The sequence below is a fragment of the Mesoplodon mirus genome, assembly GCF_964341445.2.
Source record: "Mesoplodon mirus genome assembly, chromosome: 5".
Classification (NCBI taxonomy): Eukaryota; Metazoa; Chordata; class Mammalia; order Artiodactyla; family Ziphiidae; genus Mesoplodon; species Mesoplodon mirus.
Genome location: NC_138980.1, coordinates 72,430,075 through 72,492,303, shown reverse-complemented (window position 1 = coordinate 72,492,303; position 62,229 = coordinate 72,430,075). Strand labels below are relative to the sequence as shown.

Sequence of the window (62,229 nt, the reverse complement as noted above, 5' to 3'; positions counted from 1 at the left end):
TGTTCAAACAGTTGTAGAATAAACAAATCACAGCTATAATGCCACTTCAGGGATCTGTAACCTAAAGGGATGCCTCTGTGAATCTTTGGAAAAATATAAAAACTGTAAAGCAATACCTACTTTGTATATTAAAAGTAGATTTATGAAGGTGAGCTAATAAAATATAACAGCACTTCAAAAGAGGTTAAGAATTATTAGAAACTGTTTGAGAGCGCACATTCTTAATCCTTGACAATGTTAGGGAGAAAGTAATAAGCTAACATTCAGAAGGTGGCTGGTTTACTTTCGATCACAAGTGACCCAGAGAATCAATGAAAAGCTGAGAAGCCAAAGGACTGTCACAGAGGAGCCTTCACCACCAAGAGCACCACACTGCAGGTAGCTACTATGTCCAACTTACCCAAGACGAGGTAGGCACTAAGAGGCAGAGGCAGGACTCCAGCCTCAGTTTGACTTCATGCTACAGCATTAGCTCAGAATAACTGGGAAATGAGAGGGCAGACAGGAGAGAGTGTGTCTTTGAAGACACGTTTGCTATTACGGATAATGGGAAAGGGCCACTCACTTTCCTTGGACAAGGTGAGAGCCCGGAAAACTCTTGGTAGACATATTAAAGAAATAGAATGTAACAGGGAAGAGGGAAAAGGGTAGGAAAGTGTTGCAGCCAGTTGAAGGGCCTCTTAATATGCCTATGATTTATTTGGGTACATAATGTCCACAAATTGCCTACTTTCTCTTGGATGAGCTGTCAGATTTCTATTAAACATGAGAGTTTAAGATTATCAGGAATCTTTGTTTGTTTAAAGACAAGGGCCAAGGTCTACAGAAAGTCAAGAAGAGAACAAAATTTTAAACTACTATATTGTCTGTCCGCTCAATCTTACATATTCAGAAAGATCCCAGTATCCTTTAAATATGGGTAGTGATGATATTTAGTCCTGTAATTGTAACAATTCTTGGGGGTTACAGATCAACAGCTAATAATAATAGGCTCCCACTTCCTATAAGCTGATACTTCCTTTCCAAACTAAACAGAGCATATGCTAACAATCCTGAACTTTCAAGAAAGATTTGTTCGTTATGATATTGCTAGGGATATACTTTAGGTAGTTAAACTTTTGGCAAGAGTTGACCACTGGGAAACAGCAGAAATGAGACACTCCAGCTAGGAGTGAATGCTGCTACCTTCCCCACTAAAACCAGAACAAAGGGAAAAACAAGCTTACTTCCTGAGTAAAGGGAATCAGGGATCCAGAAGTAGTCGAAGGGTTTGCAATCTTTTTCTGTGAAGAGCCAGAGTAAATATTTTAGGCTTTTTGGTCAAATACAGTCTTTGTGTGTCTATTTTTTACCAATCCTTTAAAAATGTAAAAACTATTTTTAACTCACAGACTGCAAAAACAGGTTGTAGGCTAGATTTCACCCACACACAGGCTGTGGTTTGCTATCTCTGGTACAGACAACAAATGGGGATTTATGTGAGACAGCACATGGAACTTTATTATAAAGGTAGATTTGGGACAAATAAGAGTTGAAGTAAAAGCAAACTACTGTCAAGTAATAATCTGAGCCAGAAGAGCTCACAGTAAACATGAAGAGAACACATTAAGACTACATGTGAATATAGTTAATTCTAACTGGGAAAGTAAGTAAAAAGGGAACACAAGGAGGAAAGAAAAAAAATTAGAAGACAATTAGAACAGAGTCTACCAGAACCTTACTGTTATGTTGCAGCCTCCAGTGAGCCAGGACATGAACTGCCTGCAAGTCTTTTCCAACTAAACAACCATACGTAAACTTAACTTTTAATATTAAGTGAAGAGAAACATTTAAATACACAAAAAGCAAACCATTTACTACCTACTACGTAACTTACTTTTTATTGAAAGTATCTTGCATTCGTGACTGATGCTTTCTGGGTAATGCCATACATTTTAACATTAAAAGTTAAGTTATTTTTTACATGCAAGTAGTGTTTATGGTTTTCCCCACATAGGATTACTGATTATAAAAAGATGACACACCACATGGGTTAAGTGTCTCTTTTAATAGAAAAGCCAGCGAACTGTCTAATTCTGTTTCCTCCCAAACCACAAACTGAGTAGTAAATGAGCCTCTAGCCAACATATTCAAAGCTGAGAGGATTAAAAATGCAAAAACAAGTCCTCAGATCCAATTAAGGGAGCCCTGCTACATACAGGCTAATCAATACCAGTGGACTCCAGGAAGCTGGAAGACATTCTGATAACCCCACTCTGATAACATTTACCTCAATCAGCCTTTTTCCAGTTTCCAACTCATGAATAAAGATAATACGTTGTTAATTCTATTTCAGAAAATTTTTTGCAAGTTGTTTTATTTACAATGCCAACTTTTAAAAGTCACTAAACTAAAGTTAACTGGACAATAAACTAGGCATAAATTGCTTTACAAAAAGAGGGAAAGCCCAAAATGCCACTTTCTATAGAGAACCCACAGTTCAATTTTATTCAGAGCAAAGAAAAAAGAACTTTTTATCATACTAGAAGAAACTGAGCCGTAAGTTTGGAATCTGTACTGAAACTACACATGCAATGAGGACAACATTCTGCTAATACAACTGATTTGCTGCTGCATTTGTGGACTGTTTTTCTAATATTAACAATTATAAACAAAGCAGTGCAACTAGTATTTGGAACAATCCTTACAGTGTTACAGCATCAGACACAAAATTTCACTTCTCCTCACACCACTGGTTCTCTTTGCGTACCTAGAAGAAGAGACAGATATAAGGAAGTACCTTAAGTAGTCTTTTCTAAGACTACTATCTAATGATTCATCAATAGCCTGTGAGGTGGGTCAGAAGGAAATCGATGGAAAACCGGGAAAACCCGGTTAGCATTACGCTTCCAGGTTACCATTCTTTCCCTCCCCAGTTTTTTATTGTGCCCTGCTGAAATTATCAAGAAAAGCAAAGACAATGGGCAACTACAGCTTTAGTCACCAGAGATGACCTGCATCAACAAAATCATTCTGATCTATTCATTTCTTCCCCATTCACTAAATTGCTCTGAAGTATCCTGGCACATAATCCATAGGGCCTGCTCTTCTGAAGTCAAATATTGATGGCTTACATGTCAGGTCCCAGGTGCCAAAACTAGTAACTGCTAAGGAACAAATATCAAACAGCACCTTTGGATGAAAACTAATTGTTCTTATGCTTATAAAAGAACAGTATCATCTAAGTGCTTAGACTAAGAGACAGACCAGAATATTTTTAGCATACAAAAGGTACCTATTTTCCCTCAGGTAAAGTCAAGACTCCTTGATATAAATACCTCTTTTCCTAGCACGCTATGGGTTTTAGTCTCTCTTGAAAAGCATTTGATCAAGAACAAGCTGTTAGCCACCTACCTGGGCTTCCTCTTCTTCAGTAAAATCATTTTTGATATTGAATGTCTTTCGAATCTCCTCAGGAGTTTTCCCCTTGATCATATTGGCAACAGTCTTGCAGGTAACATCAAGCAGACCTTTGATGTCTAAGTAGTTTGCTGCCTGTAAAGTAATTGTTGTTTTCATTAAAGTATACTTGATGCTTTAAATTAAATCCAAAGTCAGTGACTAACAATCCATATCTAACTTAGCTTAAAATACTAGTTAATTTTAAGAAATTAAATGAATAAATAAATCAGACAAATTCTTCTGTGAAAGATTATTGTATGTCCCATTCTTTGTTATACCTCTGTAATATTGAGTCCTTGCGCTACATTCAGCAAACTACACTACCCCAAATGTCAAAGAATGGTCACTACTGGCAGTTGTGTACACGTGCACACACACAAACACAAGTTTGTGTTTGACAAAAATATTTAAAGAATTCAGTGATTTTCCTGGTGGTCCAGTGGTTAGGGCTCTATGATCTCACTGCCAAGGGCCCAGGTTCAATCCCTGGTCGGGGAACTAAGATCCCATAAGTAGTTATAGCATTACATTTTACTGACCTTCTGATTCGACTTTTGGTTTCTTTGATTTTCTCTATTGTCTTCCTGTTTTCTATTTTACTGATTTCTGCTCTTACCTTTACTACTCCCTTTCTCTGGGATGAAATTCATCTTTCATTAGTTTCTTAAGGTAAAAGCTTAGACTGCTGATTTGAAACTTTTCTTTTTTCTTTAAAAATATATTTATATGGGGCTTCCCTGGTGGCGCAGTGGTTGAGAATCTGCCTGCCAATGCAGGGGACACAGGTTCGAGCCCTGGTCTGGGAAGATCCCACATGCTGCGGAGCAACTTGGCCCGTGAGCCACAACTACTGAGCCTGCACATCTGGAGCCTGTGCTCCACAGCGAGAGGCCGCGATAGTGAGAGGCCCGCGCACCGCAATGAAGAATGGCCCCTGCTTGCCACAACTAGAGAAAGCCCTTGCACAGAAACGAAGACCCAACACAGCTAAAAATAAATAAATAAATAAATATATATATATATATATATATATATATATATATATTTATTTATTTATTTATTTTTGGCTGCGTTGGGTCTTTGCTGCTACACGTGGGTTTCTCTAGCTGCGGCGAGTGGGAGCTACTCTTTGTTGCAGTGCGTGGGCTTCTCATTGTGGTGGCTTCTCTTGTTGTGGAGCACAGGCTCTAGGCACGTGGGCTTCAGTAGCTGTGGCACAAGAGCTCGGTAGTTGTGGCTCACGGGCTCCAGAGCACAGGCTCACTAGTTGTGGTGCATGGGCTTAGTTGCTCCGCGGCATGTGGGATCTTCCCAGACCAGGGATCGAACCCATGTTCCCTGCATTCGCAGGCGGATTCTTAACCACTGTGCCACCAGGGAAGCCCTCTTCTTTTCTAATATAGGTGTTTAGGGCTATCAATTTCCTTCTATTACTTTAGCTTCATCTCACAGATTTTCGTATGTTGTGTTTCATTTCCATTCAGTTTAAAATACTAACTCTTCTTTTGATTTCTTCGTTGACTCATTCTTCAGTAATCATTCTTGATTACTAAGAAATGTGTTACTTAGTTTTCAAATATTTGCAGATTTTCCAGATAGCTTTCTGTTACTGATTTCTCATTTCATTCCACTGTGATTAGAAAACATATTTTGTGTGACTTGAAACCTTTCAAATGAGATTTTGTTTTGTTTTGCTTTGGCCGTGCCACACAGCATGTGGGATCTTAGTTCCCCAACCAGATATTGAACCCGCACCCCCTGCAATGGAAGCGCGGGAGTCTTAACCACTGGACCACCAGGGAAGTTCCCCTGTGACTTGTTTTAAGGCCCACAACATGTCTATCTTGGAAGTATACACTTGAAAAGAATATGAATTCTGCTGTCATTAGTCTTCTACATCCTTATGATTCTCTGTCTACTTGTTTTATCAATTATTTAGAGACAGGTTTTGAAATCTCTAACTATGATTGTGGATTTGCCTACTTATCCTTTAGAGTTCTATTGGTTTTTGTTTCACTTTCTGGAAGTTCTGCTTTTAGGTAGAAAAACATTTAGGATTCTTATGTCCTCTTAATAATGAACAGACCACTTTATCATTGTGCAATGACCCTCTTTAATCCTGGTAATATTCTTTGCTCTGAAATGTACTTTAATATAGTCACTCCAGTTTTCTTTTGGTTATTATTGTTAGCATAATATTATCTTATTCCACCCTTTAAACCTAATTGTGTCTTTATATTTAAAGTGAGTTTTTTGTAGACAGAATAGCTAACTCTTTTCTATCCAATGTGATGACCTCTAACCTTTATTTGTGGTGTTTAGACCGTTTACATTTAATGTGGTTACTGATACATGGATTTAAATATAGCATTGCAGAGTTTAGAGTTAAAATTCAGTATCAATGAATTTAACAAATTTAACTCTATGAAAAGTGCTAAAGGTATGGACTAGAAATATCTTATACTATGCATTAAAAACATACCAGTATAAGCTCAAAAAGTGTTCCTTGGTCAACTTTCAGGAATTCTTGATCCCAAACAGGGATATCATCTGTTCGCTTTTCTTTGTTCTCATCATCCTCAGGAGGAGGAGGATCATCCTTGTGGTGGGTGCACCACTGAATGACCTACAACAACAAAAGTTCATTCCTATATGGCATTTTATAACAAGGTACTTCGTTCCACTGCTGGGGCAAGGTTATTCCTACACGGGGCTAAGAACTAACTGTAAGTCAACTTGAATAATAAAGTTAGTAGCCCAGCTTGAAAAGCACAACCCTAGAGTTCATGGAAGATCTTAGATAACAGCGAACCATGAAGACAGATTACTATACTTGACCATACTAAAAAGCTCCTGTACAAAAAAACACATTAAGTCAGACAGGACAATGACTGGGAAATACCTGCAACATGTACATGCCAGCAGTGGATTACCTTATAAAATATAAAATCTTAAAAATCTCTGCACAGAAATGGGCTAAAGATATGAACAGGCAATTTACAAAATAAATCTGAATATGAATAGTCAAAATGGAGGAAATGCTCAGCCTCATTAAATGCAAAATTAACACTACAGATACTACTTTAGACTGTACCCCCAAAAGATAAATAAAAATCAAGATGTCAATACTAATCATTGGCAACAGTGTGAGGATAACATGAACTTTTCTACTGTAGAGTGTGAATTGGTATAATCCCTTTGAAAAGTAACCTAGGAGTACCTAGGGAAGCTGAATATGTGCATACCCTATCACCAAGCAATTCTAAACACCCTAGACACATGCACAACACTATCCAGTATAAGAACAACGCAGGAAAAGCCCAAAGTTCCCTTAGTAGTGGAATGAACACATTAAAGTTTCCAGAAGCTGATTAGCTAGACTGTGCACCATCATATAGACCACAATCTACACTGAAAGTGTTAAGTTACAGAATCTAAGTGGTAAGAAAATGGGTGTTTGCTGTATAATTTAACTTTTCTGTATGATTAACTTTTTTTTTTATATTATAACGTTGGGGGAATAAACAATGTTGAGAGAAAATGGGAGAACTGAGAAATTATACTACCAGGATACAAAAAAGGGAAAGAACTACTTCTAGAAGAAAAAGCCAAGCATAAAGGGCTTTAATTAAATAGCTTTTTAAGAAGTATTCCAGTAGTATAAGAAAGAAACCAGGGCTTCCCTGGTGGCGCAGGGGTTGAGTCCGCCTGCTGATGCGGGGGACACGGGTTCGTGCCCCGGTCCAGGAGTATCCCACATGCCGCGGAGCGGCTGGGCCCGTGAGCCATGGCCGCTGAGGCTGCGCATCCGGAGCCTGTGCTCCGCAACGGGAGAGGCCACAACAGTGAGAGGCCCGCGTACCGCAAAAAAAAAAAAAAAAAAAAAAAAAGCTTTAAAAAAAAAAAAGGCTACGTAAGAAATTAATGCTGATGGGAGTTTCTGGTCAGAGGAGAGACAAGGAAGGGAAATTTTACTTTACACTTTTACAGTTTGGGGGTCATATAATCAGTAAGTATACTTAACTTTAAATATTGATAAGTAATAATGCAAATAGATTGGAAAAAAAATTATTCTAGGTGGCCCTGTTTCACCCAATCCGTTAACTCTAACCTCTACTTCCTTGCCTGTTCACTATGATCTAGCCACCACACTAGCCTCCCTGCCTTATCTCAAAAGACAGGACATGCTCTTATCTTAGGGTCACTGCACTTACTCCCATTGCCCAGAGCTTTCTTCCCCCACATATTCATATCTCTGTTCAAAGATCCACTTCTCACAGTAAGGCATTTCCTGACCATCTTTATTTTACAAATAGCCAACTCCCCCCTACCATCCCACTTATAGTCCACAGCTTCTCCATCTGACATATTTGTGTTGTATGCTTCCCACACACCTTCAGAACGTAAACTACCTCAGAACAGATCTTGTCTCTTTAGTTCACTGTTGTACCTCCAGCACCTAAAAAATGCCTGGAATTTGAATGAATGCAAGTCAAAGTCCTTTTAGAAGCATATTACATTAGCATAAGATAGAATGTTAATTTGCAACACAAAACCCAGAAGTCAGAAAGGAGATCTGGGCTTCCCTGGTGGCTCAGTGGTTGAGAATCCACCTGCCAATGCAGGGGACACGGGTTCGAGCCCTGGTCCGGGAGGATCCCACATGCCGCGGGGCAACTAAGCCCATGTGCCACAACTACTCAGCCTGCGCTCTAGAGCCTGAGAGCCACAACTACTGAAGCCCGCAAGCCACTACTGAAGCCTGCCTGCCTGGAGCCCATGCTCTGCAACAAGAGAAGCCATCGCAATGAGAAGCCCGCGCACCGCAATGAAGAGTAGCCCCCGCTCGTCGCAACTAGAGAAAGCCCGCACACAGCAACGAAGACCAACGCAGCCAAAAATAAATAAAAAATAATAAAAAAAAGGAGATCTAACTAGATAAAAATATAAACCTGTGAATTGACCTAAGACAAGCAAAGTGGTAAAAACTACATAAAGAACTCCTATAAAAAGCCTATTAAGACTACAAAATGGATGAACCTTGAAAACATTACCCTAAGCGAAATAAGCCAGACACAAAAGAATATCCTATGATCCCATTTTTATAAGATAGCCCAGTATAGTCAAATTCACAGAGACAGAATACAGAATAGTGGTTACAAGGGGCTTTTTACCCAGACTAGGGATATTAAAAAGATTGGTAATAGCCAATCATGGTAAGAATATGGAAAAATATGCAGGGTCAAGAGAAAGCATAAAATGCAACTGCATATGGTCAATGACTCTGAAAATTCCTTAGGAAGGGGCCAACTGGAAATGATCGTTCCCATCTCTAAGCCTAGCCAGTTTTCCCCCGCAATGTGGAAACTGGCTGCTGTTTCTTCAGAAGAGCATTCAGTTAAACAGCTGGCTCTATTAAGGAGCCATATGCTCTGAAACACTAAAATCCTATTCAATGTGGAGGGCTGGGGAATTCCCAGGTGGTCCAATGGTTAGGACTCAGTGTTTTCACTACCATGGGCCCAGGTTCAATCCCTGGTCGGGGAACTAAGATCCCTGCAAGCTGCGCACAATGCAGCCAAAAAAATATGTAGAGGGCTGTTTATGCTTAGACACAGGGTAAGGTGATCAACTAAAAAAAGAGAAACAAACCAAAAAAAGCACGTATCTTGTTCTCAAACTCCTTTTTTAAAAATTTTTTTTATTTTTGGCTGCATTGGGTCTTCATTGCTGTGTGTGGGCTTTCTCTACTTGCGGCGAGCAGGGGCTACTCTTCGTTGTGGTGCGCGGGCTTCTCATTGTGGTGGCTTCTCTTGTTGCGGAGCACGGGCTCTAGGCGCGTGAGCTCAGTAGTTGTGGCTCGCAAGCTCTAGAACACAGGCTCAGTAGTTGTGGTGCACGGGCTTAGTTGCTCCATGGCATGTGGGATCTTCCTGGACCAGGGCTCGAACCCATGTGCCCTGCATTGGCAGGCAGATTCTTAACCACTGACCACCAGGGAAGTCCCTCAAACTCTTTTTGAGGCATACCCATTCAGTAGACAAGCAATACAAAAAAATTTCCCTTTTTGCTAAGCACATACCATTATATTTCAATAATTTAAATGTGTTAATGAAAAAGACTAGACAACTTAAATATTCACAGGGCCTGGTTAAACTAAAATAAATATCTTAGTCATAATCTTACTATATAGTAATTTTGTTTTGTTTTTAAGGAAGGTATCTACATATCAATATAGAAATATCACCAGGATATTGTTAATGAGAAAAGGGATATATATATATATATATATATATGGGTATAGTTGCTACCTTACCTTTTTTAATATTGCTGCATTAACATTTGGCAAGGGGACTGGATCATCATCTCCTTCATCATCCATTCCCAAATCTAAGTAAACCAGAAGAGTTGCCATTATTTTCTAGCCCCACTATAACAACCAGGCTGTTTCAAACAAGTAACTTGTAAGACATGTTATCTGAAAGACTATAAAAGTACTTTACTAAGAATAGTTCTCTTGAAAGTATTTAAAACTGGCGGTTCCTAGCAACAGGTCCATGAACCACCCAAAACTATATAAAAATGTGTGAGAAGACAAATATAGGATTACATAAAAAGAGTTTTCTTCATTAGGAGGAAAAGTGATTTAATAAATGGGATTGAGATAACTGGGTAATCACCTGGGAAAAAATTAAAGCTAGACGCTTACCCTTACTCTTTATACCAAACTCTACATGGACTGCACTTAGGAAAATAAAACAATGTGAGGTATTGCAGAAGTAACAGAATCTTAATCTATTAAAATCTGAAGCCCAAAAATGTACACACACACACACACACACACACACACACACACACACACACAATCGTGCAGCCACTGACAAAAAACAAGGCAGGCAGCTCCATACATACTGGTCTGATTTCAAGATTAAAGTTTTTAAAAGCCAGGTATAAAAGATAAATGTTACCTGAATAAAAATAGGAATATACTTATATTTATATTTAAAATATCTTCAAAAGGATATACAAGGAATTGTTAATATTATGTCTAAGGTAGTTAATGAGAACATGGGTTGAGAGACGTAGTTTCAACATATACCCTTTAGTGTTATTCATCACATACATACTACTTATAATTTTGAATATATAGGTTTCTCTAATAAAAAGTCCTAACTTTTAGACTATCAAAGTGGTTGCTGAGCTCCAAAGAGAAAACTTAAAATCCGTATGTTACTTAAAGATTCTAAATAAGAGTAGAACCCAAATGGGTCCATCCTTCAGTTTCTACAGGACTAAAAAAGAGCTGCCAAAGAAACTTATGTAACAGAAGTACCAAGATCAGAGGTCAAAAGTACTGCATTGCTATACTGGTTGTAGCACAGCACCAGTTATGCTGACACAGTTAAGTGCTGAGGCATACATTTGAGTCCCTAATATATAGCTGTGCTAGGCAGGGAAGAATCAGCAATGAATACAGGGGGATGGGAGGAACTGTTGCAATTTTAGATAGAGTTGCTCAGGATGCCTCACAGAGAAGATGACATTTTAATTAAAATCCTAAAGGAGAGAACACCTAGGAGAGGAAATGGCAAATGCAAAGGCCTTCTGATAGTGTCCTAAAAACACTAAGGAATCTAGTGTTACAAGAGCAGAGTTAGCCACGATGAAAGGAGATGACAGGGCCCTAATAGGGCCTTCTGCAATTTGGCTACTATATTGGTAAGAGATAGCAGAGAGCAGGAGGGGAAAGAGGGAAACCAATTATGGGGCTAGCAATGATCCAGGCAAGTACAAGTGGCTTGTACAAGGTATATAGCTATGGCAGAAGAAATAGTCCAATTCTGTATGCATTTTGAAGTGAGAGGCAACAGGATTTGCCAACAGATGGAAAGCAGAATGTGAAAGGAGTTAGCGATGGCTAAGGCTTATAACATGAAGAACCAGATGGATGGAGCTGCCACTGGAGTTGCCACTAATTGATATGGGGAAGGTTGTCAGAGAACTTGTTTTAGAGGGCAGGGAATCAAGAATTCTAGTTTGGGGACTTCCCTAGTGGCACAGTGGTTAAGAATCCGCCTGCCAGTGCAGGGAACACGGGTTCAAGCCCTGTCCGGGAAGATCCCACATGCCGCAGAGCAACTAAGCCCATGCGCCACAACCACTGAGCCCGTGCGCCACAACTACCGAAGCCCACGTACCTAGAGCCCGTGCTCTGCAATGAGAAGCCACCACAATGAGAAGCCTGTGCACCACAACGAAGAGTAGCCCCCACTCGCTGCAACTAGAGAAAGCTCGCACGCAGCAACGAAGACCCAATGCAGCCAAAAATAAATTTAAAAAAAGAAAACAATTCTAGTTTAATAAGTTTGAGATATCTATTGGATATTCAATGGTAGACCAAGAAGTTAAATATGCAAGTCTAAAAATCAAAAGAAGAGATTAGAACTGTAGGTAAGTTTGGGAAATGATGTATAAATGATTTATAACACTATGAGTCTAGCTGAGGTAACCAAGGGAATGACTGAGTATTGATACAGTGAAGAGGTAACAATGATTAAGCAAACTCCAGGGAAATGAAGGCTTTAAAGATGGGGAGACAGGTTGTCAGTGAGCTAAGTATTAAGTATCCTGAAAGCCAAATGTAGAAGGGACTGATCTACTGTCAAAGGCTATCAATAAGTCTAGATGAGAAATGAAACAACGCACTTGACAACATGGAGATCAATGAGTTTAACAAGCTTCTCCAGTGGAGTGGTAAGGATGAGAGTATATTCAAAAAGTATCCTATTTTCCTGTATGAGTACATTCACTCATCTCCCCTCTATTCCTCCCCACCAGTGCCTTTACCTGATCCCTTCTCTGCTGAGAGTAAAACTATAAAATGACAATATTTCAATTTGGATCAAGCCACTTACGGTTTTCTTGAACTAGTATGAAGTATTTTTAACTCAGAGGGGAGAAAAAGAATTTATACTATGGAAAATACATGTGTTTGGGGAATGAACAGATTAGAGGAAATGAAATACAGAAGACCAGCTTGTTTAGATACAAATGTTATTTGGAAGAAGGCTTAAGTCACATTAAAAATAAGGGCCTTGGCAGCCGGGCTGCCGGGGCCCGCGAGGCTGGCCTGCGCGCTGTGCGGCCGCCCACTGGCCTTCCTGCTGCAGCTGTACGCACCGCTTCCGGGCCGCGCCGACGCCTTCCACCGCGGTCTCTTCCTTTTCTGCTGCCGAACGCCACCGTGCTGCGCCGGCCTACGCGTTTTTAGAAATCAGTTGCCCAGGAGAAATGACTTCTACGCCTATGAGCCACCTTCTGAGGATCCTCCGCCAGAGACAGGAGAATCCGTGTGCCTCCAGCTCGAGTCTGGTGCTCATCTCTGCAGAGTTTGTGGCTGTTTAGGCCCCAAAACATGCTCCAGATGTCACAAGGCACATTACTGCAGCAAGGAGCATCAGACTCTGGACTGGAGATTGGGACATAAGCAGGCTTGTCCACAAGCAGGTGATTTGGACAGTACAGTTCCAGACCACAGCTTCCTTTTTCCAGAGTTTGAAATTGTAATAGAAACAGAAGATGAGATTATGCCTGAATTTGTGGAAAAAGATGATGAATCAGAGATTATAGGTAGCATGGGTGAAGCACCTGAGGAAGAATTGGATTCCATGGCAAAACATGAATCTAGGGAAGATAGAATTTTCCAGAAGTTTAAAACCAAAATATCCCTTGAACCAGAACAGATTCTCAGATATGGCAGAGGGCTTGCCCCCATCTGGATCTCTGGTGAAAATATCCCTCAAGAAAAGGATATTCCAGATTGCCCCTGTGGTGCCAAGAGAATATTTGAATTCCAGACATTACCTGCTGACTGACTTCTGCAGTAGTGAGGATTTAAATGTAGTCACTAACACCATCTAGACCATCGCCCACTTCCCAGTGTGGTTAGGGTCAGTATTATTTTAGTGCCTCTATCGTTACCTTTATAATTGAAAATAATATACCTTTTTTACAATCTTCGACTCTCTCCTTTGTGAGAGTGTTTCAGAATGCTTACTCTGTCTAGTCTTGGTTTGTAGATTTGTTAGGAGAACAAATTAACGTAATCATTAAAGTAAAATTTTTACCTCCCCCCCCGCCCCCGCAAAGAAGTTGTTAGCATCAAAATCCATTTGGGTTGGGCGGAAATGCTCTTGAATTGTGGATTCACTAACCTTATAAAGTGATATTTGTTTCTTAGGATAAAAAAAGGACTTTTGTGGACTGATCCAAAACTGATCGGTTCTTACTGCCAGAGCTCTGACTGACGCCCAAGATGAGCTGACGGTGGTTGTATGAAGCAATTTGATAGCAGTAGTGGCAGTGCTGCCTCTTACTCTTCCCAGGAGACCACTGACTCCTAAGACCCATTTCTAGTCTATACAAATACATCAATAGATTTCCTTTTTGTATTCTACCAGGTTAGTGTTTCTTCAGAGTCATAGAAACAGCATCTGCTATTCAGGTTGTAAATAACCCAAAATAAAAGTTGCCCAAATAGAAGCCTCAAAAAAAAAAAAAAAAAAAAAAATAAGGGCCTTAGAGTTGTAAAGGATCACTTCTCTAGCATTTAAACTGAGGATTTGAAATGGTTTTTGCTTTTAGACTGAATGCACAAGTACCAACAGTCATTCCTTTAAGCTATTTAGTTTCAAGGACTTCTGAAAGACACCTGTATCCTGATACCACAACCTGGACCTGAAGAAATGAGTCAATCCATGTCTACACATGCCAAGATTTTCACTTCTGATTGTCCACTGATTAGAAGATTTTATTTCAATACACTCCAGTCTTCAAGAGGCTAGAATTCTATATAAACCACTGGTACTTAAGATAAAGCCATTCACCTCTGATGCCCAAAGCTATGAAAGGAAAGAAACATTTTAACTGTTGCTATCTATCATCCACTTGCTTCATTGATCAAAGTTGGCAGAAAACCTTCAAGCAGCCCTATGTTCCTACACTGGCAAATGCTTCTTTGAAGCAGCACAGGAGAGATTAGTGTGCCAGGCACCAACTAAGATGAAATAAAGCAAGTATTCAGGCAGCAATTTTGTTATCAGTTTCTACATCTTCTAGATAAAGCCTTACTCACTTGCCTTTAGGGACACCTGGATAACTTTCACACTCTTTTATCAGTGACCATATTATAGTTCTTCATTCAACACAGTACTTGATGAACAGTGACTGTGGGTTGTACCAAGGGGGTTACAATTTAATAGAAGTAATCTATGTAAGTCACCAGGGTGCAGGACTGTAAGTGCCACATAACTGGTGTCAATTACCAAAAACAACTTTATGTTCAGCTTTTATTTTCTATTAGAAAACAGAAGACAAACCTTCTGCAGCGCAGCTTCTGCCTCTACCACACCTAATACTTGCTGTTAGAAGTCTTCTAACTTATTATCCCTGAAATCCTAAGTGACCAGTCTGCAGTATATGAATCTGATAATCACTCTGGTCACTTCAAAATGCCTCCCTTTTCCCTTGGCTTCCTACTCCACATATTCTCCACTTCTGACTTCACTCTTAACAGCCCATCCTGGCCCCAATATGGCCACCTGCCAAGCTCATTTACTTCCACAGATATATATATATATATATACACATACTCCTATAACCCACCATACAAAGTCAGTCTATCTCCAGCAGCCTACAACTCAGGGACCAAGATCCACATACTCAACTGACTAGTAGCTTATCACAAAGATCTTCTGAGGGAATCTCTAACATACACAACATGTTCAAGCTCAAAGTCATTTTCTTTCCATTCCCCTCGAACCTGTTCCTCAGCTCTATCAACTACAAGTATCACGATCACAACCCCAATTAAAAACCTCAATTTTTTAAAAACACATCCTGTCTACCTTACCTCACAATGATCTCCCAAAACATCTTAATTTTACTAGATTTGAAACATCACCTCACTAGTACTACACACGGCACTCTCTCCACAAGCCTAAAGAACAACATCAGCCAAGAAGTTCCCATAGCACCACTTGGCACAGTTTTATTAACGCACTAATTATACCATGTGACCGTTAGCCTTGTTTGGTGTCTATCTCCCTGCCTAGTTTATAAATCCTTCAAGAGCAAAGACCACTTCTCACTTACCTTCTTTTCACCAGCACCAGGACTTATTCTTTGCCTGCCTTTCTGCTCTCATTGAACACTGACTACTATATCTCCCGCTAATGCTTGGCATATAACTCTTTAATTAAATATCTATAAGTTACAGATAAACAAAAACTTTTGATATTTGAGTGCACTCAGCCCTCCGTATCTGCAGGTCCCACATCCTCGGATTCAACAGTGGATAGAAAGTATTAAAAAGTAAAAATTTTAGAATGCCAGAAAGTTCCAAAAAGCTAAATTTGAATTTACATAGCATTTATGGTGTTATTAGGTATAAATATCTAGAGATAATTTAAAGTATAAGGGAGAATGTATGTAGGTTATATGCAAATACTACACCATTTTATATAAGTGATGTGAGTATCCATGGATTTTGGTATCCATAGGGGGTCCTGGAACCAGTCCCCTGCAGATATGGAGACAAATGTACTGAAGAACATTCTTATTACTACTGTTTTTTTCCCACGAATTCTAGAAACTGATTTGTATGTCTCCATATACTATTAATGTCTACCAACCCACTAATAATACTAATTAGAGATCCAGGGCTTCCCTGGTGGCGCAGTGGTTAAGAATCCACCTGCCAATGCAGGGGACGTGGGTTTGAGCCCTGGTCCAGAAAGATCCCACATGCCGCAGAGCAACTAAGCCCGTGCGCCACAACTACTGAGCCCGCGCCCTAGAGCCCACGAGCCACAACTTCTGAAGCCTGTGCACCGAGAGCCTATGCTCTGTAACAAGAGAAGCCACTGCAATGAGAAGTCCGCGCACCACAAGGAAAAGTAGCCCCCACTCGCCGCAACTAGAGAAAGCCCGCGCGCAGCAACGAAGACCCAACTGAGCCAAAAATTAATTAATTAATTATTTTAAAAAAGAGAGATCCATGTTAACTAGTAAAAGTTTCAAAACGTTGCAGGACCTGTTTTCTTGCCTTCCTTCTTTGATGCACTGCATATATGCTTTGCAGCAGTTTCAGAGGAATGATAAAACAGAAAAAAGGGAAGACTTGGCTAAAAAAAAAAAAAGAAAGAAAGAAACAGACATCTACTCAGTTTACAATCTACTCAGCTTACTCCCGCTGTTGAAACAAGGTGTTCTATTTAGCTACCATATATAAGGTATCTCTTTTCCAAAGGCATTAGTTTTTGTCATTAGAAATTATGAACACAAATTTACTTGAAAGAGAAATGGGCCATTGTCTGAGGCTTGGAAATCATTTCAGTATTAACTTATGGTATTATCTACCTAATAAGGGAAAAAACTCAGTAATTCAAAAAATGCAGAAAAAATTGACCTGTACCAAAAAAAAAAATGCAGTTAATACTTTAAAGAAAAAAAAGTGAACTTTACCCCTTCATACCCGAGAGTTTTCTGACAGATTGTTACTTCTGTAGATTCGATGTTCACAGGTTATATCAAGCTACTCATTTCTTTCCCTTTCCCCGACCCACGTTTTCTAATAAACTTACCTTCCAACATGGTCTTAATAGTCACAGATTGTTTCGCAATTTCAACATCAACTTCAAATATCTCTCCATCAGAACTCTGCAACTTAATTGAAGGCATCTAAAAAAAGGTATTATATTGAATTTGAAATTTAAGAGATATTACTTCTATACAAACTACATTTCAAACTACAGTCTGTTAGACACCTTCTAACTTATTAACCGTAAAACCCTAAGGACCTATAGTATATACCCCTATAAAACACTAAGTCATTATTCACAGGCTAGCACACAAGTGTTTCTATAAAAATTTTGTCAAAGTATAACTCCTAGGAACAGAAGCTTTTTAAAGCCTGCCCTAGTGAATTCATTTCTAGTGTAAATTTTAGAATTAACACTTTATATTTTTGATGCAAAATGTATCTAAAATGGACTTATTCTTTGCCTGCCTTTCTGCTTTCACTGAACACTGACTACTCCACCTGCAAACCTGAGGGAGGTGAGTCCAAAATAAACAAAGCTACTAGATAAGATAGTAATTTTCCCACAGTGAGACTTACCAGTGAAAAATGAGTTCAGATCCAAAGAGTAGATCAGGATATACTTATTTATGTTTGGATCAATGCAAGACCATACACAAAAGAATAATATATTTTAAGGTTAAGCAGATGTTGTAAACCTAGTAAATTTCAGAGTCCTTTTTACCTTTCATTACTGACTGTCCAGGTGTCCAAGTTTGAGATCTCCTGCCAAAGTCCTCATAGTAATAACCTATTACTTGTGCCAAAAATGTATTTATTAACTCAGATTAATTATGAGTCATTAGGAAAAAGACACCTCTTACATAAAAGTTAATTAAGCAATTAACTTCAAAAGACTTGAGTTTTGGCAAAAAAAACAAAACATACAAACAAAAAAACACCTCTTTAAAATTAAAAGTTCTAAGCTTCTAAGCCAGCAATTTCTTACCATATTCAGATTCTTGGGGGAGTGGCGCAGGGGAGGGGGGAACGGCAATACCTGACTGTAAAAATTCAAAACCTCTTTAAATTTCAAGTATAGATTTTTTTAAAGGTCCATCATAATCCTGCGATGTCGTTATAACTTAAAAACATAGAATTTGGCATTTAAAACACTGACCGAACCTTTTTAGGTCCCAAGACTTAAGACCCATTAAATCAGCTAAAATATTCATTCCGCTTTCCCCAGACAATTGTCTCCATTTCCCAAACAACAAGCTGTTAAGGCAAGGAAGGAAAAAGGTAAAGCTGTTTTAAAACCAGCCATTGAAATATCCAGCTCTCACCCATCCATGGGTGGAGTGAATCAGATTTCATTTTACAGTTCACATATATGTCTGCTTTTCCGTGTTGCTCAGTACTTGCCAATAATGCAGTTGTCCTGCTCCATGGAAAAAGACCCAGAGCAGAGGACCTTCTCTGTGACAAGGCAATAACAAAAGGTATCCCCAAAAGAAATATTTTAACGTGAGCTCAATTTTTAATTACGAAACATTCTATGATCTTTTTATGTTCCACAGTACTGGAGTGAACATTATAGAATCAAGAGTCTGGCAACACAGTTGATAAAATTACTTTTAAGCAAGACGAATATTTCATATTTCAAATAACTTTTGATAAACAGCAAGATCTGCTTAGTCATAGTCAAATTCGTCTATTAGGTTACTCCTAAGGGAGCTGAGATCTTAATAAATAGCAGAGAAACAATCGGTTAATCTGTAATTCGATGCACTTTGTAACGCTAAACTTGGTACTCAAAGACAACTTTTTTAGTGTTTTACAGCTGGAATTCAGAGCAAAATTTTCGTATAACGATGGGTGAAATTTTGTTTGACGTGCTTTCAAGACCATTCCTTCAATTCCTTATGCTCCAGTACTTGTAAATCACTCTCTCTGAGTGGGTTCTATCAACACCATAAAGGAAAAAACCTGTTTTAAGAGACTCGAAATTCTGACACCTCTTTTTAGAGGGTAGAGTGAAATCTGCATTGCTCTATGACACAGAAACATTCTACTGTAACGCTCTGATGAAAAAAATCATGACCCAAAACCTAAACCTGAAGTCTCCATTAAGAAAGTAAACCGAAGCAGGTGAATGTCCTACCCCTTCAAAAACCAGGCACCTCGAGTTAGGAGTTAGAGCACCTAAAAGCCACACCACTATGACGATGGCATCTGCCATTACAACAATGGTTTCAGCAAGCCCAGGCTGTGGCAAAGTAATGGGAGAGAAATATTCCGAAGGACCAGGCGGCTCTCTGCCAAGATTCGGACCCAGCACAGTTAGCCAGGACCGGTGACTAGCGACGTTAGATACAGGGGCGAGAAAAGGATGGGTGCCAAGAATCCAGCGCTCCCGGACTACCACCGCCACGCTTCCTCCGGACACCAAAACAACAAACACGGACACACGCCTACGCTCACGACAGCCCCGGTAACTCCATTAAAAGCTCCGCCGCCACCCTCGCCCTGGGTGCCAGTGGCTGGCAGGCTCAACGCCAAGCGAGGCCCCCGGCCCCAGCCTGGGCCCTCAGCCGAGCTCCGCCACAGCTGACGGTCGCCCCGTGCAGAGAAGGCCTAATCTCGGGTTCGGCTTGCACCTTCTCCCTCCCGCCCGCCCGCCTGGGCACCCACGGGGCGCCTTGAAGACGCGAGGCTAGAGGAGGCCTCGCCGAGTCGAGGGGCGGGGTGGGAGCACAAGGCCGACAACGGGTTCCAAACAGCCTGAGGGAAGGCCAGGCCCAGGTGCCTCCCGCCTCCAGCAGGGCCAAAGCACCAGCGGTGCGGCCACCAGCTCGCAATCCGCGGCGCCACCGCCCCTCCCAGCTCCATCGGCGGCTACTCACAGTGTTAGGATTCAAGGAGATGGCGGGCCAGAGGCTGATGAGAGCAGGGCGAGGTCTGCAAATAAAAAAAAAAGAAACACAGAAAAGCGGAGAACAAGGCCAACACTGCGGAGCGGCGCGTCGTCGGCCTTTATACGAGCGGGCGCAGGCGCCGAGGACCCTGGCGCCCGTTACGTCACAGAGCCGGCGGGGCTGGCCGCCGAGATCGCCTGACGGCAGGCGGAGGCAGGCCGGGCGGGCCAGGCGGAGACGCGGCGGGGCGGGGCGAGGCGAGGCGCGGCGGGCCTTGATTCTCACCCCCTCCCTCGAAAGCTCGGCTCGGTCTCCTCAAAGCGGGAACGGAGGACTGGCTGTGGTACTCCACGGCCTGCGAGGGTCCTTCAGGCGGGGGCTGTCCTAAGCTGAATTAAAGACCCCAGACCTGAAAAGCCTAGAAGCCGCGAGCGAAGGAGGAGGAGGAGGAGGAGGAGGAGGAGGGAGGGGGAGGGGAGGGGGGTGGGGGGAGGGGGAGGGGAGGGGGGTGGGGGGAGAGGGACGGGGGAGGGGGGAGGAAGAGAGAGGTGTTCTCCGGCGTGTGTGTTGAGGGTGGTGTTTGGGAGGGGCTACGGCTCCCTTTCAGGACGGGGAAACTGGGACTCCGAGAAAGAATGGGAGCTGGCCTTTCCAGTCAGCGCTGTGAGATTCTGCTCAGGGTCTCCCCTGAACCTAATAGGAGTTAGCTCACTCTCCACAATAATCCATGCGGTGAAGTATCGCTACCCTTTTTTATTTGTAAGGGAACGGGTTCAGAAAGGTTCAGTGGCAGAGCAAGGATTTTTTGATGCTCTTAACCCCTATTGCCTATCGTTGACTTCTGAAGAGGCCTCCAGTCCAAAGTAACCACTCTTGCAGAGAAACCCCAAGTGTACAGAGGACGCCTCTCTCTGCCAGTGAATATCCATTCATTCAGCAGAAGTGTATTGGGGACGGGGGTGGGGGCGTGGAGGGGAGCGGGGCGGTGAAGAGCCACCGGGCGAGATTCTGCAGCGAACCAGGCAGCCAGGATCCAGCCTGCACAGAACTCTTGTATGGGATGCTTCCTGAGGGCTGTGTGATAGTCTCCCTAGGATGAAGCCAACCATTAAGGGAAAGGGGTTAGTCTGAAAATTCCCACCCCGCCCGCCCCCCATCCTCTCCAGTCAGAGACTTTGACCAGCTCTACCCTGCTCTGCTTAGGGAACATCACCACCCCTCCCTAGGAGACGAAGGCGCCAGGCTCAGCTAACCAGCAGGCACGTGATGGTATTCCTGACGCCAGAGAAACAAAAGACACTTCCACAGAGGGCCCCCTAAAGAAATCAGAGGCCTACAGCTCTTCTGGGAAGAGACTGGGCAGGGAGGCCAAGCAGCTCCTTGGGTTACCAGGTCTTTGTCTACTAGCTGTGGTATCCAGTGTCTGCCAGGTGCCACAGCTGATGACAGGAAGATGAAAGGACCTACAGCTCTCAGACTTTGTCTCACAACACTGCCCTGCCCTCAGCAGCTCAAGCTTCAGGTCTCCTCCTCAAGACCCACTGGAGCCCCTTTGCTCCCCAGCCTATGGCATACAAAGTGGCACCTTGTAAAGTCTTGTTGAGCATCGTAAGCAGTGCCACATCACACATCTAGCCTGAGGATCTAGCACGGGGCCTGGCATAAACTAGGTGTATGTTTTTTTCCACACGTCTGTGGTCCCCCAAAATTAGAGTCACCAAGAGATTCTTGTTTTTAAAAAGCACATTTTATTTACTCATCAGCTATTGTACACATAGATTATCTCAGGAAAGATACACAAGTAATTGTTGGCTTCAGGGGAGGTGAACTAGGTGACTGGAGAAGAGGGTTGGGGTGATTTTTCACTTTATACCCCTTCTACCTTTTGGATTTTGATCCATATGAATGTATTACATATCCAAAATTTCTTTACTTCAAAAAAATTGGCATCAGGTCAAGAAAAATACAGATTCCCAGGTCCACTCTTTTTTTTTTTTTTTTTTTTTTTTTTTTTTTTGGTGCGGTACGCGGGCCTCTCACTGTTGTGGCCTCTCCCGTTGCGGAGCACAGGCTACGGATGCGCAGGCTTCACAGCCATGGCTCACAGGCCCAGCCGCTCCGCGGCATGTGGGATCTTCCCAGACCAGGGCACGAACCCGTGTCCTCTGCATTGGCAGGTGGACTCTCAACCACTGCACCACCAGGGAAGCCCCCAGGTCCACTCTTGATGTAATGAATCAGACTCCCTGGGGGCAGGTTTTTCTGCCTTTGAACAAGTTCCCCCAAGTGATTCTTAAACCCAGGGTAAGTTGAGAAACCACTATAGTAGGGACTTAGTGATGAAGCACTGCTAAGAAGGGGCCAGCAGTGTCTGTCAAAGGTGACTCATTTAGATTCACACTTTCTGAATCCACCATACCCTCCACTCAGGAGACACAAGACAGTTGCAAGACTGCGGGGTGCAGGCTGGGGAACATGCATCCCCACTCATTTATCCGTAATCACCAGCCCAGGTCAAAAAGGACTGGCCCCGACAGAGTCCCCTTGGTATGTGGGTGTGGGTGTGTTTTTTTGAGGGGGTGGGGAGGCGGTGGTTCTACTGATCCTGGAGCTAGGTAGCCCTAGGAAGGCTGAGGTCTCATCCTTACTTCAGTCACTCCACACACCATGTGATCAAACTCCTTGTGCTATAGAGGAAGAAAATAAAACCAAAGAGAAGGGACTTTTCCAGTGTCACAAAGCCGTTGCAGAGCAGGGCTGAGGTTCCAGCCCCAGCTATGCTTCTGCAACCACAGCCCAGATATTGAATTTTAGCCCCATCCCTCAAATGTCAGGAATATTTTCTGATTAACTATTCCCAGCATACTACTTCCAGGGAAGCTAAAGTTCTGGGATTCAAGCAGTCCAGGTGGGAAAATCTGTTTTTTATGGTGAATTCATTTCCAGAGATGATCTCCTTTTGTAAATAGAGTTTCACTGATGTAAAGGGCTCACAGGAGCGTTCCTATGAGGACCGGCCCTCTCGGTGGGTCTAAAATCAAACTTTGCTGCCCAGAATTCAGTCACACTCCGTTTGTCAGGCATTTACCCATGGAAAAGACCTCAGGCTCTGGATGTGTGTTCCAGCCCATAGGACAGCATGTAAGCTAAGAAGTAATCCAGTCTACATGGTCAGAGATCTCCTGGCTGTACTCTAGTGCTGTGTCAACTTTCTCAGTCTTTCTCCCCTGATACAGTGGTAAGCACAGTGACTGTTATATGATCTTGGGCAAGTTATTTCACCTCTCTGAGCCTCACGTTCCTCTGCTTAGCCACTCCTTCTTCCCCTTTGTCAAACTCTAAGCCTTCCATCTAAAATCATCTAAAATCAGACTACCTATTACTCCAGAGGAGAGAGTGCTGAATGCAAAGAATAAAGAGTGAAATTCTTGGATCTTGATTAGCAAAATGGACTCTTGAAACCCAAAGCTTTTTTTTTTTAAATAAATTTATTTATTTTATTTTACTTATCTTTGGCTGCATTGGGTCTTCATTGCCACACGCGGGCTTTCTCTAGTTGCAGCGAGAGGGGGCTACTCTTCGTTGTGGTGTGCGGGCTTCTCATTGCGGTGGCTTCTCTTGTTGGGGAGCACAGGCTCTAGGTGCGCGGGCTTCAGTAGTTGTGGCACACGGGCTCAGTAGTTGTGGCTCGCGGGCTCTAGAGCGCAGGCTCAGTAGTTGTGGCACATGGGCTTAGTTGCTCCGTGGCATGTGGGCTCTTCCCAGACCAGGGATCGAACCCGTGTCCACTGCATTGGCAGGTGGATTCTTAACCACTGCGCCACCAGGGAAGTCCCCCAAAGATTTTTAATGCAAGAAGTTTTTTTGAGCAATGAAAGTCCAAGAGGCTGAAGGACTCATATCTTAAATTTTACATCAGCAACAGCATAGTCAGGAAGAAGGTATGATGACACCAGAGCTAGTTTTCTAAAACACTGGGGGTGGGGAAAAAATCAAGGCAAAGGGAGCATTGCAGTTAGCTACTGCGGTGGGCCTCTTAGAAGGGACTCTCTCTCACTCCCTCCCCCGATCCCCTCTACCCAGGAATAGGGAGAGATTAGGACATCCAGAAAGGTTTGGGAGCTCTGAGAGTGAAGAGAATCTGTGCCTTGGTCTGTGAGTAACGTCTAAAGTCTTCCATGATGAGAAAGTATGGCAGCAGTGAAGTAGAAATGGCACCTGGGTGTGCCTAGGCAAGTGGGACCCTAAAACAGCATGGAAGTCGCTCAAAGAGGGGCTAGATAAGCAGCAAGGGGCTTGTGGGATGTAATAAATGGAACCAAATGAACCTAGAAGAATCTGGACAGTCCAAGCCAGAGACTATGGCACAAACACGGACATCCGTGGGTACAGCAGAAATCAAGGATGACAGTTCACAACTGGCAGGGGTCAAGTCTACCTGCCTTCCTGAGCAGTAGAGGAAGATGGATGATGACCAAGGACCAGACAATCTCCAGCCCCCTCAACTCCCCACTCCATGCCAGATCATATAACCTCAGACTGTAGTTTTGACCCTGGATAGCAGAAGAGGGACAAAACCCTCAACTTGACTGAGTGTACCCCTGAAATGACAGAGATCATATAACCACTTGATTTAAGTGACCAGATTATATTTTTGCTGTCATCTGGAAATAGGTACTATAGAAAGTAAAAGAGCTATCATTTTGGCACACCTGAATTTTCTGACTTTAAAATTTCATACAGCCATGGTGCAAGGGAATCATATAGACCTGCTGCTGCCCACTTGCTGCTCACATCTGTGACCTGGGTGGGAGGTGTGGCTTCCCTTCTCTAACCCCAGTCTCCTTGTCTGTAGAATGGGCTTATAGCAATACCTACCTCACAGGACTTTTGTGAAAATTATTTCAATCGCTAGAATGGCTAAACTTAAGAGTGACAATACCAAGTGCTGACAAGGATGTGGAAAACTGAAACTCTCACATGTTGCTGGTGGGAGTACAAATTGGTATATTTCAGAAAATTGACAGTATCTACTAAAACTAAACATGCATATACCCAGTGGCTCAGTAATCCCAATTCTGGACTAATCCCCAACAGGGATAAGTCCTTATGTCCATAAAATATGTTTAAGAATGTTCCCAGTAACTTTATTCATTAGAGAAAAAAACTAGAAGTAACAAATCCATCAAATGTAATATGAAAAAATAAATTGTCATATATTCATACAATGGCATACTAAACAGCAATGAAAAGGAAACTACGGATATAACCATGGATGTATCTCACAATGTTGAGTGAAAGAAGGTAGACACAAGAGTACTTATGAGTCCATTGAAATTAAGACCAAAAACTAATGTAGGTTAGAGAAGATAGAATAATAGTTCCCTTTGCCAGGGAGGCAGGTATCAAAGAGGGAAGCTCTGGGATGCTGGCGATTCCCTATCTTGATCCAGGAGGTAGTTTCACGGGTGTATGCACATATAAAAATTCACTGAGCTATAATCTTATTTGTTTACTGCCTACAAGTTTAAAAAGCAGGGAGTGTAAAAATGGATGCTGCATAATTAGCATGGTTCCAGGGTCAATTCCAGAAGGAACTTTGAGCCCCTGTAGCCTCTCCTTCACATGGCTGCCCAACCCTCCACAGCCAAGGCTGCAGGAGTAAAGAAAGACATTGGGAGGGAAGGTGGGGGATTGTTGCAAGGCCCCTGTGCCTTATCTGCTCAGGGAAGAAGAGTCTAACTGAGGCCTTAGACAACGCTGCAGAAAGGGCCCCTCATCAGCTTCCTTGCTTCTATCACAGCCAGCCAGTGCACTGCATCCCCCACCCCCGGTGGGCTATGGACCCACCCTCTGAAAGCTGCCATGGAAGCTCTAGGCAGAAGGGGCATCCAATCTAAGTGGTGCAGGAGAAAACTTCCTGACCCATATCTGTACCCAGCACCGTCAGAGAGCTGTGGGCCCAGGCTAGATTGGAGGGTTGTCAAGCCAGAGTGGACCTGCCCACGAGATGGAGATGGGTTATGCAACCTGCCCCAGCCACATATCAGGGTAGTGGGGAGGTGGGATTTGAACCTAGATCTGACCGACTCAAAGTCACCGACAGAAGAATCAAAGCTTCCCAGAAGAACGGGGGCTATTCTCTGTTCCACCCCCTCTCCCAGAGAGAAAGTCTATGGAGATACATGGGTGCCCCCTGTGGGCTCAGAGTGGCCAGGACGGACCCAGCAAAGGCAGGCACAGGTATGAGGTTGCCCTACAGGCTGGTCCTGGCCAATCCCCAAGAACTACCAACACTGATTGGTTTCAGCCAGCAGATGGTGCCAGAGGGCCAGATGGCTGTCCAAGGAGGCCTTCCCCTCCCAGGTTTGCCCTCTGCCCTGCCCTCTCACTGAGATGCCTCCAGAAGCTGCCCTCTCTCCTCTCCAGGACCCAGAATCCTGTCCAGATCCCTGGTCTGGCCATCAGAGAATGAATGCCAGTGCAGATTTTTCACACACACCGTGGTTGCAGACTCCAACCCTGTGGGCCACAGCATCCTTCTGTGAAATCGAATTCACACACAGCAAGTCCTGGCAGCAGGAGTCAAGTAGGCTCAGTGAGGAGCAGGGCAGTGCAGTGCATCGAGGGCTCTTTTGCAGACGACAAAACCATGAGAGGTATGACCTATAATCTTCAGCTGTGTCTTCCCACTGTCTGCCTCCGCAGGAGATCAGAAGACCCCGGTACCAATGTGGCACATCTGTAGCCAGCACACCGGGGCAGAGATCACCAGGCAGGGTAATCTGTCTGAAAGGTGTGCAGCCTAGCCTGCCAGCTGTCTGCCCATGGAGCTCCAGGCCAGGCCCTGAGATGCTGAACATTCCAGGAGCCAGACTCAGGGAGACATCAGTGAGGTGAAGCCAAGTGCAGCTTGATTATGTCCTGCAAGGCAAGTGTCAGTTTGTGACTACTGAATGCCCAGGCAGGAAGGCCAGTCAGCCAAGGGGCCACTGAGTAGCAAGGATTTTCCCAGGAGAATCTCTGACTCAGTCAATGACCCACTCACTAACTGGCCCAGAAAGCTGCCAGTGTGTGGACTGTGTCAGTCAATTAATCAATGAGTATTTATCTAGTACCCTCTTGCTTCAACCACCCCCCCACCCCCATGTCATCAGCAGGCAGTGGTAAACAAGAAAGATAAAGGATTTCTGCCCTCAGGGAGTTTCTCTTCTAATGGGTTAGATGTGACCAGCACAATTAAGGGAATGTTAAATAGGTAAGTACTGTGAAGAAAATAAGAGTTGAAGTTGGGGAGAGGGGCGGGCAGCGATACATTTAAGCAGAAACCCGCTGAAGAAAGTACCAGCCATGGAAAGAAGTGGGAGAAGTGTTCAAGTAGAGCATGCGCAAAGGCTCTAAGGTAAGACTGAGTTGGCATGTTTATGCTGGCATCCTTAGAGCTTACTGAATGGGGGGAGAGTGCAAAGAGATGAAGGCAGAGAAGGGCCAAAACCTGAAGAGCTTTGCAGGGAAGACATTATAAGAAAGTTGGATTTTCTTCTATTTGCATTTAGCAACCTCAGGGGAGGGAGGGTAAGCAGCAAGTGGCATGATGGGATCTACAGTTTACAAAGATCACTTTTTTTTGGCTGTGTTGGGTCTTCGTTGCTGTGCGTGGGCTTTCTCCAGCTGCGGGGAGCAGGGGCTACTCTTCGTTGTAGTGCACAGGCTTCTCATTGCAGTGGCTTCTCTTGTTGCAGAGCACGGGCTCTAGGCGCGTGGGCTCAGTAGTTGTGGCTCACAGGCTCTAGAGCGCAGGCTCAGTAGTTGTGGCCCACGGGTGCAGTTGCTCCGCGGCATGTGAGATCTTCCCAGACCAGCGATCCAACCCGTGTCCCCGGCATCGGCAGGCGGATTCTTAACCACTGCGCCACCAGGGAAGCCCCAAAAAGATCACTCTTGTGACTATATGGAGAATGGATTGTAGTGGGGGAAAGAAGGGAAGTAGTAAGATTTTTTTAGCAGGCTTGAACGAGCGCAGGGGCGGAGTTGAGGAGAAAGATGTATTTGCAGGTATAGCTAATGAAGTACATGTGAGGGATAGCCGCGTGAATGGCGGTACTATTTACTGAGGTAAGGGAACACCAGGAGTTGGTGTGGGAGGGGATCAGGAATTCAGCTTGAGATGTATGTTAGAGATTTGAGTCACGTCAAGGAGGCGATTGGAAATGTAACTCTGGAGCTCAGGGGAGAAGTTGGGCTAAGGATACAAATTTAGGGCTCTTCCGCATATAGATGGGACTAGATAAGATCACCTAGGTAGAGGAGAAACAGAGACCTAAGCATTTAATCATCCTAACGTTTAGAGCACAGGAAGAAATCGCAAAGGAACCTGGGAAGGAGCAAAAAGGAGAAAAACAAGCAAATCACTAGATTTGCCCTACGCTAGTAATGGTGGAAGAATAAATTATTTCCAGGAAATTGTTTTGGTCAATTGCTTCAAATGCTAGAAACTGGAATTTAATATTCAGAAAAACATCTACTATACTTGGCAATATGAAAATAATCTTAATAAAGCCAATGATTTCAGTGGAGTGGTGTGCTGAGAAGGGAATGTAATATGAAAAGGTGGACAGAATAGAGAACAGTTCTTTTAAGGAGTTTTGCTAAGAAGAGTATAGAAAAGGGGGAGACACTTAAGGGGGCTATGAGGTCAAAGAAGTTTGTTTTTAGGATTGAAGATACTGGAGCCATGTTTGTTTATGCTGCTGGGAATAATCCAATTGAGGAGATCAACATGAGAGACAGAGAGGTTGATGGAGGTGGTAGCAGGAGGGAGAGAGATCTTGTCCGACTGGACTCTGCAGTGTTACTAGGCAAGGTCATCAGAGCTCTGGAAGGGAGATGCTGGCAATCTGTATGAGTCCTTTTGATGGCTGAGAATAAAATCTCAGGAAGCAAAGGGGATTGTCTGGTGGCAACTATGGTCCCTACCAGTATAGTTGTGTCAGTTTCTCTAGCCATGTCCTGCTGCTCAGGTGCAGCCCCAGGCTCTGGTCAGAAAATCCCAGGCTAGAGATTAACTTTAGATGGTTAGTGGGAAATTGAAGGGCTTCAGACAAAGGGTTGGTATAAAGTCTCCTGTTGCCTTAAGGTAGAAAAGACAATAGCTTCTGGGGTCTTACCACGTATTAAACATTAAAGGTAATGAGGGATCCAAACACCAAACGCTCCAGAGGCTTCGGGTTTGTCACATATGCCACTGTGGAGGAGGTGGATGCGGCCATGAATGCAAGGCCACACAAGGTGGATGGAAGAGTTGTGGAACCAAAGAGGGCCGTCTCAAGAGAAGATTCTCAAAGACCTGGTGCCCACTTAACTGTGAAAAAGATTTTTGTTGGTGGCATTAAAGAAGACACTGAAGAACATCATCTAAGAGATTATTTTGAACAGTATGGGAAAATTGAAGTGATTGAAATCATGACTGATCGAGGCAGTGGCAAAAAGAGAGGCTTTGCTTTCGTAACCTTTGATGACCATGGCTCTGTAGACAAGATTGTCATTCAGAAATACCACACTGTGAATGGCCACAACTGTGAAGTAAGGAAAGCCCTATCTAAGCAAGAGATGGCTAGTGCCTCATCCAGCCAAAGAGGTCGAAGTGGTTCTGGAAACTTTGGTGGTGGTCGTGGAGGTGGTTTTGGTGGGAATGACAACTTTGGTCGTGGAGGAAACTTCAGTGGTCGAGGTGGCTTTGGTGGCAGCCGTGGTGGTGGTGGATATGGTGGCAGTGGGGATGGCTATAATGGATTTGGTAATGATGGAAGCAATTTTGGAGGTGGTGGAAGCTACAATGATTTTGGCAGTTACAACAATCAATCTTCCAATTTTGGACCCATGAAAGGAGGAAACTTTGGAGGCAGAAGTTCTGGCCCCTATGGTGGTGGAGGCCAATACTTTGCCAAACCCCGAAACCAAGGTGGCTATGGTGGTTCCAGCAGCAGCAGTAGCTATGGCAGTGGCAGAAGGTTTTGATTACTGCCAGGAAACAAAGCTTAGCAGGAGAGGAGAGCCAGAGAAGTGACAGGGAAGCTACAGGTTACAACAGATTTGTGAACTCAGCCAAGCACAGTGGTGGCAGGGCCTAGCTGCTACAAAGAAGACATGTTTTAGACAATACTCATGTGTATGGGCAAAACTCGAGGACTGTATTTGTGACTAATTGTATAACAGGTTATTTTAGTTTCTGTTCTGTGGAAAGTGTAAAGCATTCCAACAAAAGGGTTTTAATGTAGATTTTTTTTTTTTTTGCACCCATGCTGTTGATTGCTAAATGTAATAGTCTGATCATGACGCTGAATAAATGTGTCTTTTTTTTAAATGTGCTGTGTAAAGTTAGTCTACTCTGAAGCCATTTTGGTAAACTACCCCAACAGTGTGAAGTTAGAGTTCCTTCAGGGTGATGCCAGGTTCCATTCAAAATTTATTTACAACCTGCTTTGGTGGAGAAGCTACTGTCTTCCGAAACCTTGGTGTAGTTGAACTGACAGTTACTGCGTTGTGACCTGGAGTTCACCGTGAAAAGGGTCACCCAAGCCAAGTGATGGAGTTTTTTGATTATTAATATATGATTGTTGGCATATCCTATGCAATATATCTAAATTGGATTATGGTACCAGATATAGATGGGAATGAAGCTTGTGTATCATCCATTATCATGTGTAATAAATAAACAATTTAATACCCTCTTGAAAAAAAAAAAAAAGAAAAGAAAATCCCAGGCTAGACTACAACAGGTTCCCATCCAGCAGCTTCCCTCCTGCTGCCCCCGACCTCCCCGCCCCAGCAGGTGAAGACAGAAATTTCTGGGGATGTTGTCAGGTCGTGGGCAGTGCTGCTCTACAAACCACACTGCAGTTTTCTCTTATTTAAAATAAGTGTCGTCTTGAGATAGTGTCTAATACAGACTGGTAAGAAGGGATAGCTCCTGCCATCCTTTAGGTCTCAGCTCAAAGTCACTTCCTCAGAAACCACCAGCCTCATTACTAGCCCAATCAGTGCAGTTAAAGAAAATTTATCTACATCAAAAAATTTAAAAGCCACTACATCAAAATGTCTTAATACAAGGAAAACTGTCATAATTCATAAACTTGAGTTGTGCAACAGACAACCTGCACAAAAGTATATGCAGGCTCTGGCTAAAAGGGCACCTGTTTTTACCCTCCTGTCCCCTTTATTTCTCTTCATTAGCACCTGCTTCCTATCTTTGATATTTGTCTCTCATTACGTGTAAGCTTCCAAGGGCAGACACTTGGTGTTGTGCACCACTGTATTTATTCCCAGTGCCTAATAACACCTGGCATGTAACAGGTGGCTCAGTAAGCAGTTACTGAATGTTTAAATCTCCTTCTGCTTGCCCTTTCAAAGGTTGTTCCATTTTAAAAGGCTCCTGGCTGGGCTTCCCTGGTGGCGCAGTGGTTGCGAGTCCGCCTGCCGATGCAGGGGACACGGGTTCGTGCCCCAGTCCGGGAGGATCCCACATGCCGCGGAGCGGCTGGGCCCGTGAGCCGTGGCCGCTGAGCCTGCGCGTCCGGAGCCTGTGCTCCGCAATGGGAGAGGCCACAACAGTGAGAGGCCCGCGTACCGCAAAAAAAAAAAAAAAAAAGTAAAAGGCTCCTGGCTAACACTGAGAAGTATCTAATGAAGAAACTTCAAAGCTGCAGTTACCCAAGACAACACACCTAGCATCGGGGTCCTCACTATACCCTTCCACTTCCTTCACCATGCAGTTGTCTTGAGGATAGGACACAGCCCTGTGCTGCAACAAAGTTAAAATGGCTCCCAAGCCCACACAGGCCATCCTGTCACTTGTCTCACTCAAGGTACCTGTGATATACCACCTGAACCAGCCACTAGCCGCACTCTACCAGACCACTCAGTTCAGCTAGTGCTTGGCAGTGGCTTACCTACCCCGTGAGCTTTACTCAAACACTATGGCAGCATCTTTTTGTTCCACTCCCCATTGCGATGCTCCCCCAGATAGCAGCAACCCCTTACTACACTCTGAGAGAACGAAACCCTCTTGCTAGAATCAGTATACCTTATTCCACCCCACAGCACACACTCATCCTTGCTTTCCCCCTTTCTTCCCATTTTTGTTGACTTATTCCTACCTTTGATCTCCCCCTTAGCCAAATATTTCTGTCCTTTGCCTCAAGACTTGGAAAGCCTTGAAATTTTCTTACAAAACAAGAACATCAATAAAGCACAAGGTCTGGAATGTTGGGGAGTCAGCAAGCCCTAGAGTCACAGGCCATTTCCCCCCACCCCACATCTTCATTGAAGTATAAATGCTTTACAATGTTGTGTTAGTTTCTGCTGTACAACAAAGTGAATCAGCTATATGCATACATATATCCCCATATCCCCTCCGTCTTGCGTATCCCTCCCACCCTCCCTATACCCACCCCTCTAGGTCACCACAAAGCACTGAGCTGATCTCCCTGTGCTATGTGGCTGCTTCCCACTAGCCATCCATTTTACATTTGGTAGTGTATATATGTCCATGCCACTCTCACTTCGTCCCAGCTTCCCCTTCCCCCCCCCAGTGTCCTCAAGTCCATTCTCTACGTCTGCATCTTTATCCCTGCCCTGCCACTAGGTTCATCAGTATCGTTTTTTTAGATTCCATATACGTGCGTTAGCATACAGTATTTGTTTTTCTTTCTTACTTCACTCTGTACAAGATTCTAGGTCCAAACACCTCACTACAAAAAAGTTTTAAAAACTTTTTAAAAAATATATTTATTTTTGGCTGCGTTGGGTCTTCGTTGCTGCACGCAGGCTCTCTCTAGTTGTGGCGAGCGGGGACTACTCTTCGTTGCAGTGCGCAGGCTCCTCACTGCGGTGGCTTCTCTTGTTGCAGAGCACGGGCTCTAGGCACGCAGGCTTCAGTAGTTGTGGCTCGCGGGTTCTAGAGCACAGGCTCAGTAGTTGTGGTGCATGAGCTTAGTTGCTCCACGGCATATGGGATCTTCCCGGACCAGGGATCGAACCCATGTCCCCTGCATTGGCAGGCAGATTCTTTAACCACTGCACCACCAGGGAAAACCTGAGTCATAGGCTTTTCAAATGCAGACTGGTTCCTGCTGACCAGTCCAAGCAACAGAAGGACTTAGGACTCAGGTGCGAATCGATTCATCCAGCTACCACCTCTGGCACTCCTCCACCAAAAACTCAGATGAGAGCCAAAGCAGAGCCTCGATTCTGCCAAGTTGGTGAGGGTAGGAAAAGCTTTCTGTACCTACAAGAGGAAGGCACAGAACCCCATACTGGGGGGACCAACTGTCCCAGCTTGAGAATTGAAAGCTCTGCTTCCTGGGAAACCCTTAAGTAGTTGGCGAGCCGAGACGATCGTCACCCCATGTTGGAGCTGTGCACAACTATGACCACACTCAACCAACCTTGTGAGTTAACTTCGTTTTGCCTCCCTGTTTAAAATTTAGCTACTTTAGGGGCCCAGCATACTTCCGCCAACTCACTGCTGTTATTTGTAAAATAATTAAAAGCTCATACTGGTTGGCATGGTATCCAAGATGCTTGGATACCATGCCAACCATGTACAGAACAGTGTCGGCTATCATTTGTTGTAAAGGGGCCAGGAGTAACACACACACAGAGTACCTATGTGCTGACACATGTAAAAGTAACCTAGGTTGCTCCCAGGGACGCAATTTACTTCTCATGATCATCATGAGGTAAGTATGGTAGATCATGACCACCATACCAAAGGCATGCTTTATGCGCTGGTATGTATGACTGTGAAGGTATCCACAAATCATTAACAGAACTTCACAGGCATAAGGTGGGGGAGATCATTTTTTTGTATATATCTCTATTGCTTTACTACAAGTATTATTTTATAATAAAATAAAAGATCAACTAAAAAAAAAAAAGCCGGAGCACCCATACAGATCAGAGGTGGGCAGCATTTGTAGAGCCAGGTCTTCCCTATCAGAATTTGTGGATGGTTAACTGGCACCAGGAGACCAGATAAGAAAGTAATTTGCTCTTGGCTTCTGGCTCCTCCCAAAGATGACAAATTAATGGTCTTCAGAAAGGTGGGGAGATTGCCAGGTGATGAAAAGCTAGCAGAAGCTTCCATTTACTCTCGTTGTTAAAGCCTGAACAACTGACTAGTTTCCAACAGTCTTATACAAAATAGCAGATGTTTAATCAAAGAGTAAAATACCAGGGGCATTTCTCACATACAGAAATACTCAAAAATCATTTCCGGCTATCAGGGAGAAAAGGAGGAATTATTTCACTCAGATGCAACAGACTGGGGTGGGGTGAGGGAGTGGTGAATAGGTGGAAGAGAGGATTTTTAGGGCAGTGAGAATACTCTGTATACAACGGTGGATATGTCATTATACATGTCCAAAACCATAGAATGGACACCAAGAGTGAACCCTAATGTAGACTCCAGATGATTATGTCAATGTAGGTTCATCAATTTTAACAAATGTACCACTCTGGTAGGGCATGCTGACAACGGGGGAGGTTATGCATATTTGGGGGTAGGGGATATATAGGAAACCTCTGTACTTTCTCAATTTTGCTGCGAACCCCAAAATTTTTTTAAATCTTAAAAAAAAAATTGGATGGGATATCCCACTCCATATATACCTCATTAAAATAAACCATAGGTTTTCCTTTTCATTTTTAATATATTTGTCAAGCTAAGTCCACTGTGAAAGTTCCTTTATCCTCAGAAACAATTAGGCTGTGGTGGCAGGTGGTGAGTCGAAAATAATTTTCTTGATCAGACCCAGCTCTTTCATAATCTAGTTCACGTAAGTGTCTTTGGGACACACAGTCAAGTCATTCCATAAGCTTCAGGAGCACAGTGACCAGGATACTTGACTTGGGCCAACACTCAAGAGGGCCAAACCTCCTTGACTATGCTTCCCAAAGGGCCTGCCACATATTTGGCTTACCTGAAGCAAGGCCACTAAATACAAATTTCAGCAAAAGAAAGCGAACTCTAATGCTTTTGATGCCGAGCAGCACCCTGTGGGGCTCCTGGGCACGGAGGACTTTTGCCCCCCATTTCTTGTAGGCAAGAGTCCAGCCTCCAAGGGACCTTCCCTGAGTTCCAAAGGGCAGATTTGAACAGTTGCTAATCAAGGGAGGAGCAGCCAGAAACCACCTGAGGCAAGATTAAAGGGTCCACCTGAGACCCTGCATACACCCTAATCTTGTCAGCAACCCACCCTTCTGACACTTTGCAGGAGAATGCAAGACTGTTACTGCCTATTCCTTTATTACATACCTCTGACCACAGTCCTGATTATATAACCTCTCCCTATTCCCCAGGGAGTGGGGCACAGTTCCAGCTAGGCTACTAGTGGGGCGCTAGCCTACTGTGTTCCCTCTCTGCCTGGCAAATAAATAAAGCCACTTTTTTCCCTCCATAACTGTCTCCTTATTTATGTTTGGCATTGCTGCACAGCCAAGATTTTGGCAACACTTTCTGAAAGTCAAGGACTCTGGGGTAACACTGCCTGAATAGCTTTACTTTCCCACCCCTCCTAAACTGTTGAGACAACTCAATAAAATAATCCGTGTAAAATGTCTGACACATGGGAAATGCTGTGTTAGACATTATTCACTATTAGCTATTTCTGCCATTTTAAGGCCTGAAGGTCCAATGCCTAATGCTCTCCTGACCACTCTGAATTCAACTAACCCCTTTACAGTAATGGTCATTTCAGCACTCTATTCTCCTTATTCACAAATGACACCAGAACCCTTACTTAGTTCAGAAATCAGCTACTGCTCTGAGGACTGCAGCATCAAAATCATGTTATTTCAGAAGCCACAGACCACTTACTCTGCACTCTTCAAACATACCTAACGATGTAGGCCACCTGCCATTTCAGGTTGAAAGCAGAAATGTCCAAGTGCTTCCAAGAGGTGGCTTAAACAGATACTCTCACCCAAGTCATCTATCCACATTCCCAGCCCTACTTTTAAAATCCTGCCTCCTGATTACGGCAGTAGGGTATTTTCCCTAGGATCTGATGTGAAGTTGGAAATACCCACAGGCCTACAGTGCAATCATTAAGATTCTGCTTTGAAGAAATCCAACACCTGAAACTAATGCAATATTGTAAATCAATTATACCTGAATTAAAAAAAGAAATCCAGAGCAAAGGACAAAATATGCAGCAGTGGCACCAGAAGAGGCCATAACCAGATCCCTTATCACCTTGACCTTTTCAGAGGACATGAGAGCTACTGCACTACCACTCCAAAGATCTTGGTCCATATTTGATCATCCTCTCTCTCCATCCCTTCCCTCCCCTCCCCCTTCCCTTTCCTTCCTTCGCTGCATTGGGTCTGCGATGCTGCACACGGGCTTCTCATTGCGGTGACTTCTCTTGTGGAGCACAGGAACTAGGGATGCGGGCTTCAGTAGTTCCTGCAGGCGGGCCCTGGAGTGTGCGGGCTACTGTAGTTGTGGCGCATGGGCTTAGTTGCCCCACAGCATGTGGGATTCGCAGACCAGGGCTCGAATCCATGTTCCCTGCATTGGCAGGCAGATTCTTAACCACTGCGCCATCAGGGAAGTCCCTCCAGCCCTTTTCTGTACAACCAGCTCTGGTGTAGCTATGGGGAGGGAGTAGTGAGCTAGGGCTTATTGTCTTTGTGGTCTTTTAATCACAGGTCATTGAAAGGATTAAAATTAAAGAGGTAGTTTTATTTGAACCAATGTAGAGACCACTCTTCTTTTGCACATGATTATGGGAAACAAAGATTGCTCAAGACCAAATACATCATACAGCTTCTCCTCCCATTCCTCTTGCTTGCTACATTCAACACATACTCAGATCCTCACTGCTGCTGGCAAGGGACTTACCTTGAAAGGAAAGCTGGGCCTAACAGCAAGGGTAATTCTACACACATTTTTACATCTGGCATATTTCACCATACCTTGTAAACTGGCTCTTTCCTGAAACACTCTTGGACATTCTGGACCTTGAGTCACGAGGCCCAACCTTGACCAGGCTTTACAAAACCTAACTACTAGTCCTTGCCCCTGCCCTGGAGGTAACACTGCTGTTTGATCTACTGCAAAAACCTTAACCATAATAGACCATGGAATCTCCTTACAGCTCAGAAGACATGCTAAAGCCTTGAAGCACAAGTGCTCAACAGACTCTGGCATTTCCAAAAGCTTTAATTAGACCTTTCACTTTGGTCTTCCTAGCGTCTGCAGAGCAAGCACTCTTAACTTCCTTTTCTATCACACAATTCTGGTCTTTGACTTCCACCAATGGGCAACAGACTGGATGGTGGCCATACTACCACTAAACTAATAAGTCAGCTAAGAACTTCCCTGGCGGACCAGTGGTTAAGACTCTGCAGTTTCAATGCAGGCAGCGTGGATTCAATCCCTGGTTGGGGAACTAAGATTCCACATGCCGCTCAGCGCAGCCAAAAGAGAAAGTCTGCTAAATCATCTCTTGGAAGAACGTACCTGGTATTGTCCATTAAAGCCTAAATGGACTTTCCCAATGACAATATCTGGATGGCCGAGGCTATCTGAAGAGACTCCTAAGGTGGCTAAGTCTTCATATGAAGTGGTCTGCTCCATTAGCAGCATTTTAGGCAGAGAAAACTTAACAGCCCACCCACTTATCCCAAACCTGTTGAGGATACAAACTACTTACAATTAAATTTCAGCCATGAAAATCTGTGTTTTGCCTAAAGAAAAAATAAAAACAACAAATGAAAACATGAAGCAAAAATAACCAAAACACAACCACAGCCTTTTTTTCAGCATTCAATCACTAGCTATAACCTCCTCCCTTATCAATTCCTGGGAGAGGAATTCTCATCCAGCTATGACAGGAACCTTGAATCTGGGGTTTGTCATCCAGTCCACTTACTCTTAGTTATCAATCATCTTTGTATGTTCAACTTTCAAACAAATTTGTACATTATAAATATCCATACTCCATTTTCCTTCCCTCAAATTTATATACCAGCTGATAAGTGAACACTGTAACCTACTTACTGGATAGCACTAGGACTTCAAGCCAATACTACTGTTTCTGCAACATTCTACTTCTGTCTACATGGCAGTAACCTGTGCAATTAATTAAATATATATAATAAGAAACAGAAATATAATGTACTTACAGCCCTAAGACATAAGGCTTAAACTATAATTGAAACAAATATGGAGAACATTAGGTGTGTCCTAAATAATACATCTACAACCTGCATAATGTTATTCAACAGAATATATAACTGTGAAGGGGAAAAAACCTAACTTAAAAAAGTTCATATTCCCTGGTGGTCCGGAGGTTAGGACTCCGGTTCAATCCTTGGTCGGGAACTAAGATCCCACAAGCTACAAGGCGCTCCCCCCATCTCCTCCCCCACACAAGAAGTTCATAAAAGCTAGAAATATGTCAAAGAACATGTGAGAACAGACTAAGGCTTTAATGAAAAAAAGTTTTAGCTCATGGGAACAGAATCTACCTCATAACAAACAAGCCTATTATTAAACTTTAAGGTCCATTTCTAGTGACACATTACAGTTGAAAGTAAGGGACTACTTATTATACAGGACAGGTAAGTCACTACTGAAAGAAAATAATCACATGGTATATTTTAATTGTTCACTAAAACCCACAACAACCATCAATTAGCACAAAATCCAATATTCTTAAATTTGTAGTTGGGAAACTGAGCAGCGGTTCTTAAATCTAGATATAAATTAAAACCACTTGGGAAACTTAAAAATACTTACGCCTGGGCCTTCCTCCAAATAATTTAAATCATAACCACTGTGGGCATCAACGTTAAGAACCACAGTAAAAAAAAAAAACATCCTTTCCCTATTAAGCTAAAGCTAGGTCTTTCTGAAAAATTATCCAATACTGACATGTTACACTTCTATTTAAAACACACCTACTGCAACCAAGAAAAGGAAGAGTCATCTATGTTTCCTTAGGATATTCAACCTAAGAAATAAGCACATCATTTTATCAATTCATTTTACCCTTACAAAATTAAGTTCCAAAGCAAATTTCACCAAGTCCTCAGTCTAGAACACTCAAAAACATTTTTTTGAACAAGCTTTGTAAAACTGAAAATTCTACTTTAATCTGTTACTAGTTGAGAAATCAGCAACAGCAATTATATATTAAAGGAAATTACTATACTTACCAATGCACTTTCTTTTTTAAAAAATTTATTTTTTATTGAAGTATAGTTGATTTACAATGTTACACCAATGCATTTTCTTTACCCATTTCATAATCAGGTAGGTTACTAACACTTTCTAGCTTAGATAGCCAAAGTCCAATCATTCTCTACAATTAGCCAATTCGTTTAAACCCTGGTAATCATTCTAAACCCAAGCCAGTCTGGCCACAAGCCCCACTCCACCCCCCTTTTTTTTTGGCCGTGCCACACGGCATACATTATCTTACTTCCCCAACCAGGGACTGAACCCCTACCCCCTGCAGTGGAAGTTTGGAGTCTTAACCACTGGACCACCAGGGAAGTCCCCACAAGCCCTTTTCTGTTAACCATAAGGTCTACTTTAGAGAGGTTGTACCTGGATGACAATAACACATCAATTACAAGATACTCGTTCTTTTGGAGTCAATTTTGATCACAGGACCTGAAAAATCACTGCTTGGTATCTATTAATAGATCAGTTGGAAACTGGATTATGTACTGCACATAATAAACTATTTGTTCAGTCAGAAAGAAAACACATAAACTGACAAAACAAAAAAGAGACGGATGTATTTCTTATGAAAGCATAAATTATGAGTAAAATGAAAGGGAGAAATGAGGAATAACTAAGGGCTTTTGGACAATCAACTCCACGAGCTACCAAAAAAATAGAAAGTGGACCACTTAAAAAATATATATATTGTGTATGTATTTTCTTCAAGCATCTTAGAAATGCAAAATTTTCCTCATCAGTTCCAAATTCAACACAGTACAAAGCCAAGAAACTTTTATTACTATACCCACACAATTAATGATTAAGTGTCTTGAAGTCTACCCTGGTAGCTTAAGACAATCAAGTATTAGTTTCCATAGAAAACCTGTTTTAACTTTCTAATCCTATTCAAAGGATAAAAGGGAGGGGAAAAACTCAGTATGTGCTTATCACCGCCACTTCATTTCAAATGCCATTTTTGTCCTTGGGTGAATGTACATAACACTAAGCCATGATCCAGCAACAGTTTTCTATTCGGTTTAACTAGTATCATTTAAAGAGCATAATACAGGATAATGCTTTAACAGCTATATCTTATCTGAGACAAATTTAACTTTAAGATCACGTGACAAGTAATGTACAAATATTCGTTAAGAACTTACCACTCTGTCAATCATCTTAAAGTGTCCACGTAACATACATAGCAATATTTATAACCAGAAACTGCAGTGACTGATAAGTAGATACATTATTTAGTTTGTTAACCTCTACCTGAAAACATGTTTTCATTAAAAAACAAAACCCGAAAAACATAAATCTCGATTTATATGGTTTTACAATCAGGTCTTACTGAAGCAGCACAGACTTCATTTCCTTTCTTGCAGATAATATGCAGGAAGAAGAACCCGCAAAGAGCATGCTGGCAATCTGACATATTGTACTATCTGGACTACAAATAAGTCCTGAAATTCATTTGAAGAATGTCAAGGAGTTACAAGAGAGATTATGTAGTGGCCTTGATTTTTATTTTTCTTTACCTAGAATTCTACAAATTCTAAAATTTATCAATTGATGTATCTTTTAAATAAACAGCACCAGTCTTGCCCATTGATACAATTAAAATTTGACTTTCTCAGTTCTTAGTTCACAAGTTTATTATGAAAAACACTGCAGTGCTCTTGTGCAGTAACATCGTCTTACAGGAGGGAGGGAAAAAAAACAGTTCTGTTCAAAACAACTCACCAGGATCTGACAGTAACAAAGAACAACATGAGGCTGAGATTTGAGAAGGGGAAATAAACTGAGTGCAGACAAATCATACAATTAAATTAAACAGTATCCCTGAAAATAAACAAAACGATTTCAAAACTCACAAGTAGAGGGGAGGCCTTGGTACTTAATTTTAAAAATGTTCATTAAGCTCCAATGATTGTTTGCTGCTATTCTTATCTACAGTCATGCTGAGTAAAGCTATAGCTAAATGGAAGTTAAATTGTATTCACGAGGTGTTAATGTTTACATCTTATTATCTGCAGTCTCTCAGAGAAAGCAAAGTAACTACAAATAGCGCTATGCCAGAAACTGGTTTCTTGACCAACAATGTCGCTTCAGCATGCAATGAACTGGTTCATTCTAAAGTGGTCATGGCTGTTGATGACAAGAGGCTTTGTATTTTTATATGGCACATCTTTTTGGTCCGTGTGAAAACAAGTTTTTTTGAATGTTAACTATTCTCTGACACTTTGTGGAGTTACTGTTGCTCTTCCCATTTCCATTAGGTCAATATATGGTTCATGGCAATACTGTACAAGTTTAAAATTTCGTTACAGGAAGTAGTCTGGGGTACGACGAGTAACATGTGGCTCGCCTCTGCGAGGTGCTGGGTCAAACTGCAAGCTGAAAAACAAGACGTATTTGTTGTTTATACTCCAAGACATCAATGTACTGACAACTAAAATCAAGAATATTAGTCTTTGACTTTACACATTTTTTTAATAGTTTGTTTTTTAAAAAACTGAAGTATAATTGACTTATAGCACTGTTTTAGTTCCAGATGTACAACAGTGTTTTGAAATTTCTATACATTAATTACAATATGATCTAGATATGTCTAGTTACCACCTTTCACCATACAGTTATTACAATATTACTATATTCCCCATGTTGTACATTTCATCCCCGTGCAGATATTTACACATTTTCCCCCATCCAATAACTTAATGTAAGAGAACCCTAATCATGCATTTAATAAGGGTCTTCTAGCTGCACGCCTCCTCAAAGAACCAAGGCAACTTCAGCTAGAGAGGATATGCTTCTGTATATTTGTAGTTCCTTCTAAGACCATTTGAAAGAAGGATTCTACTAAATAAATAAATAAAGTTTAAAGAGCCTAAGGTACTGTTATCTATTATCTTATCCTCAGGATATATTTTATTAACTCTACAATAAAAACATGGATTTAATAGTTAAATCCCTAATAATTCATATTAGGATCTAGGTTTCTGTTGATGTGTTTCAAAGGAAACTTAAAAAATCCAACTGGAATCTGGATTTAGCATAAGCTCTTGAACTGTTAAACTTCCCATTAAAACTAATATATTCAAGTAATGGTAAACCAACGACTCAAGTGTAAATACTTACAAAGAGTATTTTAGAGTATCATCAAGTTCCATGATTGCAGCTTGGTTACCGCAACGATAACAATAGTTTGGAGCACTGAAAATCGTTACTACATTTCGGTCATGGCACCAGTTATATCCCTACAAGGAAAAGAACACAAAAAAATCCGCTATTTTACTCCCTTATTTACACAACTAAATGTGACTTCTCTCAAGAGGGAAGAAAAAGATCTCCCCTTCTGCCCAAAATGCTTTTTAAAAAGTATTGTTTTGTTTCTGGATGATTTAATATCTTTCTGTACTCCACAGTTTTTTTTTTCTTTTTGCTGTGCCGTGCAGCTTGTGGGATCTCAGATCTCAGTTCCCCGACCAGGGAATGAACCCAGGCCATGGCAATGAAAGCACCGAATCCTAACCACTAGACCACCAGTGAACTCCTTCTGCCCAACTTAAAAACAAAAACAAAAAAACCCAAACATGTATTTATTTTTTCCCAAAGTACAAAAGTTGTCTACTATAAAAAGAAAATCCCTAAAAAAAATCACCGATCAGAAAAGGATAAGCTACTTCTTATATATCCGACTTTCGGTAAATAACAGCATTTCTTCAGCCTCTCTTATTACAGTAGCCCTAAACATGATACAAGAATGAGTATATGGCCATTCCTTGTAGAGGCAGATACATACTCCTGGAGACCAGAACCTTATTAATTCTGTCCTCAGTCAGTACAGGCATTACCTGTACTGCCCAAGGTATAAAGGAGAGGTGCCTCTAGGAACTCCAGCCTCATTCTCTCAAAGCCCATCTGAATGCATGAGTTACTTTTCAAGTATTGTTCACAAATTTCTTTCCCTATCTCTAGCAAAGTCAGACTTTATTGATAATCACAATACAGTTGTATTAGTATTAATCTAAATAGGACCCTAATTTTATAAGTATGCTAATCAATGTTCTACGCTAAGAATTTAGCCCATTTCCTTTTAGCTTCTTCTTTCAAATCACCTGTAATCCTATCATCCAAAGGACCACTTAAACATTTTGGTATATTTCTTCCCAAACTCTCTTCCATACATACACATGTTAAATACATGAAATAAAACTGAGACCATAAAATATTATATTTCACTCTCCCCCATCTTACTTTCCCAGCCTTAAACCCCAAGCACTACTCAGTCATTAAGACTCTGAAAACATTTTACCTATGAATTTCATTTGGATCAAAAGTTTGAGATTTTAATTCTAGTGTGCACCTACTGAAAAGGCTCAGGCTATAATGGCAAATTCATCAGAAGAATACATGGCATGTTCTCACTATATCATATAACTTTCCTAAGATTTTCCTTCATTAAGTTTACTTAAAAAGCAAATCAGTCAAAGAACAGAACATACCTCCATCACCAGCTGATGAGCTCTAGACACCAACGTGAGGCCATTGGCATGATTAAATGTCTCAGAAATATCTTGCCCAAAGGTGTAACCAGCTCCTCGAGGAGATATACCCCAACCTCCACGGTCATCTGGATCTGACCATAGCAAGTCACACATTGGACCCTAAAAAGCAAGTTATATTTTAGATTGCCTTTTGCAAAATTGGTTAATATGTGATCTGAGTAATTCACCAGAAGCAGCACCCTACTAAGTCGTCCTAAACCCAGTCCCAGAGCTGTTGTGATCTTGGTAGGTTTCTTAACGTTAGCTTCTGAAGAATGGGGTCAACAAGAGTGCTCATACCACATGATCATTTTTGAGACTTAAACAAGAAAATACATACAATGAACTAAGTTACAATTAAATATTTCCTTTCTCTAAAAAGTTTTTTGAAAAGAAAAGATTACCAAAAATAAGGTCAATACCTCATGGGGAACTTCTTGTAGGCGATCAAGTGCTCTGATGTGATCCAGTGTATCTATGGATGGTGAGAGGCCACCATGTAGACAGAAGATCTGAAAAGAGTGGTTTACAACATTACCCTCATTTAAAATAAACTACAAACATTCTGGACTAAGCTGCAGGCTGTAGCCCGCATCACTCGGCCCTGTTGGTGTTTCTGTGTTCTGCCAGAACCAGGCTTGTTTCTGCAGATCTTTCTTTCTTGCCTCCCACTCTAAACTATGGAATACACTCCCTTTCTTCCTGATAAACCATCCCTACTGCACCCAAACCCCAATCAGCTCTTCTAAGAAAACATTTCTCTGACCTTACCCTCATCATAGACAATTAATTTCCTTCTCACAGAATTTTCTTGCAGTTTCTTCTGTGCACTGCTCTACTGGGACCAGTAAATAGCTAATTACACCCCCCCGACATGTCCAGAAACAGCCCAAGAGGATGGACGGGCTACATCTTCCATCCCCCTGTGGTCCCAACATATAGTTCAGTACCCCTCACAAAGACTGCACTTCAAAGAAAAACCCCAAAGGGATGTGAGGATGGAAAAATAAGTTACTGGCACGTAAATGTAAGAAAGCAGATTCTTGAAAATAATCGGCAATGTAAGTTTCAAGACCTACATACCTGCCCATCCACCAAGGCAGTGAGAGGAAGATAGTCAAAAAGATCTGTAAAATATTTCCAAACATTTGCATTTCCATACTTCCGTAAACACTCATCATAGAAACCATATACTTGTGTGATCTGTCTGCTCTCATGATTTCCTCGAAGAATGGTGATGCGTTCACGGTAACGAACCTGAAACAACAAAGTTGAAAACAACATGAACGGCTGGCTCCTTCAAAAACCAAATAAAAATCCAGCAAACATTCTACAGGGAAATACAGAATTCCAACTTTGCTGGAAAAAACGTCCCACACCCCCACATCACACAAAAGTGAAATCACACCTACAGATCATTTATCCCATGGGGTATCTGCCAACCGCATTTCAACTAAAATCAAACTCTCACTACCACTAACTTTATCCCACGCATAATCATCAGCTGCAAAACTCCACCCATGAGGTTTTTTTTATTACATTATACAACAACCATTGCAATCCAGTTTTAGAACCATTCCATTAACCCAAAAAGATCCCTCGTGCCTGTCTGCAATCACTCCCGACTCCCACTCTCAGCAACTACCCACACTTTGTCTCTTGAGATTTGCTTTCTCTAGAAATTTCATATAAATGGAATCAATACAATATGTAGTTTTTTTGTGTGTCTGGCTTCTTTCACTTAGCAGAATATTTTTTAGCCTGATCTGTGAATGGATCAGTGGTTTGTCTCATCTTACCGCTCTGCACAGTATTCCATTGTATGGCTATACCATATTTTGGGTTTCTTTCACCAGTAGACTGAACATTTGGATTGTCTGCAGTTTTTGGCTATTATGAATAATGTTTTTATGATCATACCACATGTAAGGAGTTTCTGTACACATATATGCTTTCATTTCTCTTGGAGAGATTCCTAAGTTTCTAATCTCTCCAACAAACTCACTAACATATGGTATTACTAGCCTTATTGATGAAAGCCATTCTAATGGGCCTGATTCTGACTTTAATTTGCATTTCCCTGATGACTAAGGTTTGAGCATCTTTTCATGTGCTTAATGACCATTCATATTTCTTGGATGAAACATCTATTCAAATATTTTGTCCACTTAAAAATTATGTCTACTTATAGGTTTTAAAAATATATATGAATACAAGTACTTTTTTCTTAGTGGTGTTTTTTGAAGAACAAAAAATCAATTTTTATGAAGTCTAATTTATCAGTTTTTTAATGGCTTGTGTTTCTGGTATCATATCTAAGACACCTTTGCCAAACCCAAGGTTACAAAGATTTTCTACGTTTTATTTTAGAAGTTTCACAGTTTTAGCACTCATATTTATATCTATGATTGACGTTGATCCATTTGTAAGGTATGAGGTAGCTAAGTTCATTTTTTGCATATAGGTGCCCAACTGTTCCAGCACTATTTGCTTAAGTTTCCTTTCCCCTGTATTAAGTCTGCTAGGGCTACCATACGAGGTGCCACAGACTGGAAGGCTTAAACAACAGAAATTTATTTCCTCACAGTTCTAGAGGCTAGAAGTCCAAGATCAAGATCAAGGTGTCAGCAGGGTTGGTTCCTTCTGAAGGCCTCTCTTCTTTGGCTAGATAACGGCCATCTTCTTCATGTGTCTTCTCATCTTCCCTCTGTATGTGTCCTAATCTCTTCTTATAAGGACACCAATCATACTGGATTAGGGGTCACCTGTATGACCTCATTTTACCTTAATTACCTCTTTAAAGGCCCTACCTCCAATACAGTCACATTCTGAGGTACTGGGAGTTAGGACTGCAACATATGAATTTGGGGAAGGGGTGGTGGTGGCACAATTCAGCGCATAACACAAACATGAACTCTTAAAGGTAGCATATTTATTCCTCCTCTGAGCACTGGGATTCATCCTGGGCTTTAAGTGCAGGTTAGCTTGCAAGGCTGCTTTCATAGCATCTAGAGTCACTGCAGAAATTTTCCATCATTTAATTCAACTCCTTCAATTTACAGATGCAGAACATAATGACCTCCAAAAATGTTTTGTAGCACTTTACATTATTCAGACCTGTAGCTTCATGAACATTTACACTTTGTTAATTGCCTAAACTTCAGCTCTTGCCAAAACCACATCTCATTGCTTCTCCAGTACTAGAAGATGCTGGCAGCCATCTTACCGTTCTACATATTCTTTAAAATAAAATCATCTCCCCAAAAGTAAAGTCAAATAATTTCTTTTAAGGGAGAAAGGTCATCTCAAAAAAGCTTTTTACCATTTTGTGTTTCACCTTCAGATCTTTGTATATTTCCCAAAGCTACAACTGGTATAAAACAACATGCTTTCTTTAATTATCATTTCTATTGTTCAAGATTATGTGATGTTTAATGGCTGCAAACTATTCCATTGAGATAAGCCATAATTTAGATATTCACTTACCATTAGATATTTATATCAATTCTTTCTCTGATATTTAAGATGCTACAATTTATGTTTTCATGTAAGTAAAGCTCTTTTCCTCTTAAACTTCTTCCTCTGTACAATTTTAATTATGATTATTGTGTCAAAGGATATAAACATGCCAATATTTGAAATATTTTGCTCCTTTAAAATACCTCAAAAATATATAGAAAGGTAATTATATTACCTCTCATATCCCAAATTACTGAACTAAAATTTCTATTTAATCAGCCTTCTAGCATTTTTAAATCACGAGGCATTTTCTTCCTTAGAAAATAACCTTCTTGTTTTTATTCTGTACCATTCCCTCATTCAGAATGAAGACAGACCTATGATTTATTAAGTCCCAAACCTGAATATCTAAATTCCTAAATGTGGGGATTTATTCTAAAAGCTAACATGCAGATGCAAAAAAACCCCACAAATCACTGGGTAAAAAAGGACATTCAAGAGGACTGCCATACCCAGTTCAAAATGCTCAAACATAAAACTGAAATTACCTTAAGAGCTACAAGCAGAGTAACTGTTTCAACTGAATAATATCCTCTGTCAACATAATCTCCCATAAACAAGTAATTTGTATCTGGTGATTTGCCACCAATTCTAAACAGTTCCATGAGATCATGAAATTGCCCATGCACATCTCCACAGACAGTGACTGGACATCGAACTTCTTGCACATTGGATTCTTTTGTCAGGATTTCTTTAGCCTACAGATAGAGAAAAATAAACCAAGACATTTCACATTAAACAACATTAACAAAGATATGTTTAATTACACATAAGATATGTTTAAGTTACCCTTAATACAGCTTTAAAGGGCAGACTCAGCATAAGATGAAACTGTAGACAATTACGATCCCATTAAAATAAGAGGGCAAGGGCTTCCCTGGTGGCGCAGTGGTTGAGAGTCCGCCTGCCGATGCAGGGGACACGGGTTCGTGCCCCGGTCCGGGAAGATCCCACATGCTGCGGAGCGGCTGGGCCCGTGAGCCATGGCCGCTGAGCCTGCGTGTCCAGAGCCTGTGCTCCGCAACGGGAGAGACCACAACAGTAAGAGGCCCGCATACCGCAAAAAAAAAACAAAAACAAAAACAAAAAAACAAAATAAGAGGGCAAGACATGCCTGGAACCTATCCACCAGCTATCTCACCTCTGATACCTAGAAAAAAAAACATGTATCAAGATACATAGTCCCATTCCTCTTATCAGTATCATGAGTTTTAGATCTATCAGTTGCCATCTAAGTGCTAAAGAGATCATTATTAGCAGCCATATACGATCAATGAAAATGGAGCAAGACACTCAGGTACCTAGTTCCTTAGCTTTAGAGTTCTAACTACAATGCACTCTAGGATTCCAGGCTACGAGGAGAGGTTTCTTAGTCCTACTTAAAAAAAAAAAGATTTTTGGAAGACATTAAAATTTTGTCTGTATTTTGGGGTTTTTACCCTCTTTATATCAAAACATAAACTTCTTATTTTACAACTGTGACTATTCAATATACATGGTTTTTATGCTGCTTTCAGAAAACAGTTTGGCATCCTATGCATTCCCCCATGTAACCACAAATTCAAACATCACTTTTAAGAGCAACATAATATTCCACTCAGTAGAAACTCTTTTATTCATTTCAACACACATTTATTGATCATTTATTGTATGCCAAAAACTGTGAAGAGAACTGGGAGATAATCATTCATTTGCTCAACCATGAGCGATACTTTGTGCCAGGCCCTGTGCTAGCCCCCGGAGGTATAGTGAACAAGATAAAGATAGATCATTCCCACACCAGGGCTGGGGAGCGGGTATAGGGGAACGACCACAAACAAGTAATCAAGTAACAAAGTACAGACGGTATTAAGTGCCATGGAAGAAAGGGAGAGAGTAACTGGTGGAGGCCACTTTTTAAGATATCATAACAAAGAAGACAGCCCATAAACGCACACAGTGGAGCAGGAGAGGCAGACAATAAAAGATCATTACAAAAGAAAGGGCCAAGTGCTAAGACATGCTAGAGTAAGCAGCAGTGTTCCGGGCTCACAAAAACTGAGAGCTATGAAAACTGCCTGAGGTGCAAATAATGGGCGGGAGCTACAGAAATGGGATGGGAATAGGAAACTGGAGGACATCAAACACCGGCAGATGCAATCATGTGTATAAAGTCTAAGGAGTTAAGCAGAAAAGGTTAACATGGCTAAAGCATAGCATGCAAGAGTAGAGAAGAGAGCACACTGGAGTGGGGGCAGGTTAACAAACTACCCCGGTTTTTAGCACTGATAGTCCTGAATCCCAGGAAATGCCTCAGCTGTACCCAGGCAAACCATGATGACAGTTGGTCACCCAGCTAGGAAATGGAGGAGAATGGAGCATGGATATGGACTGAAAACAAGTCTAATCAAAGTAGTATTAAAACAAAGATCCACTGGCAGAAAATTTGATAAGTGGATTAAGGATTTCAGAGGTAGGGCTGTGGATATGGGTATGTGAGGTGGAGTAGAGCTTAAAGGCCACCCACCAGTATTCAGGGACCAACCCACCGACAAGTCTTGCCTAGTCTCCTTCCAAAACATCTCAACCCATATGCTTCTATCTTTTTTGCCAATATCCTGGTCCAAGACACCATCAACTAACCTGGATTACTGTGCTAGCCTCCACAATAAACTCCCTGTTTCTAGTCTTCCTGCCTCCAATTTAATTTCCATGCAACAATCAAAGTGACAGTTTAAAAAATTATCACCAGATTCATTTTATCCACCATTGTCTACACAGCACCTCGCTAGAACAGTGCCCCACGCGCTTAATATATATTTTGAGGGAATCAAGAACTTAAACTGAGACAAGTCATCTTTAGGGAGAGCCATGGATGTCTGCCAGGACAACAGCATAAGTACAGACCTGGAAAGTGGTACCAAGTTCTCTGGAGAAAGAAGAAATAACAGGTAATAACCGTAAGGAAAAATGTCCAGGTTTCTAGGTAGAGGACAGAAGCCTGAAAAACACAGGGAATTTTATCCTCAAATAGAAGGATGCAGAACCCATCCACCTGGCAGGGCTACTAGAGAAGGTACAAGACTTCCTCAGGGAAAGTCAGTAAAGCCAAGAAGGTAAAAGTAGTTTGTTCTGAGAATGCGTTTAAAGTGTTTTACTTCATATATCCAATCAACATTTATTGGGAATCTTCTATGTGGGATCAGCAGTATGGAATGGTGTCCCAGAATGTACAGTGGGAGGCTTGGTCAAGGGAAGGTTACACACTGCAATATGCGGGTGAAAATATCATAAGAGAATTGTTGCTAATGAGCCATTGCTCATTACATTTTGAGTGACAACCAAGGATATCAAGGACTGGTTTTAAGGTAGTGGTATGCAACCTTCGCGGCACGTTAAAAATCACTTGGGAAGCTCTTTAAAAATATCCAGATGCCCAAACTACTCCTCTCCCAATTAAGTCAGAATCTTTGTCTGTGGGATCCAAGCATCAATAATTTTTTTAAGTCTCCCCTCCCCACCCTACACTAGTGCTTTCTTAGGTGCTGCCAAGTTTAAGAACCACTATTTTCAAGTCTCCAAACATTTTGGGAAGCCTATTTCAGGACATTTACCAACCACTGACATCACAATGTTAGTTATTAATTTCATCTAACATTTTTAAATTTAGAAAAAATTTCCACTGTGTTTCAAAAAGAGACATTTCTTAAGAAATACATATAATCCATCTCTCTACAGTAATTCCAACTTCTCAATTTATTATTACTAAAAAGCGGAAGTTCACTAGGCATAGTCCATTACTAAACCTGTTTGGAATTAATACCAGGCCTGATGTTTTCAGCACCTAGTACATACTAATGAAAACAGCTATGAATGAAAGATAGGTCCTACTTAAAAGAAATTTGCAGGACTCTCCTGGTGGCTCAGTGGTTAAGAATCCACCTGCCAATACAAGGGACACGGGTTCGAGCTCTGGTCCAGGAAGATCCCACATGCCGTGGAGCAACTAAGCCTGTGCACCACAACGGCTGAGCCTGCGCTCTAGAACCCGCGAGCCACAACTACTGAAGCCCACGTGCCTAGAGCCCGTGCTCCACAAGAGAAGCCACCGCAATGAGAAGCCCACACACCGCAACCAAGAGTAGCCCCCGCTCACCACAACTAGAGAGAGCCCACACACAGCAATGAAGACCCAACACAGCCGAAAGTAAAAATAAAATAAGTTTATTAAAAAATTTCTTTTAAAAAACGTACTTTTTGGGTTTTTGTCTCAACTTATCAGCTCTCAGATGATCACTACACAAAATACACTAGTTCCAGAACACCACAACAAAAAAGTCTGTAGACGTCCTTATTAAAGATTATTCTAGTCAGGAAAACTAATCATAGCATAGCTTCTCTTAGACATCTCTTTTTCTATCACAGGAATCAGGCCTTATAAATCCCAGAAGCACCTAACAGAACCCCCCTCTATGGGTCACCCAATGGGACCTCTAATGAGTTACCTTTAGTGCCTCCAGGCCTTCACCAACCATCAGTTTCAAAGATAGCTATACAACTTCAACTCTCTGGTTTAATACTCAAAGTAAATGGTACAACCAGACTCTCAAGGTAACTTAGATAACATTAGAGACTAAAAAATTTTTAATAACTACCTTTTCACTCTCTGGTATTCTGACTCCCATAATTTAAAGCCTCATGTCACCTGAACCATGCAGAGAATCAAAAGTAACACACACACCTCAAACTTTTGTTTCCCCTAAAACATTTTTCAAGGACTTCAAATGTCTCCGCTAATATAATTCATATTTGAAAAAAGAATTAAGATCAAGCTTTAAGAAACAGTGTAACTAGCATCATACTGATTTATTTATTGGAACCCTACTGAAATTCAGTCTGAATGAATGAAAATTCAGTGAATTTCAATGAATGAAATTCAGTCAGACTGAAATGAATGAATTCAAGGGAAGAACCTTCCTAGAACAAGGTTAAAACTGGAACAAGCTATTCCATTAATAAGAGCTTATCACAAGTAACTGTGGAAAGTTAAAATTTTTTACACCTTCCTGAAATTTAAAAATTTAGATTCACCCAAAGACCAGCAACCTTCAGGAGCATTAATTTATTATAAACATCCTCTCAGCATTCTGAGTTCGGATTCAGAAATCTCACTCTATTTTCAACCTCCTATAAAAAACATCAGGTAATAAAGCCGATGACCTATAGACTTAAGTAAGTCTTAGATATGGACCATACCTAACCACCATAATAACATGAAATTACAAACAAATCAGATTTAAAACAGACCAGAAGACCAACAGATCATCCAAGATTTTTCAAGGAAGGCAAGTAAAATAAAAAAACATGAACCAACAACAGATTTACCAACCACTTATATATCTATTAATTTCCTTAAGGATATACAACATTGATATCATTCCTACATAATTTACACGGTAGAAAAAGCCACGCAATGCATTTATGCATTTTTAATTATTAAAAGAAAAACACAATGTATTTATGCATTTTTATTAAATCAAGGAAACATTTTAAAATACAAAATGATTACAAGGTAAAAATTCTTTGCGTAAAATGACTGGAAAACAATAAAATCTTAACAGATTGTTTATTTCAGCGGTGAGACTGTAAGAATAATGCTTTCTCAATTCTGCCACACCAGCAAAAACTATTCTCATTTCTTTGTATTCCCTTCCAGTTTACAACTGGGTAACGTCTCATTTTGTGTCCTAAATTTTCATATTCACTGACCCAATTTCCTATAGCGTTATAGTGATCATTGTAAACTACTACATAATATGCTCCTGAACAGATCTACACACGTATTACTGTTTCTTTGAATTATTTTCTTTCAGGAAAATTTCAATTGTGGGATTACAGAGCAAAACAATATTAACAGGGCCTCCCTGGTGGCGCAGTGGTTGAGAGTCCGCCTGCCGATGCAGGGGATACGGGTTCGTGCCCCGGTCTGGGAGGATCCCATATGCCGCGGAGCGGCTGGGCCCGTGAGCCATGGCCGCTGAGCCTGTGCGTCCGGAGCCTGTGCTTCCGCAACGGGAGAGGCCACAACAGTGAGAGGCCCGCGTACAGCAAAAAAAAAAAAAAAAAAAAACAAAAAAAAACAATATTAACAATCTTTGTTCCCTATGTACCACTGGACCTATGCCTAACTTGTGCAGTAATAAATATGAGACTGTACCCATTCTCAGCTATTTCAGATATAAAGTGTTATCTTCTAATTTAACTGGCACTTTTAATTTCAGGGTTTGAACTTTTTATTCCATGTTTATATAGTATCAGTTATTTCTCCTCTTGTACAGCGTGTCCATACATATTCTTTGAGTATTCATAGAGAGCCAAAGGTTCTTAGATATTTTTCCATTAAAAATCCGATTATTAATTATAATGTTCATTAGAACTCTAGTTAAGTAAATTTAACATTTCATACTCTAATCCCAGTTGAATACATCTTCTACCAATAGAGCCATAAAGACATAAGAGAAGCGAAACAAAAAACAAAAGCAATAATTAATCTTTGAATTTTACTTCTCAGTTCAAGTAAAAACTGAAGACATTTGAAAACTTTTTTAAAAAGCAAAATAACTGGGGCTGCCCTGGCAGTCCAGGAGTTAAGACTCCATGCTTCCACTGCAGAGGGCATAGGTTCGATCCCTGGTCAGGGAACTAGGATCCCACATGCCGCATGGCACAGCCAAAAAATATAAAATACCTGTAGGGTCAAGCAACCATGACACACATCCTTATCAGGCATGGAAAAATATTTTTTAAAATAAAATAAAAAGCAAAATAATTAAATGTGCAAGCAAGAATCAAGCATTTCAATATCCTAAGAGAATTTCATTTTGCTTCATACTGCTTTTATGAATCAATGGTAGGTTTCTTTGATTTTCATAACTGTGCAAAAAAAATTTAAGTTCATGATAAATTAGTGTATGCGGCTAGATTTTTATTTTGGTGTGATACATTGGGTAGGACATAGTACTAGCCCTGGAAGCAAAAGAATCTTGAGTTAATTATCTTCAACTATCAAATCTTTCTTCATACCACTTGTCTTTCATTAATTATACTGATCAGATGCCTCTAATATTTTATGAAATATTTGTCTTGATTAAAATCTGTATGATTATAATACTTTCAAAGTATCATAACTCTCCACATAATGTTCTGCAAACAAGTATCTGCTATTTGGTTTAGGGCCTAATGGAAAGAAAAGGTCAGGGATGAGGGATAATTCTAAATTTGTATTAAGAGAAAATACGTAAGGTGATGTTTTCCCATCTGTTTCTGTAAAACAACAATCTTCACCTCTGACCAAAATGAATGACTGCTTTCTTTAAAGCTGTGTGTCTCACGTGCAACAGACTGGCCTCCATCTTTACCAACGAACATACCCATGTGCATGAATTAAACAGTCCCAATCATTCCTGCATAGGGAAAAAAATGTTAATCTACTGAACTGAGAAATGTTGCTATATACACAGTTGTTTAAAATTTTTCACCATAACAATCCATCTTGAATGAGATTCAACCACTCTGGGTCTCAGTCTCCTCCCTCATCTGTGAAAGGTGACTTGGCCTAGAGGATCTTTGAGGTTTTTTTCATCACTAAAATTCTACACATCCTAAAGCACTTCACTTCTTAAGCCTTTTTATTGAAAATCAAAGCCACCCAACAGAGATAGCAGGCATTACTGCTAGTTTACAGATGATGGGCACCAGAGAAAGACAATTAACTTGATCACCACTAGCACAAAAATTCTAAAATCTTTCCTATCTGGAGTTTACTACACGTTCAACCTCCTGACTAATCCAAAACCCTGCTATTAGAGCAAAACAACTAACAGATCCCTACAATGATACTATTTAGACAAAGCTAAACAAATAGTGAAAATAGTACATATAAAGGAAGCATAATAAATTTTGCTTGAATGGACTTCCCTGGTGGCGCAGTGATTAAGAACCTGCCTGCCAAGCCAGGGGACACGGGGTAGAGCCCTGATCTGGGAAGATCCCACATGCCGCGGAGCAACTGAGCCCATGCGCCACAACTACAGAGCCTGTGCTCTAGAGCCCGCGAGCCACAACTACTGAAGCCCATGTGCCTAGAGCCCATTCTCCACGACAAGAGAAGCCACCGCAATGAGAAGTCTGTGACCCGCAACGAGAAGCCTGCACACCGCAATGAAGAGTAGCCCCCGCTCGCTGCAACTAGAGAAAGCCCGTGCGCAGCAACAAAGACCCAACACAGCCAAAGAGAAATAAATAAAAAATAAATTTAGGGCTTTCCTGGTGGCGCAGTGGTTGAGAGTCCACCTGCCGATGCAGGGGACACGGGTTCGTGCCCGGGTCCGGGAAGATCCCACATGCCACGGAGCGGCTGGGCCCGTGAGCCATGGCCGCTGAGCCTGCGCTCCGCAACGGGAGAGGCCACAACAGTGAGAGGCCCGCATACCGCAAAAAAATAATAATAATAAATAAATAAAAAGAAAAATGAAAATAAATAAATAAATATAAAAAATTTTTGGTTGAATGTATTCCAAAAACAAATGCACACTGTCACAGTTAATAATAATACGGAGACTCCATAACCTGTGTGAACTACACTTTGCGTGACTATCTAGGTAATCTAATGTTTGTCTTCCAGGTGCACTCTAGAACAAAGGTTCGCTCGGCCTTCTTTCAGGCCCCTCAACAACAGAAAGGTAAAAATTCCCATTGGTGGTAGTAATTAAATGACTAAGGCAGAGGTGGGGACAGGGTGTGCCAGAGTGACTAGCCAGCTGATCACATACAGTTTAGAAAATACCCAGATGCAGACACATACATCTCTGTCACTGCTTTGTTTATCCATTCCAAACCACAATACCAATATATCCGTGGCAACAGCAACCTCGTATTGTGAAGAAATTAAGCTGTTAATCCCAGATTGCTCGTCACAGTTTTTTCAGACCCCACCCCCGCCCCCAGCCATTTACTGGCAATCAGACCTCTGTCAGCCTCTTCTACAACTTCTGCTCCAGAAGCTGAAAGAAAACCTATTTTAAACAACAAACAAAATCTTTCCCCTTCCCAGTTCTAGTCCATTTCAGATCTCACTTGTGTAGGAGAGGGCAGGTTGAGGGTTTTTTCAGAAAAGGACGGTAATGTGAAATGGGTAAGGAAAAAGGTGAAAATAAGAGAAACAGGTCAAAGTATAAAGAAAACGGTAAGGGGTAGGGGGTAATTCTATGCCACACGTAACTTTTCCTACCTCTCCTCAGCGCCCTCAAAAAAGACCCCTCTCTGGGACTTCCCTGGTGGCGCAGTGGTTAAGAATTCACCTGCCATTGCAGGGGACACGGGTTCGAGCCCTAGGTCTGGGAAGATCCCACATGCCGCGGAGTAACTAAGCCCGTGAGAGCGCCACAACTACTGAGCCTGCGCTCTAGAGCCCGCGAGCCACAACTACGGAAGCCCGCACGCCTAGAGCCTGCGCTCTGCAACAAGAGAAGCCACTGCAATGAGAAGCCTGCACACCACAACAAAGAGTAGCCACCACTCGCCGCAACTAGAGAAAGCCCACGTGTAGCAGCAAAGACCCAACGCAGCCAAGAATAAATAAATAAATTTACAAAAACAAACAAACAAAAAACACCAACCCTCTCTATCATGCGTCAACCCAAACCCAATGTCTCCTGGTTTTCCTAGCTTATATCTCCTCCAAACTAAACAAGTAATACGCCACAGGTAACTGACAAACCTGACTTACAATGAGATAGGGGGAAAAATGAACACCAGACTACTGTTAACTCAAATGCTGGGCCAGTGCCCATCATTCTTTCTATAGCATGAGTTTCACCTTAGTCCTATTGCCCATATTTGCAAACACAGAACTCTTGGCTCTGATAGAGAAAACAAAGGCAGAGTGGGGCAGGGGGTGGGGGGAACTTGTGTGTCTGAAGAGAAGAACTGTTCACCTTTTTGGTGTTTCCTCATTAAGTCAACTCAAAACCAACTGCACTACCGCGTCATGCCTGAGAGATCACAGAATACACACAGGCAAACAGCCTTGACTGTGGAAGCTATGAGGATAAAAAGAAAGGCATTTAAACAAGCTTAATGAACAATATAAATGTCAGTTACACTTTATTAGAGTATTTTAGAGCTTGGTCTCTGGATCATGATTTACACTATCTGAGAATACACAGAAAATTAACTGGGGTTTTCATCTCACTAATCTTATTTGAGAGGCAAATGCAGTTAGCCACGTCCAAAATTGAAAAATAATTACTGTTTCCTCCTCCAGGAGAGAGTGGGACAACAGTATGTGACATGAATAGGAAGCTCTAAAGAACAAAAATTATGCGTTCTTTTACAGAGCTGTTGATTCTACAATTCAGTCTGGCCCCAATTCATCTGAGTCTTCATTATTAACACTACCTCAGAAAAGAGAAGGGCACTGTGAAGCAAGACTAACACATTGGCAATCTCAATTTAGCCCCTGTAGTCAAGTCACTTTATCTTTCTGAGCTGTGGTTTCCATCTCTAACTGAGGATAACTGTCTCATAAACCTGTTAAGAGAACTGTGTATGTGAAAGTACAATGAAAACAATATTCTGTATCATGCTCCCCCCACAACTGCTTGTTCTCAATATTCAAATTACCTTTATGGAAATAAGTCAAACCACCTTTTAAATTAAACACACATACAGACTCACAAAAATACATCACCCATTTCATATAGGAATTTAACCTTGGTCAAGTACTTGGTCAAGTACTTGCAGGTCATCCAACTAGCAGGAAGACTCATGCTGCATTTTATTTATAGTGCTTGTAGAGCAATGGAAAACAGCATACCTAGGTAAAGAACTCCTTTGGAAAAAAAAAATCTGGCTATCAAACAACATTCTCCACAAGTTTGGTAAGACATGAAAGCACAAACCCAAAACTCATACATAATGAAGCCACTGCTGAACATAACAAAAGACTATAGTTAAAGCAAAAGCAAGCTGATACTATTTACTTCTTCCAATAGGTAGATGGAAACATACCAGTCCAGTTATACAGGTGTAGTAAATGACTACAGACCTGTGACTATAGGCAAAACTGCTTCACTAACAACAAATTTTTAAACAACCAACAAATTATGATCCCCAAAATGACAAGATATATTGCACACACAACAACCCTGTCTTTGATATAGACTTTAATCACATCTTGGGGGAAAAAAGCTTAACTAATTAATAACATAAAAACCATATTCACCCTTGTCTATAAACACACTTTCCTTCTTATAATCAAAGAAATAATCAACTATTATCAAATAGCTATCTCCACCAAGTATCGTTTCTTTAAAAGGAACAAAAGAAAGAAAAAAAAAACTATTATACTGAGAACTTTTGCTTCACTAAAAAGATTTGTACAAAACATGTTTCAAGTCATGCATCCTAACTTATCCCATATACCTAAAAAGCTGCCTTCAAATTAACTTAGTTTGGAAGGTTAATAATGCTCCAAAAGTTGGAATACTTACAAGTTAAAAACAGTTTGAAGGCTGTGTGATAGTCCCCCAAAAGGATTCATGTTTTGGAAATCTAGCTTCAAATATTTTCTCCTTTTTTTTGGCTCTAAGAATTAAAATCTTGACACAGTAGATGAGCAATGGAGATTTCAGCATAAATTGATTAACTTCACTACATCTTAGTTTTACAAACACGTGGCAAACAACGACCATTTACCAGATGGATCGAGCTTCAGCCACCCCACTGTAACTCCAGTATTATCTTCTGTTGTCTCCAACACAAACCCTCTACTTCTGTGTTCCATCTACTACTGACTTCCAAGTAGATTCAGGCTCCTTGAGAATAAGCATGATTCTTTTTCATTGTTTTTCATTCATCTCATAAAAGTAAGCAATCTTGGATATCCAGTAAGCGTTCAATATTTAAACACAGAGTACTAATTTAAAATGGAACTGTATAATCTAAGATTAGAAGGAACCTTGGAACATCTATTTTAATTCTAGTTTATAGACAGGAAAATGTGGACCAAGTGAAGTGGTTGCCTCAAGGTCAATCACAATTAGTTAGTGGCAGAAAGAGGACTAGTGCCAGTTCTAACTCACAGTCCAGTGGTCTTCCAATTACATCACTGCTCTCTTGCGATGTTTTCTACACAAATGACCAGTTATCTAGCCAACTACTGACTCAAAGTCTTATACAGAGTAAAAACTCAACCTTAGAAGTCATTAAAATCATCACTTATAGTACCTAGAAACTAAGACCTAACACTATACATTAAATAATTTTTAAAAGCCTATTTCTAAACCTTTAAAACAAATATTATTCTCATTTGATGGAAGCAAATTAAGGATCAAGAAGCAACAAAAGACTACATTGCTACCATTAAAATTCAGCTCCAAAAGATGATGTGCCACCTCATCAACTAATAGGAGAGTTTTGTCGAAGCATGGGATAAATGAATCTGAGTTAGACTCACTTAAATTGCAATTATTCACAGAATAGTTTCTGAAAAAGCCGGTTTTAGGAGCATATACATCAAACTCATGAACCTAATTTTCACATCAAGCCACAAACAAGTCAGCATAATTGCTTTCTAATAACTCTTCACTAATACAAAATGCTAATATGATATTCCACAACTCTGTGGAACTAAAAAGAAATGCTGCAAAGTTAATTTTGAAAAGGTAAATTGAAACATTCATGGTGGAGCTCATCATTTTCTCTACTTAGGAAACTGAATTATAAGACAAACCCAACAGGCTATCTGTTTCCCCAACCCCTTGGAAAAAACAAATCAGAATTAGGTAATTTAAAACGGACTTACTAAAATAGATTACAACATTCCATTTTCAACACCTGTGAGATAAATTATTTAAACACTAAGCACAATATCTGGGATACTGTAAAAGCTCAATCGACAGCTATTCTTATCATTACTACCACTATTTAAAGTCACAAATATACAAACAACTTTTCCAAGAAAGAGCCAGGATACAAAATTTGCTCTTACAGTTTATGTTGCTCGTTTTAAAAAGAAAATGGCAAAATGCCAAGTACGTTAGACTTAGAGAAGCGTTTCACACTACCCAATTTGAGTCGGCATATAAATCATAAACTGACACTTGATTTCCAATCCCAAAGTTCCTTATGTAGTATGACTCACCAAATTCTCCATTCTTCCAACTATGAAAAATAAGTTATACTCCTCCCTATGACTACCACCATGACATTCGTAGAAACTAGGTTAGAAATTCATTTTAACATTCTTTAAAGACACGCTTCAAATAAGTCTCTGGAAAAGATATCTCGGTGAGTTTAACACAAACCACCCAAGATAGTGCTAAAGCTGTGTGACCTTTAGAGAGGTCCTAGGATCTGATCTACAAGGTTGCCGTTCGGGGAGCTTCTGGACAGCTTTGGACCTAAGAATCACGTCTGAGTACAAGTAAAATGCCTCTTACTCATCTGAGTCCCAGGCCCCACTCCCAGGCCATAGAACTCAAGTTCTCTTACCTACATCTCAAAACCGTCCCCAACCCTGACCCACAGGGTCTCCGCTCCCCACAGCCACCTCGCCCCGCGCCAAGGCCGGGAAGCTCTGAAGCCCCGGAGTTGGGCGAACGGCGCCATTTTAGGCGGCGGTGGCAACGACAACCAATCCCTGCGCGGGAGGCAGAGGGCGCCGGGTCGCCCGGGAGCCGCCGCCGGGCCGCGGCGGGCTCCGGTCTGGGAGGCTCGGGGGGCCGGGGCCTCCGCCATGTTGCACCCTCCCCATGGCCGCCTCCTTCTTTGCGGGCTCGGCCCGCCGCGGCTCCCGCATCCGAGGTGCAGCTCACCTTCTCGCAGAGGCTCTTGACCTGGGACTCGGAGAGCTGCTTGCACTCGTTCAGCTGCTCGACCCACTGGTCCAGCTCCTTGGTGAACACCTTCTCGTCCATGATGCCACCCGCCCGAACCGGCTGCCGCTCCGCGCTCCTCCCGCGCCGCCGCCCGCACACGGGCCACACGCACACGCCGCCGCCGGTTCCCGGGGTACTTGTGCGGGTACTGGCGGTTGCTCGGCGCTAGCGCTGGCCCGCTGGCTCGCCCCTCCGTGCTCGGCCACCGGCCGCGGCCGTCCTCCGCTCACTCTAGCCCCGGAGCTCTGCTCTCTGTAATGGCGGCCGCCGGCGTGGTGACGTCACGCCCGGCGTCAGGAGGCGGCGGGGTAGAAGGGCCGGGACCAGAGCTGCGCAACTGCAGCGCCAGCCCGGATCAGCCGCCAGACTGGAGTGCTAGGGACCGAGGCGCAGGCGCAACGTAGCCAGCTGGTAACAGACACCTTAGCCTTTAGGGCGTTGTCCTCCAGAAGGGAGAGGCCGAGGGGGAAGGGAAGACCGAGACCAAGCAGGGGCCAGACTTGCAGCTGGGAAGTAGGCTAATCCCAGAGCAGTACGTCCTGCGCGGCTGAGGCGCGGACGTGGCGCAGGCGCAGTCGGGGAGGGAGGGTGGCTCCTTGCTGCTTAAGACTTTTTCTCGAAGGCGATACGCTTCGGGTCTTCACCTGGCGACTGAAATCAAATCACGGAAATTAGAAATGCGACCCCATGGCTCCTCCGTGATACAACACTGGAATTGCGTGGGATTCCTGCATCTTGGGGGCAAGAACGGGCGCCGAGTGGTAACCTGGTTGGAGTGGCCACCTTCGCCTCCGGGCGCGGCCGGCACCTTGTAATTAGGTCACTCGTAGGCGGAGGAGGGTGCACCTGTCGGGGGAGGGCCGCGTAGTGCACCTGACTCCCCCGGCACACACCTGTCCCCGGGCCTAGATGTCTCTTCCGGCGCGATGGCTGGGGCCTCGTAGCTCTCCTGGCTTCCGCACGCCCTGCGCAGCCTCACCCCTTGTACCCAAGGTGTGCGCCTTCCTCCTACTCCGGTTCCTCCTGGGGAGAAACGCTCTCCTCCCCTAACCCCTGCCTTCTCGGG

The 62,229-nt window shown here is 41.9% G+C and overlaps 4 protein-coding genes across 4 annotated transcripts; 2 read left to right on the top strand and 2 right to left on the bottom strand.

Annotated features, from left to right (window-relative positions):
• Positions 1-1,864: 1,864 nt before the first annotated feature.
• Positions 1,865-20,083, bottom strand: SKP1 (S-phase kinase associated protein 1). Its single transcript, XM_082621173.1, has 6 exons — positions 19,927-20,083; positions 17,085-17,181; positions 9,758-9,831; positions 5,924-6,067; positions 3,394-3,534; positions 1,865-2,749 (listed from the first exon to the last, which is right to left on the bottom strand). Exons 2-6 carry the CDS (start codon positions 17,179-17,181, stop codon positions 2,714-2,716), a joined length of 492 nt encoding a protein of 163 aa, XP_082477299.1. The 5' UTR covers positions 19,927-20,083; the 3' UTR covers positions 1,865-2,713.
• On the top strand, positions 12,156-13,316 carry LOC309804415 (programmed cell death protein 2-like; the record flags this gene model as incomplete). Its single annotated transcript, XM_082621758.1, has 2 exons — positions 12,156-12,195; positions 12,544-13,316. The coding sequence occupies 2 exons, from the start codon at positions 12,156-12,158 to the stop codon at positions 13,314-13,316; spliced, it is 813 nt and encodes a 270-aa protein (XP_082477884.1).
• Positions 20,084-29,075: 8,992 nt separating the features above from the next.
• On the top strand, positions 29,076-30,301 carry LOC309805589 (heterogeneous nuclear ribonucleoprotein A1-like). The gene has a single exon (XM_082623627.1). The coding sequence runs from the start codon at positions 29,128-29,130 to the stop codon at positions 29,953-29,955; it is 828 nt and encodes a 275-aa protein (XP_082479753.1). The 5' UTR covers positions 29,076-29,127; the 3' UTR covers positions 29,956-30,301.
• Positions 30,302-40,812: 10,511 nt separating this feature from the next.
• PPP2CA (protein phosphatase 2 catalytic subunit alpha) lies at positions 40,813-61,409 on the bottom strand. Its single transcript, XM_082624013.1, has 7 exons — positions 61,101-61,409; positions 47,733-47,942; positions 44,809-44,982; positions 44,148-44,237; positions 43,684-43,845; positions 42,317-42,435; positions 40,813-41,572 (listed from the first exon to the last, which is right to left on the bottom strand). The coding sequence occupies exons 1-7, from the start codon at positions 61,200-61,202 to the stop codon at positions 41,500-41,502; spliced, it is 930 nt and encodes a 309-aa protein (XP_082480139.1). The 5' UTR covers positions 61,203-61,409; the 3' UTR covers positions 40,813-41,499.
• Between the last annotated feature and the right edge of the window lie 820 nt (positions 61,410-62,229).

Bases quoted from the DNA above. Each gene is read 5' to 3' on its own strand.
- PPP2CA (XM_082624013.1), bottom strand. From the start codon at position 61,202: ATGGACGAGAAGGTGTTCACCAAGGAGCTGGACCAGTGGGTCGAGCAG. The intron at 47,943-61,100 runs GTGAGCTGCACC...CTCTATCTGTAG, and splicing joins TCAAGAGCCTCTGCGAGAAG to GCTAAAGAAATCCTGACAAA. The intron at 44,983-47,732 runs GTAATTTCAGTT...TTGTTGTTTCAG, and splicing joins CTCTGCTTGTAGCTCTTAAG to GTTCGTTACCGTGAACGCAT.
- SKP1 (XM_082621173.1), bottom strand. From the start codon at position 17,181: ATGCCTTCAATTAAGTTGCAGAGTTCTGATGGAGAGATATTTGAAGTT. The intron at 6,068-9,757 runs GTAAGGTAGCAA...TTGTTGTTGTAG, and splicing joins ATGCAGCAATATTAAAAAAG to GTCATTCAGTGGTGCACCCA. The intron at 3,535-5,923 runs GTATGTTTTTAA...ATTACTTTACAG, and splicing joins CACTTTTTGAGCTTATACTG to GCAGCAAACTACTTAGACAT.
- LOC309805589 (XM_082623627.1), top strand. From the start codon at position 29,128: ATGAGGGATCCAAACACCAAACGCTCCAGAGGCTTCGGGTTTGTCACA.